This window comes from Lynx rufus, unplaced genomic scaffold (assembly GCF_022079265.1).
Source record: "Lynx rufus isolate CCGP_SWC_20201006 ecotype Redwood Valley unplaced genomic scaffold, mLynRuf1.p SCAF_8, whole genome shotgun sequence".
In the NCBI taxonomy this organism is placed as follows: Eukaryota; Metazoa; Chordata; class Mammalia; order Carnivora; family Felidae; genus Lynx; species Lynx rufus.
In genome coordinates, this window is record NW_025814896.1 from 22,162,936 (window position 1) to 22,233,432 (window position 70,497).

General features: G+C 54.8%; 1 protein-coding gene across 2 annotated transcripts; it reads right to left on the reverse strand.

Annotated features, from left to right (window-relative positions):
• Positions 1–25,113: 25,113 nt before the first annotated feature.
• On the reverse strand, positions 25,114–58,470 carry SRC (SRC proto-oncogene, non-receptor tyrosine kinase). Of its 2 annotated transcripts, none has more exons than XM_047069256.1 (13): positions 58,428–58,470; positions 46,290–46,487; positions 45,192–45,449; positions 43,401–43,500; positions 35,909–36,007; positions 35,636–35,739; positions 33,662–33,811; positions 32,055–32,210; positions 30,439–30,618; positions 28,775–28,851; positions 27,902–28,055; positions 27,678–27,809; positions 25,114–27,383 (listed from the first exon to the last, which is right to left on the reverse strand). In XM_047069256.1, the coding sequence occupies exons 3-13, from the start codon at positions 45,439–45,441 to the stop codon at positions 27,175–27,177; spliced, it is 1,611 nt and encodes a 536-aa protein (XP_046925212.1). In that variant the 5' UTR covers positions 45,442–45,449; positions 46,290–46,487; positions 58,428–58,470; the 3' UTR covers positions 25,114–27,174. The 2 variants fall into 2 exon arrangements, with proteins under 2 accessions (XP_046925212.1, XP_046925211.1); XM_047069255.1 differs by lacking the exon at positions 58,428–58,470 and adding an exon at positions 46,904–47,298.
• Positions 58,471–70,497: the final 12,027 nt, after the last annotated feature.

The following is a 70,497-nucleotide window of genomic DNA, read 5'->3' on the forward strand; positions in this document are numbered from 1 at the left end:
CATCAAAGGTAAAGCCAAGATTTTTCTTCTGAAGATAGAAGAAGACAGTGGACAAAAGTGAGACAGGGAAAGATGGACTGTTTCTCCCCAGGTAAAGAGAAGTGATCATGTTCCCCAGATGAGAGGAGTCTGGAAAGAAGGGAGAGAATAGCCATGGTCAGGGCAACCAAGTTGACCATGAAGATGGGGAGGAACAAGGGGGAAGACTGGAGAGAGATGTTGGAGGAGGAATCAGAAAAAAAAATAGAGTTAAATTGGAGATGGAAGGCAAAGGAAAAAAGAAGGTGATGTCTGGATTTTTGGTCTTGGAGATGGGGAGTAAGCACAATGGATGAGGGTGCGGATGATGAAGAGTTTGATCCTGTCTTGATAAGTCTGTGATGTTGCTGGGGCATCTGAATGGGGCTGAGGAAGATTTACATGAGGAAACTTCTGCATGGAGGGTGGTCTCTGGAGCCCTGAGCATGGACAACATGGTGTAGGAGAGCTCATGGAAGGACAGCAGACTACAGCCTGGGGGGCACCAATTCTAGAGATTTGGAAGGAGGAAGGTCTGAAAAGGTGGCCAAAGCAAATAAGACAGATGTCACCCCTCCCCCCAAACACAGGCAGTGTAGTGACCACAGTGACATCAAGTCTTGGGACAGCCCCTATCACACATCTTGTAATGCGCTGATCATTGGTCTGTCTTCTCCCTAAATTCTGAGCTCCTGTAGGACATGGTTTTGGGAACTTTGTCCTCAGCAGAGATGCTGAGGCAAGTTTGCTCGGGGCAAGTTTGTTAGGTGGATGGATGGATGGATGGATGGATGGATGGATGGATGGAAAAGTGGATAAGTGGGTGGATGGATGGATGGAAGGATGGATGGATAGATGGATAGATGGGTGGGTGGATAGATGCTTCAGTTCCCTGGGCCCAGGCTGAGACAGCGGCTGATAAGACAGTGGGGGTGGGGGGTGCTGAGAAGCTTTTGGAGAAAGGTTCTACAGGAAAGAGGACAGATGGGCTGTGGGCGGCAGGAGAGTGAGGACTCAGATGACTCGGGGCTCCTGGCTGTGGACCCAGGCAGGCAATGACAGCGCTAATGAGAACAGGGAGAGAAACCCATTAGAGGTGCGGAAATGATGTGACGAGCGTGTCATATGCTGAGTTTGAAGTACCAAGGCCAGCTGGGGATTGGCTTTGAGTTTTCAACTTATGAACAAAAACGTTGTGTGGCCTGCAGGGCTGTCAGCACCGAGGGCAGGATGAGCATGTGCAGAAGGAGAGTGGGGTCCGGGGCACACACTGGGGGCCCCAGGGTGTGAAGGCAGGTGGAGGGAGAGGAGAGGAGACAGGTGGTGGACAGCAGACAGCCGTGCACTGACACAGCACACACATACACTGTGGACTGGCCCGGGTCTTGGCATGAAGCAGGTGTTTAATAAACCTCTTGTGGATGAATCAACAAATAAATGGACAAAGTGTGAATGACAGTGACCCAGAGACTGAGAACCACCTCAGCTTAAGCCCCAGAGGGAAAGACGTGAGAGACTGACAGATGTTCAAACACACACACACACACACACACACACACACACACACGAAGTGAGAGTGTCACAAAGAAAGAACATAACTCCACAAGCCCCAGAGAGAGAGAGAGAGAGAGCTGAGAGGGAAGGTCAGCCAGCTTGAGTACATGCACACACATGCATAGCACAAATGCTCACAGACTCAGTGCAAAAATTCACCAAGGATCCTCTGTAGAAATAAAAGAAATGTGGCTTTGCCCAAAGGCAGGGGGGAAGGGAGAATGGGACCTTCAGACAGACAGCAGGGACACAGAAACAGGCACACTGTGCACAAGCACTCGCATTCTTACTCACTGGTACAGAATCTGGCATTTGTCAGACGATGGGTAGATGGGCGGATGGGTGTATGGCTGAATGGATGGAGGACGGATAGGTGGGTGGGTGGGTGGGTGGATGGATGGATGAATGGAGTATTCTAGAGATGAGAACAAAACCTGATAAAGAGTCCAGGATATGAGTGATTCACATATATCCACACGGACACAGCACACACCTACAGTACCTAACATTGCATCTATCACAAGGTATTTAAAGACAGAATAACTCCATAAAGTAATAGATTAACAAAGGAATGAACGGATGAAGCAGATCAGAAATTTGATAAAACCCATTAAGCGAGAGAAATAGAAACACGACCAGTGGTGAGACAGACACAGATGCGCGCACACACAGGTGTGGGTATGAATTCACATTCACACACACACACACACACACACACACACACACAGGATGATCCACACACAAGCGGACGACCACATCTGTGAGGGTTCGGAGGGAGAACTCAGAGGCTGGGAGAGAATGAAGAAGGCACAGTCGAGCAAGGTGGGGAGGCAGAGGGCCGGGGTGGAGGGTGCAGAGGTGAGAGCTGTCAAATCAACAGACTTGACGGGACTTGATCGCCAATCAGATTCATACGTATAACCCACAAGTATTTACAGAGCAACTACGATGAGCCAGACACTGTTGAGTGAGCAAATTACAGCAGAGAGCAGAACAGACTCTGTGCCTGCTCTCCCAGAATGGACCTTCCAGTACAGAAGGCAGAAAAAAGGCCTTGTAAGTTGAGATCATTTCTGATATTGATAAGAATTAGAAGAAGCGTAAGGCAGGGTGGCCAGATGGAGCCCTGGTGCAGGTGGGGGTACTTCAGAAAAGATGATCAGGAAAAGCCTCCCTGAAGAAGTGGATCTGAGCAGAGGGTCAGGGAGGAAGGAGACAGCCTTGTGAATTTCTGGGAGGAGAGGCTTCCATGATAAAAGAGCTGCAAAGCTAAGGCCCTGCGACAGGAATGAGTTTGGCATATTGGAGGGCTAGCAGGGAGGCTGTGGGGCTGGAAGTGAGTGAATAAGAGGGAGAGGCGGCAGGAGGCGTAGCTGGAGATGTGGTCAGGGCCACACCGTGTCAGACTTTGCAGGGGGTGGCACAAAACTTAGGTTTTATGCTCAATACAATGCGAAACCACTGGAGGGTTTCGAGCAGGTGGTGGTCATCTGATCCTTCCGGTTGTGGATGGAGAATGAATTTGACACAGAAGCAGGGAGCCCAGGGAGAAGGCTGGGCTCTTGTCCCAGAGAAGCGATGGGAGCTTGAGTTTGGATGGAGCAAGCTGGGGTGAAGAAAATAGAATGGATCTGGAATCTTTGGGAAGTTTAGTTACCAGGACGTACTAGTGTATTGAGTATGGATAGGTATGAGTGATGAAGGCAACAAGGGACTCCAGGATGACTTTCAGGGAGTTGGCTGATACGGGGAGGGAGCAGGTTTGTGGGGGGAGAGAGAATGGTTGATTTCAGCTTAGAACACAGCAAGTTCGTGAGGCCTCTAGGGCATCGAGTAGAAATGTTGAATGGGCAGTACAGTCTGGAGGTCAGGGGGTAGCTAGAGATTTTGAGCCATCAGCAAATGGAGACTGTGTCCAACCAGATGAGATCCCCTGAGGAGAGTGTGCAGACGAAGAAGAGAAGGGAGCCATTTGCAGTTTGGGGGAAATGGGAGGATCCAGCCAAAGAGCCAAGAAGGAAAATCAGAAGAGCGTCATATCATGAAAGCCAAGAAGAGTGAATGCTCCGAAACTGAGGGAGTGCTCGACCACATGCCGCGTCACTGATAGGACCAGGAAGGTGGGGACTGAGAACTGACCACCGGATCCAACAGGACAGGAGGCACTGGTGATCTTGCCAAGAGCAATGTCAGTAACAAGGTGGGGATGAAAGGCTAATTAGTGGGGCAGGCGTTAAAGAAAGAATGGTTGGAGGCTGACTTCCAAGGTCTTGTTGAGATCAAAGCCAGGAAATGAACAATGAGATGGGGTGACAGCGGATGATGGCCAGGGAGTGGGATGGCTTGAAACTGGGCTTCAGATTGGAGCTGTTATCGTGTGACAAGGTCAAGGATGTGGTCATGGTTGAGGTCTGGTGGAGGACAAGATGGTCAGCACTTGGGAGGTCAAGACCATGGTGTTGGCTACTCCATCCAGTGGGTGTGAAGTCATCAAGGATGGCCCCAGGACTAGGAATGGAGAGAGGGCAGACCCAGGAAGTACAGTCCTCAGTGATTGAGGGGGCACAGTGGGAGGTTGGCAAATCACCAGCCAATGAAAAGCACTGGCAGAGTGTGCAAAGCAGAGTCAAGAGTGGTGCGAGAGGATCACATAGTAGTCTTATTTACCAACCCAGGGACCCCAGCAGGAGGAGCATGTGTAGGGGAAGATGCTGAGTCCACTTTGGGACACGTGGAATGGCAGGTGCCGAGGGACACCCAGGTGGAAGCATCTAGGAGATGGCTGACCATACAGATCTAGGGCTCAAGGTCATGGTTAGGCAGGAGAGAGTCGTCAATATTTGAGGGGTCACTGAAACAGAGGGCAGGGAAACAGGTAGAGGGAGAAATGGGGAGGCCTGGGGACACAGTCCTGGGGATGAGGGGCAGTGGCATGTCGAGAGTGGGGCCCCTGTTTTGGGTTTGGGTGGTGGTTGTCCCGGTCACCATAGTGAGGGAGGCAGGGCAGGGGCCAAGCTCAGTGGATGCAAGTCCAGGGCTCCCTGAGAGCATGTCCAAGTTGAGTTGCCCATGCGCTTCCACATGGAGATGTCCAGAGGGCAGCTGGGCGCGAGAGTCTGGTGTCCAGGCCCTGGCTGGGAGTCATCCACATAAAGCTTGCTGGGTGTTCAAATCACAGGACAGGATGAATCTAGAGTCCCAAGGAAGTGAGGAGAGACAGAGACAGAGAGATATCCGATGACAGCCATGGGCTCGCCAACATTTCATCACTGACAAGGGGTTCTCCAGCTTTTCTCTGGTGGCCAGTCACAGCAGCACAGGAGACATGGAGCTGAGTGTCCTAAGAGCAGAGAACGGTGTTGAAATGCTGCCTGAGAGTTCCAGTAAAACGTACGTGTGCCTTGAATCCACGGTTTGGAGGCCGCACTGATGCCCTTGGGTGGGGGTGCTGACGGCGGCAGGTGGAGGGCCGATGGGGGCAATTCCTTCCCTAAGCTGTACTGAGAAGAGAGGACGGAGCCGGAACTGTAGCTGGGGGCAAGATAGGTTCAAGGGAGGAGCCCTTTTCTGGAATGGGAGGGATCTGCACGCTGGCTGAAGGGATCCAAAGTTTTTCAAAGTGTAGCCATCCTTCCAAAACGTTAACAAGTATTGCCTTGCGGCCCAAGTGGTGGAGGAGGTAGCGGGGACTGAGAGGAGGGCCAGGAAGAGAGGAACGGTGCGCCCACTGGGTCATTCGCTCATTCATTCATTCGGAAAATCTTTAATAACAGCTATGGATCGTGAGCCTGGCCCTGCCGTAACAGCTTTTCAAACTTCGTCTGATCCTCGAGACACCCCGTGAGGAACGCGACGTGGGAGGCTTTGCTTACAGACCGGGGGGACTTGGGAAGGTGACGGGTGTCGGAGCAAGAAGTGGAGGGGTGGGCGCAGAGGTGGGGGGCCAGGAAAGGCCCCAGAGGGAGAGTCAGCAGGAAGCAGAGACAGATGGCCGTGGGCGGCAGGAGCTGAAGGAGTCAGAGTCGACTCAGGGCTCCTGGCTGCAGCCGGTGGGTGCTAATGAGAACAGGAGAAAAACATGTTTGGGGGCCACGGAATCAAAGCGGGGGGAGGGGGGTGCTGGCATGTGTCTCCATCCTCGCGGACCGCGGGGAGAAACTCAGGGCCCCCGCACAGCGGGCCGGGGATGTACTGCCCAGGAGAAGGTACGGAGTGAGGGCACAAGGTGCTCAGAGCAGAACAGGAGCTGCAGGAAGGAGAAAGACTGCGGGACCCTTTACGCTCTGAGAGAAAAACGCGTAAGGCCTATCATCTTAAGTCACTTAGGTGGTGTCTCTGGCACCAGGCGGTCCGGACAAATCCCACCTCCACTACTTACTTGCTGTGTCACCTGGAACAAGTCCCTTAACCTCTCTGAGCCTTGGTTTCTCCATCTGCAAAATGGGGGTAATAACATACCGTGTTGTGACGATTCAATGAAAAGCCACGTGGAAGGCACTTAGGGTGGTTTCTGGCCTGGTAGTTAAGTACTACATAAAATTAGCTGTTGTCGTTGTCATAGGCTGCCTTGCTCTGCCCTTGAGGACCTGCAGCCTCTGGGGAGGCGGACATACAAAAAGAGAACGAGGATGCGACTTGAGATTTGTTCTGACAGCCGCACGTGTGAGAGAACGCAGGGAGGGGGCCGCTTCCTAACAGGGGGTCCGGAAAGGCTTTAGCGAAGGAGGGTCCTCTGAGCTGGGCCTTGAAGGATGCACACAAGGGGGAGGATGCATTAGCCAGGGGGAGAAAGAAGGTTTATTCATTATTCCAGCTAGTCTCCAGCATCCCCCCCCAAGGGTCTGGCCTGTGCCGGACGGACGATGTCAGAGCTCCAGACTGCGTATCAGGCCGGACCCCGGTGTCACCCCCGGTCTGGTGGGGGAGGCAGGCACGGAAGAAACACAGCTGAGCCGTGAACCACTCAGGGATCAAGGGCACTGACCCACACGCAACTGAAAATCACGTATAACTTTTGACTCCCCGCCCAAATTTAGCTACTAATAGCCTACTGTTGACTTGAATCCTTACCAATAACCATCAATTAACCATCCATTAACACATAGTTTGGAGTTCTGTGTATTCTATACTGAATTCTTGCAATGAAGCAAGCTAGAGCGGAGAAAAGTTGTTAAGAAAACCAACCATAAGGAAGAGAAAACACATTCACAGTACTGCAGTATACTTATCTGAAAAAATCTGCATATAAATGGACCATGCAGTTCAAGGCCGAGTTCTTCAGCTATAGACTGGTGTGAAAGAATAAGGCAGCGACGGGGAGGTGCCTAAGGCTCATGAGAGCCCCGGACAGGATGCCCACGTGGGGCTGACAGGAGGGGCACCATGACGGAGCAGGAGGAGAGAGCCAGGTAAACGGGCTGAGGACGGGAGAAGGCCAGGGGACAGCCATAGCCAACGCCGATAAGGTGGGCACCTGTGCTGCTGAAGGCCACCAGTGTCCCCAGGCTTTCCTCCCCCATTCCCACCACCCACAGGCCTCCATGGTTTCTCTCGCCCACTCATTCCATGAATATCTATTGGACACCTCAGAAGAGCCCAACCTGGGTGGACCCACCTCCTTCCTCCCTCCCCAGCTGTTGCCTGGCCCCTCACAGCCCCTCACCATCCTCCCTCTTCACTGCTGCCAGAGGGCATGTTGCCCAACTCCACCACTGTGACAGTTTCACGCCCTTGCTCCACAACCTTCACTAGCTCCCTGTGGCCCACCAGGCAAAACCCAGAATTCCTCCTGACTGCCATCCCCTCTGGGACCAGGGTGGGCTGGGCCATCTCTGGGTCCCCTACTCTGGCACAGGATAGACCCCAGCTCACGTTTGACTGACTGACAGAGTATCTGTCTTTATTTGGGGTCTGGTGCAGTTCTGACTCCCCCATCCCCCCTTCCACCCACACACTCACCACAAACACAGACACACTCCTCTCTGTTTCTGTCTTCTGTGTGTGTGTCTTGCTCTCTCTCTCTCTCTCTCTCTCTCTCTCCATCTCCCTATCTCCTTCTGTCTCTGTCACCAACACTACTCCCTGACTCTCTCTCTCTCTCTCTCTCTCTCTCTCGTTTCTTTGTGTATCCTTCCGTCTCTCCCTCTGTCTCTAGATCTCTACATCTCTCCGTGCGTCTCTCTGTTTCTCCCTGGGTCACTGATACCCTTTGGCCCTCTCCTTCTCTTCCTCTGTCTCCCTGTCTCTTTGTCCCTCCTTCCCTCCGCCTCTGTCTCTGCGTGTATGTCTCTCTTTCACTGTGGGTCCAGTTTGCACAGACCTAATGCCCTCTGCACGGCAGATCCCCTTCCAGCCCCGGTCAGCCTCGGGCTCCTGGGCTACACGCCGGGGTCTTTCTCCCACCCACTCCCCAGCTTTGGTTTTCTCTTCCTCACAACCTTCTCTGGGGTTGAATTCAACGTCCCTCCAACCGGAGGGTGAGTCCCGCCACGTGTCTGGCGTGTGCCCGCTCACGCGTACACATGCGCCTCTGCCCATCCGTCTGTCTGTCTGCCTGCCTGGGTCAGGCCTCCTCCCCAAGTTGCTCTGAGTCACTCATTCAAATGCCAGGCAGGGAGCACCCACTACATCACGGATCTGGAGCCCCAGTCCCTGAGGAGAGGGACAGCGACGAGAACAACCACAGTGGGACTGCAGCAAATGCCCACTGAGCGCTGGCCACATGCTTTCGTTCTTTTTGTGTTTTTAAATTTTTTTCACACTTATTTATTTTTGAGAGAGAGAGACAGAAAGATAGCATGAGCGGGAAAGGGGCAGAGAGAGAGGGAGACGCAGAATCCGAAACAGGCTCCAGGCTCCGAGCGGTCAGCACAGAGCCCGACGCGGGGCTTGAACTCTGAACTACGAGATCATGACCTGAGCCGAAGTCGGCCGCTCAACCGACTGAGCCACCCAGGCGCCCATCATTCTTCAGTCTTCCTCCTGCCTCTGTCTTGGACTTCAGGGAACTGAGGCAACAGGGGCAAGGTCCCACCAGGAAGCAGTGACTGCCCATCTGCCAGGCTCTGGAATCCACACTCTAAGTCCCCCCTGGATGCCCCCTCCCTGGGGAGGAGGAGGCTCCGAGGCTGTGAGCCCCCTCTCTGTCCCCCCGCACCCAGCCTGCCCCATCCCCTGGGGGCCTCAAAGTCACCACAGTCTAGTGGAGGGGACCTAGGAAACTCCAGGCTGGCCCAGGGCCGGGGGTCGGGGGTGGGGTTCTGACCACCTCAGGGAGAGGTTCTGGGGACAGAATTGGCAGGAAGCCCGGATGGCTCGAGAGCGGGTGTTGGAAGGCAAGAGTCAAGCAGGGGCCTCGCCTGGGTGCCGACAGCAGGTGACTGGTGCGGGCCTGCAGAGACCCCAGATGGGTGCACGGAAAGGGAGCGGTGGGGGCCCTGAAGCAGGGACAAGAGAAGGAGCTGGGACAGCTACCCAAGGAAACTTCAGCGGCTGTGCATACCCGTGTGCACACACCCGGGCCCAGCACAGAGTTTGTTGCTGGGAGACAAGTCGTGTATGGCGGGGGCAGGGGGAGGCAGGGGCATGTGAAACGGACCCACAGAGGGAAGCGGCTGGGACTCGGGCAGAGAGAAGAGGGGAGGGGCAGCTTGGTGGCAGCCAGAACTAACCAGCGTCCTTTACACGATCCATCACCTCTGAGCCTCACGACTCTCATTATCCCTATTTTGCTGGCGAGGACACGCGGGCTCCGCTGAACGTCACCAATCTGAGGACCACAGTGAGACGTGACCCAGGCGTCGGCACCCACGTCCAGAGCTCGTCTGCCGTGTGGCCTGAGAGGCAGAGCCAGAGCGGAATGGAGGTGAGGGCCCTAGGGGCGGGCGGAGAGAGACCAACAGGGGGACAAGGGACCTGGAGGGAGATAGTTCTCTTCTCAGTGGGAAGCAACCCGGGCCCTGGGGAGAGGCTGGGAGGTTCCAGACTGCCCGCCTCTTGCTCCCACAAACCACATCGCACTTCCCAGCCCTCACAAGGATGAAACAAGGCACAAGGACAGCTTCCAGAAATGTTGCCCAGTTTCCGGCACCTGTGTCCTCCACCTGCACTCTCCTCCCCCGACCCCCCAAGCTCTAGCTCATGTTCATTCTCAAGGAACCTGAGACCAAAGAGGCAGGAAAGGAAGGCAGGAGAGACACAAGGAAGGGAAAAGAGAGGACCTCGGGTCTCTCTGTCTCTCCCCCACCTCATTTCTTTCTGCTCACTCTCTCTGTCTAGCTTCCTCTCTCCCACCACACACACACACACACACACACACACCTGATGAAGCCCCAGAGGAAAAGAGGGAGACGGGAGAAGGCAAGCAGACAGGCAGATGGGCATCCAGGGTGAGAGACGCATCCCCGACATGCACCCCCCGGAGCTCACAGAGTGGGGGCAAAGTTCAGTGAGACTGTCGGGACAGACAGACCTTCCCAGACAAAGACATTCCAATTGTTCAGCTGGGCTGACCGAGACACGTGGGGGTGTCCCAAGTGGGGACCCCCCAAAGGCTTCTGAAGGAACGAATGAGTGAGAAGAGGACGAAATAGAGTGAAGAGAAAGGGGAAAGAAAAGGTTCAGAGGCACCAGGAAGAGACTGTAAAAAGACCTCCCCAAATCAGCCGTGGCTTCTTTCTCTCTGGGAAGTGGAATTATAGGGGATTTTTATTTTATACTCTTCTGCACATTCTTTTTGGGATTTTCCACCTTTTCTGCAGTGAACACGTACTACTTCTGACACCAAAGGAAAGCAATAAATGTCATTTCCAAAAGAGAGAAAACGTCCACGGAGGGGAACAAAGTACACACACACACACACACACACACACGCGCGCGCGCGCACACACACACCATTCTTTCTGCTCCCAGCGTGAACAGCCAGAGTGAGAGTCCAGAAATCTCCAAGGAAGGAAAAGGGGAGAGACGAGAAGAAAGACGAGGCAGGCAGGGAGGACGGGAGACGGGTGAACAGACACACTCACGCAGACCTAGCACAGGGCGTGACTCAGCGTGGATGCTACGACAATGGGAGTCCAACACCCTCACGGTTCTTACGCTGGTTGTCGTTAGAGCTTACTGCAAAGGTAATCACGCAATCTGTGTTCCTGGCAGACAATTTTTTTAATGATGCTCTATGTTTTGAATGAGCAAGAGAACTTATGAATGAGAGTGGCCGACAGAGGTAGAAGGAGAGCAAACTGTGAGGAAACCAGAAAGGAAGCCAGCGGGGCAAGAGTGGCTGGAGGGATGCACACACACACACACACACACACACACACGGGATGGGGCAGAAGAAAGATGGCAATTCAAAAAGGTTGCAGGAGAGGGAGGTGGCAAGCAGACAGGCAGATGGGCATCCAGGGAGACAGACGCACGGACACCCCCCCCCCCGCGGCATGCACCCCCCCGGAGCTCATAGAGCGTGGGCAAAGTTCAGTGAGACATGGGCAACGGGAGGGGCATGCTACCCCACAGGCACACACTTCCTAGTCGGCAGAGGGGGTTTTATGAATGAATGAAAGTGACTGTGGATGGGAATCCCCAGGGCCGGGCAGAAGTGATACCCCCAGGGACAGAGGGACAGGCTCCGAGAGGCACAGGGTGGGAGCTCAGATGCACACCAGGGAGTGAGAGCCTCAGGCGGGAACAGCGTGCGAGACAGAGAGGAGGGGAAGTAGAGAGTGTGAGAGGGACACGCACACACAACCCGGTTTAGGATCCGCTCCCCGGTATGCTCCCAGTGTCCCCTCCTCCTGGGAAATGGGACTTCTATTGTTCTCCCAGTGCTTCTCTGTAGTTTCTAAGCGTTGTATCATGAAGAGGGATGCATTACTTCCGCTCAGGAAAGAACGTGTGCCTTGAAAGAAAAAGGGAATGGAGACGAAGCCTCCGGGCAGAAGCAGGAGGAGGTGATCAGGCGTGCACACGCGCGCACACACACACACACACACGCACCTGGACCTGTGGGAAGACATGAGGAGGGGGAACACGGAGCAGTGGGGAGGAGGGGGAAGTAGGGAAACTGAGGCACTGAACCCCAAACCTCCAAACACATCCCCACTCACACAGGGAGAACAAGCTCCTGGAGGAAGCTGGCGGTGCATTTACGGTTGCCGACTGTGTGCAGGTCCCTAAGATTAGACTGGTCGCCTCAAGCCCACCGCAGTCTTGAGTGGCACATCTGGGGTGACCAAAGGCTCAGGCAGGGGAAGAGTCTCCCCCAAAAGGGTCCCAGGGCCCCAGAGCTCAAACAAAGCAGGGCCCTGGGGAAGGAAGAAGAGTTTGCCAGACAGATGAGGGAGAAGGAGTGGGGTGAAGGTGGGCCGGCTGGCCAGGCAGAGCGCAAAGCCTGAGCACAGGGAGCAGTAGTGAGTGGTGAGAGAGACAGAGACAGAGACAGAAACAGAGAGAGAGACACAGAACATGGGAGGCGGCCGCAGGGCGAGGCCAGGCCTGGAAGTTGGCTTTGTTCTTCCAACAGGGTTTAAGCACTGAAGGCGGGGATTATTTCTGACCCCTGATGGCAGCAGAAGCGGGGAGACCCGCAGAGGCAGCCCAGGGAGAGATGGGGTGGCCCGGTGAGGAAGGGAGAGGAGCCGGATGAGAGCCGCTCAGGGACAGCGTCTGCAGGAGGGCTTACTGTATGGGGAGCGGAGAGGGGGGTGATGAGGATCCCCAACTCGGAAGCAATTGGGGGACCAGGTCTCATATTTGTGGCAAACATGGGGGTGCGAGGGGTCCCTCCTCAGGCGCCTCAGGAGGGGTGAGGTGACAGCCGGGGGGTCCAGGTGGGAAGACAAGACGCCAGGCAGTACCCCCTGGGAGCTCCAGCGGGTTGGGAGCAGGTAGAGGGAGTGGAAGGAGGCCCAGGCGTGAAGGCGCACTCACAGACAAGCACACACGCACACGCACACACACACGCGTGTGCACACGTGCGCCAGAGATCAGGAGGAAGGGGAGAAGACAGAGCCTGAGGGGGGGAGGGCACGAGACACGTGGCGTGAGACAGTCAAACATGGGCACATCTGGAAAAATCCAGGAGGAAGGAGAGGGAGGCCCAGAGAAGGAGGAAGAGGGAGAGAGCAGGGGAGCAGAGAGACGGAGAGAGAGGTGCAGTGGGGAGAGAGGGATGAAGTTAGCGGTGAGGACGAGTGAAGGAGGGACCCAGAGAGTCAGACGGAGCCGCGGAATCACACACGGAGAGAGGCCGAGAGAGACCTCGGTGCCAGGGCAGAGCCACCTTAGACACAGAGAGAGGGCAGAGGGAGAGGAGGGTCTCTCTCCTCTCCTCTCCTCTCCTCTCCTCTCCTCTCCTCTCCTCTCCTCTCCTCTCCTCTCCTCTCCTCTCCTCTCCTCTCCCTCCCTCTCTCTCTCTCTCTCTCTCTCTCACACACACACACACACACACACACACGTGCGCGAGCAAGCATGAGCAGCCCTGCACCAGAGGGGTGGTGACTGAACTGAGGGATGAAAGCCGGTGACTCACAGACACAGCACAAAAGCGAGAACCCGCAGAGGGGCCATGGGGCGGGGGCTCTCTCTCACTCCCTCTCTCCTTCTGGGGGGGTTGTGTGTGTGTGCATGCGCGACTCACACACGGAGGGAATGACAATGACTCCCAGGGCTGGAGCAGAGAGAAAGCAAGAGTGCAGTGTGGTGGGACAGCCAGATGAATGGTCAGGCTGACCGAGAGCAAGGGGACAGCGAGACACAGACATGCACAGAGAAAAGCATTTGAGGCTTAAAAGGAGCACAAAGCCAGCGGATGCTCCAGAGAAGGAGGCGTGACAGACAACCAGATGGACAAAAGCCACCCGCACACAGGGGGAGACGCAACGGGGACCTGAGGCTCTCAGAGGAAGAGGGGAAGGCAGGGGAGAGGAGAGGCCGAGGGGCCAGGCCACATGGGTCCCTCCGTCTTCCCTGCCTTTCCTCACCCTCCCTCACAGAAGGGCCCGCACCCGCCTGTGAGGAGTGCCATCCTGGGCCTGGGTGACCCAGAGCCTGGAGCAGCACATGGTGGGGCAGAATCTATTCCGGAAGCCCCTTCTTTCCAGAAGCCACAGATGGAAAAGGCATGCAGCCAGCCCAAGGTAGCCCAGATTATTCCAGGAACATGAGGGCCAGAGAAGGGAGAGTCCAGCCTTCGACAGGGGTCCTTTGAGACTCAAAAGACACAGTAGATAAATCATACCATGCAATACTATTATTCATCCATAGAAAGGGAACAAAGTCTTGATATGTGCTACAATGTGGGTAAACCTTGAAAAACTTAATGCTTAAGTGAAAGAAGCCAGATTCAAAAGGTCACCTTTCCTGTGACTCCTTTTATAGGAAATATCCAGAACGGATAATCCACAGACCACAAGGCAGGTCCATGGTTGTCAGGGACGGGAAGTGGGGAGAGAGAACAGGGAATAACTGTTTAACTGGTGTGGGATTTTCTTTGGGAGTGCTAAAAAAAAAAGGTTTTGGAACTAGACAAAGATCGAATAACATTGTGGATGAACTAAATGCCACTAAGCCCTTCACGAAAATGATTAATTTTGTTATATGAATTCCACCAAGATAAAAAAAATGTTTAATTTTTTTAAATTTTTTTTTCAACGTTTATTTATTTTTGGGACAGAGAGAGACAGAGCATGAACGGGGGAGGGGCAGAGAGAGAGGGAGACACAGAATCGGAAACAGGCTCCAGGCTCTGAGCCATCAGCCCAGAGCCTGACGCAGGACTCGAACTCACGGACCGCGAGATCGTGACCTGGCTGAAGTCGGACGCTTAACCGACTGCGCCACCCAGGTGCCCCTGTTTAATTTTCTTAAAGTAGGTGTTCACTAAGCAGACACTTGGGGAAGGGATTTCTGGGTGTAGGGACCAGCACGTACAAAGGTGGAGAGACTTCTCCCTCTCTTTCTGCCCCTCTCCCACTCTCTCTCTCTCTCTCTCTCTCCCTCAAAAATAAATAAAAACATTTTTTTAAGTGGGGGGGGGCACCTGGGTGGCTCAGTTAAGCGTCCGACTTGGGCTCAGGTCATAATCTTGCGGTTCATGAGTTTGAGCCCCACATCGGGCTCTGTGCCGACAGCTCAGAGCCCGGAGGCTGCTTCAGATTCTGTGTCTCCCCCTCTCTCTGCCCCTCTCCTACTCACACTCTGTCTCTCTCTCTCAAAAATAAATAAAAACATTAAAAAAAAAACCCAAAGGTGTAGAAGCTTGAAGGCAGATGAGGGGTGGGGTTATGGCTGAGGCAGGGGAGGGGCTTGAAAGCAGGAGACATTATAGGAGGTGGGGGTGGGCTCGAGCGGGAGTATGTGATCCCCTCCCCGCTGCTTTGCCAGGAGAATGGGGGAAGACCTGAGACGGGGAGACCAGGAGGAGGCAGGTGTCTGAGCCACCAAGTGAAGGCTGCTGGGGCCAGTTAGCCAAGGGAGAGCGGCAGATCGGGAAGGCCGGGATGGAACTAGGAGATAGGGGGGAACAAGAGGAGGCACTTCCCTGCATCCTGGCCAGACAGGGCTTAGAAACTAGATCATTCACTCGATCATCACACATGAGTGCTTTCTGCATGCTGGAGACCCAGCACCAAACAGACTGTCCCTGCCCTCCTGGGGCACACAGCGCGGTAGCACGAAGGACTGAAGATAAGCCAAAATAACAATATATAGGATGAGAGCCAGGAGTGACAAGTGCTCTGAGGACAAGTGCAGCAGGGTAGGGGTAAGGAGGGCAATGGAGGATGCTGCTTGAGACCAAGTGGTCAGGGAAAGCCTCTCTGAAGAGGGGGCTTTGGAGCAGAGAGCTGAAGGGGTGGGCAGGCACACAGATCCCAAGAAAGGGCCCTCCAGGCAGCAGGGACAGAAAGTGCAAAGGCCCTGAGGTGGGAGCAGCATGTCATATTTAGGGAAAGACAAGGTCAAGGTGGCTGGACCAGAGGGAGCGGTGGGAGGTGAGGGGGATGACAGAAGGGGACTCAAAGAGCCTTCCCGTGCGTACATGGATCTAGGTGAGTGTTTTCCAGTTTGGTTCTACAGAGACACGCCCCTTAAGGGAGGTGGACCCTAGTGAGGACAGGGGGACAGAAGGAAAAGAAGAGGCACGTCAGGCCCCCAGCCCCATCCTTCCCCACTGTGGGGTTTGTTGACCAAAGACTGAGTAAACCCTGAAGATCCCCCCATAAACTCGCCAGCAGCAGAAAGTTAACAGGAGGTGAGACTAGGGAGCCTCAGACAGTTGCACGAACCCAGATGGAGGCCTGCCGCACGAAGGAAGGAGAAGACAGCTCAGGAAAGGCTCAGACAGAGGGTGGGAGGGAGCCGGGGTTGCTGAGCTGCGAGGCAAGACCCCCACACCGCCAGGGGCTCCAGGATGACGCACAAGGGGACGGCGGTGGCAGCCGGGGCTGGGCACGAGGCGTGACGCACGCAGCCTGCTCGCAGGCTTGCAAGGCGGCCAGACACAGACGGTGACGTGCAACCCCAACAAAGCCCCCAGGAGGGGGAGAGGGGACGCGGAGAAGGAAGAGGAGGGGCGGCACGAGTTGTGAGGTAGGCGGCCAGGCGACGGGATCTGCGGCCAGCCGGATCGACAGGAAGCCCATGGCGTCTCCACGGCCCCCAGCCGGAGAAGGACACCGGACAAAATCCCCCAGACAGACCCCTACTCGGGAGACATGACCAGAGACTCAGTGATCCTCACAATACATGGAGACGTGTCCAGGAGGGACCCTCCCTGACATACAGACAGACAGACATCCCCGCATACCCTCATCACTGCACACTGACGGGACTGGTCAACGCACACACACACAAGACAAAGACACACAGAGACGTTCACATAGAAACAATCAGACACCCAGGTCAGGATACACAGGCTGTCAGATAAACAACAGAAAGAGAAACACACACGCACACACACACATGCACACACGCACAGGAAAACCAGATATGCGCGCTGGTGCTCAGGGACAGATGGACAGGCAGATCTCAAACTGCCTGACGTGGACAGAGGTGTAAGGACCCTCACTCTGGAACAGATGGAAAGACGCACCTGACACTGGAGAGAGATGGGCGCGACAGCCACAGGGCAAGACAGAAGGAAGGGAGGCTGGTAAAAGTGAAAAGATGAGGAGGAAGAGTAGCTGAGGCCACGGGCTGCACTCCAGCCCCCACCCCCGCCGGCTCAGGGTCTCCTTCCACGTGACAGCACCAAGCCACGTATGAGGCCTGCCCCACGGTGGCTGCTCAGCCGCTGTTTGTTGAGTGAATGCACGACCAAATTTGCCTGATGTCAGAGGGTCACTCTGGGAGGCCAAGGGCAGGCCGGAGCACTTGGTGGCAGGTGACAGGGAAGCCAGTGAGGACTGTGGCACCCAGCCCAGGGGAGAAAACGAAGCCCGAGCGAAGGCAAGGTTAGAATGGAGAGGACGGAATGAGGCGAGGCCCATTTGGGGGACCATGTGGACAGGAAGTGGGCAAGGAGGGGCAGGGGGAGCGAGGACGAGCCCAGGGCCTGGACCCGGGTGCTGAGTGGGTAGTGGTGCCTATGGAATGTCCAGGAGGCAGGTGTACAAGGAGATCTGCAGACTGGGGGTGGGCCACGCAAAGGGAGAGGTGAGGCCCAGAGTGAGTGAGGTCACCAGACTCGGGCAGGAAGGGAGAAGAGGGCAAGACGCAGAGGAGGAGGCATCCGAAAGGTAGGGGGAGAGTCAGGAGACGCAGAGTCACTGAGGTCTGCGGAGTCAGCCCCGGGTTTGCTGGCAGGTGGGAGAGGTCATGGTGCCAGCTGTTTGGGGAGGTTGAGAACAAATGCAGCCGAAGGGGGAGGGAGAGGGAGGTGCTGGTGTGAAGACAGCCTGGGACAGGAAGGGGAGGGGTTTCCACAGTGGGAGAGGTGGACGTGGTAGGGGTCAGGGGCTTAGCTCCAAGATCCCGGCCAGAGACCGATGGCAGTGGATCCACTGTGGGCAGAGAGAGTTTGCAAAGGGGGCAGGGGAGGTGCGAGGGGCAGCGGGAGGGGGTGAGGCCGGAGCTGCGGCAGAGGTGGACACGCACACAGGCACGGTGCCAGCCAGCTCTCACCCACCCCTCGGGGACAGCGAGGGAAGAAAGGAGGAGAGAGAGAGAGAAACAGAGCCAGACTCACCTGGAAAAATCTAGATGGAGCCCCCAGGAGCGGGAGAGGAGAGAGAGGCAGAGGTGGGAGAAGCAGTGAGTGAGGGGGAGGCAGTGGGTGAGCGGGACACACACACACACACACACACACACACTCCTGCAGTGACGCACAGAATTGAAGCAGAATTCAATAATGACTTAGCTACGAAGCAGAGGGAGCGAGAGAGAGGGAAGGCAGGGATTTAGACATACAGCCTGTCTTTGGAGGGACTCAATTGTTGACCGAAGGAAGGAACAAAGATGAGGGACTCCCAGAAGGGAAGCAACAGCTAAGAGAGTTCTAAGACAGACAGAACATCACACATACACACAACGACGTAAAGCAACGAGAGTAAACAGAAGCGGTCAGAACAGCGGTTCCCTTGGTGGGGGCGGGTGGTCGCGTGAGAAGGAAGCTGCTGGGGGCTGCGAGGTCCGGGTCTGGCTCGGGAAAGTGGGTCCACAGGTGTAGACACGGGTGACATTCACTGAGGTTTTTCCCTTAAGATTTGTGCATTTTATGGTATGGAAGTTACATTTTTTTTAATGAGAGAAAGATGGTAAGAGATAGAAGGAAAGAAGTATGTGTCAGATGGGGAGGGAGGAATGGGGACACACACACACACACACACACACTCACACACACACACACACAACGATGCCCAGTAAGAACAGAGCCTGACAAAGTCTGATGAAAAGGAACGTAAAAAGGTAATGTGACCAAGAAACACTGATGCCTAGACCCTCCCACGGAAAGAGAGACTCCCGGAGAGACCTGAATTAGGAGGGGGTCCCATGGGGCAGGAAGGAAATCACCAACATTGGCCCCTTGAGCTGGAGACACTCAAGGCTGGGGGCTCCTGGAGCATTCTACCGCCACGGAATGGCCTGGTCAGGGTGACCTGTTGGGGACAGTGAAGCAGGCATGTGGGGGCAGTGGGTGGGGATGGTGCTGAGGCTGGGGTGGGCCTTGAGGGGTGCAGGGGCTGGGGTGGGAGGTGGCGAGGGGCCCAGGAGCTCACACAGAAGGGCAGGGGAGAGAGACGGAGGCCGGCGTAGGTGCTGAGAGGGCCCAGCGGTGTGCAGGGGGAGACACCAGTGGGCCCAGGAAGGCGGGTTAGGAAAAGGGCCTAGAAATCACTCTCAGACACGCAGACGGATGGATGGAGACGCAGATCACCATATGCTTGTCTACAGAGTGAAAGCAAATGCCGGACACAGAGCCTCAGAGCTGGAGGTGGAAGGAGAAAAAGAGAGAGTTTGGGGGAAGTTGGAGAGAGACAGATAACCAGAGTGTCTTGAAAAATCCAGATGGAGCCGGAGAGGGGATTTCGAGTAGAGAGCAAAAGGGTGAGAGGGGATCTCTCTCTCTCTCTCTCTCTCTCTCTCTCTCTCTCTCTCTCACACACACACACACACACACACACACACACGACTGTGCAGTCACATCTGAGTGGGAAAACTACCTAATGCTGGGGAACACAAAGAGTTAAGCTAAAGCTCAGAGGCAGAGACGCACAGACAAAGAAAGACAGGAAAACAAAGAGAGAAAAGGAGAAAGCGTGTGGGAGGGAGAGGCGACAGACAGACACAAGTGCAAGCGGGACACATGAGTCTCAAGTCCACCGGAAGCACGACCCCAAGAGAGGAGTTTGGAAAGAGAAAACCCGAGACGGCGCCTGAATGACAAGGCTGAAGAGTAGGCTCCGCTGAGGAAGAGAGGGAGGCACCTGTCCCCCTCCCCCGGGGCTGCCTCTTCAGAGCGGTGCAAATGACGGTTTGAGTCAGGAGGAATGAAAGAGGTGTCGCACGCACGGGACGCACGGGACACACAGCCCCTGCTGGACTCGGGCAACAGTGAGGGAGTCAGGACGGGACCGTGTATGCCACACGCACCCCATCCACACGCAACACAGGCCACACACGTGCCACATACACACGCGCACGTAGACAAACGTAGGAAGCCCAGAGAAGAGACAAGACTCGGATAAGTCCCAGAGGGAAGAGGAGAGGAGCGAGATGGGAGATAAACACAGAAAAAGCAGGAGCTTTCCACGCGCCTCTCTCGCTCTCTCCCAGTGTCCGTCCGGATGTCTGTCGGGCCGGCTGCCTCACACACGATCGCAGCCCCAGGAGACAGAGGATGTGGTGACTCGATGGCCAGCCCGGCCCAGCTCGGCCACCTCCCTGCTCCCGGCCTTTGTTCTTTGCCCTCCTCCCCCACCTGGTACTCCTGGCCCCCAGGCCTCCCTCAGCTCTGCCTCCCCGGGGAGCCCTCTGGACCCTCTGTTCACACTCAGGACCCCACCCCTACTCTCCCAGGACCATCTGTTCCGCTCATCTGTCCCACACAGGGTATCCCTCACCCCTGAACCGCCAGCCCAGCCAGGGCGGGACCTACAGCAGGTGCCTCGTGGAAACTGGTCCAATGGGCCAGGGAGGGAGCGGATGCTCACACACCTGAGCGAAGGCAAAGTTAGAGAGCAGCAGGGTGAATGTGGACCGAAGGCAGAGGGTAAAAGGGGAGGGGGGGAGGGATGAGTGGAGAGTAGAGCAGGTGCCCCTGGAATAATGACGACGGAGACTGAGGGGGGCAGAACACTTGGGTGGGGGTGAGAGAGAACACTGACCCTCCAGCCCAGGGCAAGGGGCCGGGGTGCAGGAGCACAGCCTGCACCGGAAATTCGACAAGCATACAGAGCCAGGAGGCCAGAAGGCCTTCGGGACAGAGGGGGAGCCAGACACCTGCTCCCTGCCGGACACACAGACAGGAGGGCCACGTGTTGGGAGAATAAGTGAATTAACGGAGGGACCCCAGAGAAACGGACAAACCTGCTAGGGCAAGAGAGAGCTGGACAGAGACAGACAGAGACAGTGGGGGAGGGGCTGACACAGGTCACCTTGCTCTGATGCACTCACACCGAGGTCAAGGGCAAACCACAGGGGGCAGAATGCAGAAGAAAGAACGGAGAAGATAGCAGGTTAAGAGGACACATAATGTGCCAGGAGCAGCATTTACCAGGCCTACCACAGAGGACATGCCCAGTAAATCTACAGCCCACAGTACTTTAGGGGCCCACAAAACATTTTAATTTTTCTTAAAATCAGAAGACAAATAGGGGCACCTGGTGGCTCAGTCGGTTAAGCGTCTGACTCTTGATTTCAGCTCAGGTCGTGATCTCATGGTTCATGAGTTCAAGCCCCAAGTAGGGCTCTGTGCTCTCTGCTTGGGATTGTCTCTCCCTCTCTCTCTGCCCCTGTCCTGCTTGCTCTCTCTCTCAAAATAAGTAAATAAAGTGAAAAAAGGAAGAAGAAGAAGACAAATAAACTTTTAGCTCATTTTTTTTAAGTAAACTCTACACCCAACATGGGGCTCAAACTCACAGCCCAGAGATGGACAGTCGTATGTTCTGTCAACTGAGCCAGCCACACGCCCCTCAAACAACGCTTTAATATATATTCACATATTTGACTTTACACCAATATTGTAATATAATTTTGAATGTTTCTTACGGAGGAAGGGGCTCACGAAGGCAAAGCTAACTGGGGCCCACCGAAGGCCTAACGGGCCCCTCTGCGGGAGCGCACAGGTGAGTTGAGTTTGGGACATTTAAAGAGGAGGTGTCCAGGGCGTGGTCGCCAGGGAAACCGTCCAGGACGGAGGCCTTGAAGCCGAGGCTGGAGGGAGCACGGGACTAAGTCCAGGGCCAGGATGGGGACTGAGCAAAAATTCACCCCAGAGGCCAAGTCCCAGGAGTCACGGGGAAGGAGCGCACTAAGAAAAGTGCAGACACGTGGAGGTGGGAGGCAGAGACAGACCCAGTGGCACAGAGATCCAGCCACACACATGTGGACACACGGACGCACCCCACCCGGGGGGATGGGACAAAGACAAAGATGAACAGTCAATGAGACCACAGCAAGGGGGAGGCATCAGGGTACGCAGAAGCAGACAGAAGACAGACAGATGGACAGGCTGGCAGAGCTAGGTGGGGAGACACAGATCCAGGATCCCATGGGTCACACTGTGAGGGAAGCACAGGTCCGGGCACTGGGTGGGAAAGGCCCTCGGGTGTGGAGGGCTGGGGACGGCGAGGACCGGATGAACAACAGACAGATGGACAGAGCTCTGTCTCCCTCCCCCCACCACGGCACCAACTTGACCCGAGACCCCTTTGCCTGGCTGTTGCCATCTCTGTCTCTGTGTTTCCGTCTCTGTTAGTGTCTCTTTTTCTCTCTGCAAACCGCAGCTTTTTTGGAGCCCACAAGAGAAAAGATGAAAGATGAGATAAGAGAAAATGCAGACGATGGACCTCGCGTACGCGTACGTTGTGTGTGTGTGTGTGTGTGCGCACACACCTTCAGCACAGGGCCTGGTAAGAGTTTCATGGGAGCGAAGGGGGTGACAGGAGCAGAAGATGAATGAAGAGAATGAAGGCAGCACAGGCCACAGCCTGGGAGGCAGCAGGGAGCAGGGACACACACGTGCCCCACCACTGCATGCCCGTGGTGCACACACCGCACCCCCTGGAAGCGCAGGGGTGTTGAGAAGGCCAGCGAGACCGCGGAGAACAGAGGCAGGGAGGGGCCCAGAAAGACGGACCCGGCACAGAAGGCCTGACGCAGATACACAGACAGGCACGGCCGCTCACACATTACACGGGCCCCTACAGGACTGGGCCCAGGGCGAATCTTCAATACCAGTTTTCCACACAAACGTATGAAAGAGTGACCAGGCCAGCAGCCCACGGGGAGAGCCAGTGAATGTGAGCCAGAGGACAGACAGACTCCCTCTGAGACAGACAGAGACAAGGAGACACAGAGGCCAATGGGCAGAGAACAGATGACGGGTCTGAATGGACCTGGGACACAGACACGTGCCCCACCCTTTCTGGGCGGGAGGGATGAGTCTGGGGCACAGATCAGGGTCTGTCCGTGTGTGTGCTTTTCTGTATCTTTCCTACTCCGCCATAAGGAATATATACTATTTTCTCCATGAGGGAAGACCTCTCATTTTCCTCAGAGAAAAAAATACATGCAGAATAAGAGAAAAACCACTGAAATCAGGAAGGGAAGGTGGAGAGGACTCGGGGGTCCCAGGGTCTCCAGTCCCCGGAAGTGGGCTAGAATCAGGAGAGGGCTGCAGGAGGAGCAGAGGGGCTACGGGACGGTGGTCACCCAGACCGCGCATCTCTCACCTCTCCTCTCTGTCTCTCTCGCGACGAGCAAAAGCGAACTGGACAGAGGCCCAGAGTGAGGAGTCAAAACCAGAGAAGGAGCCAGAGACAAGAGGTGGGAGAGATGGAACCAGCTTTCTTGCCTCCCTTCCCTGACCAGACACGTGGGCCAGATCTGGGTGCATCAGCTCGACCTTCCCTGGTCCCTCAAGCTCTTGTACCAGCGGGTGAGCTGTGTGGACAGACACAACAACCCTTGCAAGTTTCAGGGGGTCAGGGAAAGCTCCAAGAGGTGGTCTGTGGCCTCTGAGATGTGTCTTGAAGGATGAATAGGAGTTTTCCAGGTTGCAGAGGGAAAAGCAAGGGTATTCTCCACAGTGGAAAGAGCTTGGGCAAAAGCATGGGGTGTGGGAGGGCCTGAGGAAGAGTCAGAAGTCAGAGAGATTGACAAGCAAGAAAATCTGTGAGACAGAGAAACTAGGGAAAGAGACAGCAGCCAGGCAAAGAGAAAAAGAGAAACCAGCCACAGCCTGAAACATAGAGACACACGTAGAAACAGAGACAGAAAGAAAATCAGAAGCACACAGAAACACACTGGGAACTATGGAGCAGTGTCGGGGGGGAATAGGTAGAAACAAAAAAAAGTGTTGAGACAGAGAGCCAGGGCCAGACAGAGAGCTGGAGGCAGGAGATTGAGAGACAGACAGAGACGGAGAGGCACAGAGGGAGATAAACACAGAGAAACACGGACCAAGATAGACAGAGAGGTGCAGAGAAAGGGGGCTCAGAGCCTTTCCCCCACGTGGTTCTCGACCGCCCCCCAGCACGGCTCAAGTGTAGTCCCCACCTGCCAGCAGGGGGGATCACTTTGTCCCCATCCTTTTCGGGGATGGGGCACATCCCTGGCCTGCTGGCACACGTTCCTGAGCTCCCCCAACCCACCCAGGCACACCTGGGCCCTGCCAGGAGTGGCCAGCGCCCTCTGTGCCCTCCGAGCCCCCAGAACCCAGCTGTAAACTGGCCCCGGGAGCCCGAACCTCAGGCACCAACTATGGCACGTGTCCATGTAATACACACAAATCCCGCACACTGATCCGGAGAAAACAGACTCGCTGGCTTCATACCCCATCGATGCCCACATACACACTCACCCCGGGAACTCACAGGCTGGCACACAACCCGGATATGTGTGTATACAGATGCACACAGCCCTGGGCAAACAGATGTCCAACCTCCCGGTCACAGACCCAGGTGAATATGAAGGTTCATACAGCTAGGCACACACTGCCGGGAACCCAGATTCACAGACCACCAGGACGCGTGTCCACACACCAACACAGATGCCCACGAGCAAACTGGCCCAGGCACATACCCACACAAACACAAAGGCACACACTCCTAGGAGCAAACAGAAGGCTCAGCCACAAACACAAACATCCCTGCTCCTGTGTGCGCATCTCTGTGTGTCCATTCTGACCTGGATACTATGGTTTTTGGCTTGTGGAAATACTACTGCAGAGAGAAATGTCCTAATCTTGAAATTTGTTTTTAATTAGACTATTACGATGGCCAGAGGTGACACACAGATGCATGTGTCATGTGATGTAAAATAAATTTCTTCGTAAAGACTGTTGCAAATGAACTGCCCGGTTGTGTCCCTTTAGTGGTGGGGGAAAAGGGAGGAGAGGAAAGGTCTTTGGATTTTTCCCTAGAGTGCCCAGGACTTTTGTGGATAGAACCCCAGCCCAGCCCAGCGCTCCTGGGAAACAACACAGCATACACACGGCCACATCTCCCCTTGAGCACATTTGCAACCCCACCCAGGCCCAACAGCCCCACCTGGCCCCCAGACTGTCCACTGCCACCCTCCCCCTGGGGCATCGGCGTCCTGAACTGCTCACACTTTGGGAGTCCTGGCTTCCCCCGGTGCATCTCAGACACAAGCAGAACTCCTGACAGATGTGCCCACTCCCCAAACAGAGGTGCTGGCGCACACAGGGCCACATGCCCAAGTGGCTGTCTCCAATCTGATCATGTCTCCCCCTGGCCTGAAGCCCGCTGGCCACCAGTGCGGCCCGAATAAAGGCCCCTCTGACTACAGTCTGCCCTCACAGTTCACCCCTCTCATTCTCCAGGACACAGTGGATGCCCAGTAAACCACAGGCCACACTTTGAGGTCTGTTTGTGTTTAATCAGACAATATGCAAAGTATTTACAACCAATTCTGGATCCCCCCCTCCCCCCAAGCCTGGGCCGTGGAATTCGGGACCCCCAGGCCCTGCCCAGAGCCGGGGGTCCCCTAGGCCTCTGCATAGTCATCTGAAATCTACAAAACACTGTTTATTTAAAAAAAAAAAAAAAAAAAAAGAACAGTATTAGGACACCTCATACAAAGGGCCCCAGGCAACCGTAAGGGGACTTGAGAGTACGCCGGGGTAAGCAAGCCCAGATTTGACCGGGACGGACGGCAGACTTGCGTAATAAACATGTATGAAAGGAAAAGTTGAAATTTCATAGGCAGGCACCGCTTGGCCTCCTTTCCCGCTGGCAGGGCCCGGCTGGCTCGAGAGCCCCTGGCAGCGGGAATGTTATTGCTGTGATGGGGGGCTGTGAGTGAAATGTACAACATGTCTGGGGAACAGAGCGGGGAGCATTTTTACATGTTAAATATGGACACACACGTGCACACACATAACACACACACACACACACACACACATAGGGGCCCTGGCAAGATGCCCACAAACTGTCGGCCACCCCTTTTAAGATGGGGTACCTGAGGCCCAGGGAGGAGTCGCCACATACCCTAAGGCCAAACATTAGAGCGAGGGCCAGAGTCTCCCGACGCCCCAGGCTGGGCTCACCAAGGTTACGCCAGGCCACAGGGTCTGGAGCAGAGAAGTCGCAGAGGCCACGGCCACACATGGAGGCAGACGCTGCAGCCCAGACAGGAAGGAGGGGGCCACCCGAGGTCACAAAGCCAGGCCTGGTGCATGGCAGTGGACACTTGAACTCGACACCCACCACCCCCCAGCATAGGAACTCCTTTCCTACTCATGGGTTAAGGGGTGCTAACTGGGGGAGGGGAGCAGGGGCCAGGCATTGAAATGACACAGGACAAACGGGGGAAGGAGAACCTGGGGTTCCCTCCTGAGGCTAGGACCACCCAACCACGTGGATCTTGTACTTCGGTTTGATTGCCTCCAGAGCCTGGGAGCTCATTCTCTTTCATGGCTGGCTAGCTCCAAGGATGAAAAAAACACTCTCACTCTGATCGACATCTACTCCCCGACACTGGCATGGTCACCCCTCATTCAGCTGCGCCCTACGCCCGTCTCCACTCCCTCCCTCCACCAACAGTCCCGCCGGTCAGGCAGCGGCAGCAAAGCTCTGTTATCTCTAACTCAGCCTCAGGCCCCTGGTCCCCTGGGCTGCCCCAGTCTGTCCATGGTGCCTCCAAGGACAATCTTGTTGGTTCCTGAGGAAGACAGAGGGAGCACCGGGTTCCAAACCCACCTCAACCCTGAACTGTTCTGTGGTCGTGGGCAAGTCACATCCCCTCTCTGGACTGTTTCCCCACGGGTGCTACGAGGGCATGGAACTGGTGATCTCGAAGGGTCCCTTGGGTCTAAGAACAGGATTGGAGGGGGGTGCCCACCCCACCCACCATCATCAAGTCAAGCTCAGCCTCAGCTGCCCAGCCTGGGAGCCACGGCAGAGGGGTCTGGACCCAGCAGCTTCCACCAACAGGTGTTTCCGAAATGGACGGCAAAGGGCAGGGTGGCGGGCAGGCCGAGGGCCAGCCGCCCATCACTCCTCTTTGGAAAGGCTCTTCGGCCAGCTCTGGAGGCAGACGTGGGGCGACGTGGAAGTGTTAAGGAGTCAACGTGAGGAGCAGACTGAGGCTGACAAAGGGTGCCCTCAGCCCGTCCTTCTTCCCGGCTCCTCCTGCTGAGATACACAGAGCTCCAGGAGGGAAGGCAGGGAGGACGCATATGGCTGGAGCAGGTGCCGGGACGCAGTCACTGTGCCAGCCTTAAACCCTGTCCTCAAGGCTGCCCCAGGCCCCAAGCCCTTCCATGCCACAAAAGAGGGAGGGGCCTCATCACTGGCAATTCAGCCCCACAGAGGGGATCGATGCGGGCAGGCAGAGGGAGGCAAGACCCTCCATCAGGGGCCACCCAGCCCAGGATCCAAGCCAAGAGGCCAGTCTGGCCCTGTAGTGTGCTCCCTATAGGTTCTCTCCAGGCTGGTACTGGGGCTCGGTGGACGTGAAGTAGTCCTCTAGGAAGGCCTGCAGGTACTCGAAGGTGGGCCGCTCTTCTGGTTCCTTCCGCCAGCACTGGCACATGAGGTCATGCAGGGACTCGGGACACTCAGGCGGGCAGGGCATCCGGTAGCCCCGCTCCACCTGGTCTAGCACCTCACGGTTGACCATCCCTGTGGGTAGAAGGAGGTATGAGGTGGCTGGCTCAGGTGAGGAAAGTGGGACGGGGGGAAGATGTGAGGAGAACAACCGAGAGTGCCTCCAGCCTAGGACAGAGCGGGTGTGACCATGGGTAGGTCGCCTCCCAGGGGCTGAGAGCCCTGACCAGAGAGATTCTAAGATCAGATGCTCAACCTCTTTGTTCTACAGATGAGGAAACTGAGGCCTGGGAAGGGGTATGGCTTGCCCCAGGTCACCAGGGCAGAGGGGTTCAGGGAACAAAGATGGGCCACGAGGAGCCCTCTTACCAGGGTAGGGCACCCGTCCCTTTGTTGTGAGCTCCGTCAGCAGGATCCCAAAGGACCACACATCTGACTTGATGGTGAACCGGCCGTACAGGGCCGCTTCTGGAGCTGTCCACTTGATGGGGAATTTGGCACCTGCGGGAGGGAGAAAGTTCAGGGGAGGCTCAGCAGAACGTCATGACGGTGCCTGCAGAGGGCCCTCTGGCACCGACGCAGACCCTGCCCACCTTGCCGGGCGGTGTATTCATTGTCTTCGATGAGCCGAGCCAGCCCGAAGTCGGCCACTTTGCACACGAGGTTCTCTCCAACCAGAATGTTGGCAGCACGGAGGTCCCGGTGCACGTAGTTCATCCGCTCCACGTAGGCCATGCCCGAGGCGATCTGCAGGCAGAACCCAGGGAACCCGGCTCAGGGACCACCCCGTGCCCCCTTCCAGGTCACGAGTCACGTGCCCAGGGTGGGGAGCCAAATGCCCTGCCCTTGCCAGCCCTCAGGCAAGCGAAGTCAGCTTACAACAAACACCGTTGGCACAAAAGCAGGACCAGAGTTCAGCGGGAATAGGGAACACGGGACAAAGGGCAAGGGCAAAGGGGAAACACAAGACAAGACCGCCCAGGAAGCAGGGTGACGATGAAGAGGCAGGCCCCAGGTGCCCCACAGATACAGATGAGTGCCAGGTCCTGCCTGCTGTGCCGAGTCCCCTCGGAACCTCAGTTTTCTCATGTGTCAAATGGAATAAGGGCCATCCCTACCTCCCCTGATTGTGATAAGGATTAATGAGGAAAAGATTGTTGAGCACCACTTACAGCAAGCAAGTACCGATGCAGGTTTGTTGAGTGACTGAACAACCTTTACAGAGAAGAAAACTGAGGTGTGAGGCCCCACAGGCATCACTGACTCCTGACGCCCAGCTAGGGGTTCTTTCAATCTCTGCCCAGAGCCACCACTCACAGCACGTATAAGTGGTCCCCGTAGTAAATGTATGTGGTGAGATCAGAGAGGTGGGCGGCAGTCAAGGCAAGCTGCCTGGAGGGGGCTGAGCTAAGTGGGTCTGAGTGCTCTAGGGCCAAGGCCATGAGAGGTGGGCGGGGCTGACTCACCTGAGCAGCCATGTCCACCAGCTGTGGCAGCCGCAGGTACTTGCCTGTCTCCCCCTTGAGAAAGTCCAGCAAACTCCCTGGACAGAGAGAAAGCAGCCCTGTCTTCCCTGAGCCAGGAAGCAGAGGTCCCCACACATCCTGCCCACCTGGGCCGGCCAGCCCTGCTTCAAGCGGCACAGCGGACTTCACGTGAACCCATCTCTGAACAAAGCCTCACTCAGCGTTTGTCACTCAGAAGGCGAAGCAGGACGGGAAACAGCCAAATGTCCACCTCCAGGAGAACAGAAGCCGTGGCCCATCCCTGTACCGCACTACCACTACCCGGCAATAAAAAAAGGAACAAACTAGTGACACGGGCGATAAGGGCGACGCTTGGATGTAGAAGATAAAATATGTGCACCTCTAGAATAAACAGAGCTATGATGACAGAAGGCATATCAGTTATTGCCTGGGTTTAGGGCTGGAGGGTACCGTCTGCAAAGGAAAATAAGGGAGCTTTCCGGGGTGACGGAGATCTCCTGCATCTTGAGTGTGGTAAGGGGTACACCGTGTCCATTTGTTAAAACTCACAGAACTGGACACTTAGCATGGTGTATTTTATCGTTTGTAAATTATACCTCCCAAAAGCGGAATTTTGAAACGTTTAACTAATTTAAAAATTAGGTAAAGGTCAAGCCAGGGGCTTGACCTAGAAGTGGCTCTGCTTGGAGGGTTGGGGGACTTTTCTTTCAGCCACATAATGGCAAATGGCTTTGGAAAACCAGCAAACTGGGGAGCCAAGATGCATTGTGGGAAATTATTAAAAACAAAATGAGAAAGGCCACCTTTGGTTTGACTTTCCATTGACACGACAAGTTGGTTCTATGCCATTCCACCTTTTAAAATGTGCACTCTAGGGACGCCTGGGTGGCTCAGTCGGTTAAGCGATCGACTTCGGCTCAGGTCACTATCTCACGGTCATGGGTTCGAACCCCGCATCAGGCTCTGTGCTGACAGCTAGGAGCCTCGAGCCTGTTTCGGATTCTGTGTCTCCCTCTCTCTCTGCCCCTCCCCCGCTCACACTCTGTCTCTCTCAAAAAATAAACGTTAAAAAAAATTATTTAAATAAAAACAAAATGTACACTCTAGGGATCGCATGGGGGGCTCAGTCAGTTGAGCATCAGACTCTTGATTTCAGCTCAGGTCATGATCCCAGGGTCGTGGGATCGAGCTCCATGCTGAGCGTGGAGCCTAAGATTCTCTCTCTCTCTCTCTCTCTCTCTCCCTCTGCCTCTTTCCCCAGCTCACACTCTCTCTAAAAAATAAAAAAATAAGGGGTGCCTGGGTGGCTCAGTCAGTTGAGCACCCGACTTCGGCTCAGGTCGTGATCTCACAGTTCGTGCGTTCGAGCTCCGCGTCGGGCTCTGTGCTGACAGCTCGGAGCCTGGAGCCTGCTTCGGATTCTGTGTCTCCCTCTCACTCTGCCCTTTCCCTGCTCACGCACTCGCTCTCTCTCTCAAAAATAAATACACATTAAAAAAAATTAAAAAATAATAAAATAAAATAAAATAAAATAATAAAATAAAATAAAATGTACACGCTACATCTGGGGGGAAGTGAAGTGTGTCCCCTCCTGCCTAGCAAGGGACTGTCACACATCTCCGTGCCGGTCGCTCAGGCCTCACCCTTGCTCATGTACTCCGTGACAATGTAGATGGGCTCCTCAGACACCACGGCATACAGCTGCACCAATTTCTCGTGCCTTAGTTTCTTCATGACCTGGGCCTCCTGCAGAAAGGCCTCTGGAGACATTGTGCCTGGCTTCAGGGTTTTGATGGCCACCCTGGTGGTTCCGTTCCAGGTCCCTGTATGGGTAGGGGTAAAGGCTGCCTCAGTGAAGGCCCCCTATTCCTGTACCACTGGGACCCAGGATCTGCCTGCCCGGGTACCAGTTTCAGCTCTGGCCTCCCCAGCCACGTGACAAGCCCCGCCAAGGTCCAGCCCCTTTCTGAGCCTCAGTGTCCCCACCTATAGAATTAAATGAGATCTGAGGCGCTGGGCCAAGCCCACTATGAGGGCTCACTTAGCTGCCGCTGTCATTTTATTATTGTCTGGTTTTCAAACCGTGAGGCCTTGGGGAAGCTGTACTCTAGACCAGTGTGTTGAATCTGAGTTCTTGTCCCAGCTGGACCCAAGGGCCTTTGCTGATTGGCCCTAGGTCCATTCCTCCCAGTCCCTGGGCCCCCATCTGAGGGCTGGGGCCCAGGCCTTTTCCCGAGGCCCTCACGGCACAGGTCTGGGGGCCTGTACCTGGCACTCCATGAGTCTACCCGGGGCAGCCGCTGCTCGTTACCATACACCCAAGCCAGGAATGAGTTCTGCAGCCACCAGAGCAGCTGATGCCAGGGATTTCTCCAGGCTTTGCTCGTGTGCTCCTTTTGTGGCTGTGCTTAGGAAATGGCTTCTCATCCCTCGCCCCTGTCCCCAGCCCAACACCTTTCCCGACTTGGCCTGACCTCCAGCCTCCAGGCCTTGGTGCCTGCAGGGCCTTCCACCCAGGAAGCCTCTCTGCCCTCCCCTGAAGGGAGGAGAGTGGAGACGGTGATGCCAGGTGAACACTCGGCTTACACGACGGCACGCGGCGAGTCCCCTGCAGAAGCCACCAGCTCACAACTGTCATGCCTGCCTCACGCCAACCGCCCTGATTCCTCCGCGTCAGCAGAAGGCGGCCTGGGTTTTTTTCAGGGCTGCTCGGTGTTTGTTTTCAAGGACAGTTTTGCCTTTACTCCAGGGTCAGATGGGAGACTGTTAACAGGCCCAGAACATGCCAGACTGCACTGCCAAGCACCCCCTGTGCGAGTTGAGGCTTCTCTTCCCACGGCGAAGCGCTAATGCGTGGACGCATGCCGGGCCAGCAGTCTCTCACACCCCACAGGTGGTTCCTATCTTCCCCACCTTCCTTGCACCCCGAGGAAGACCGAGGCTCCGAGCCGAGCCACCTGTCCCAGACTGCGCGGTGGGTCTTCGGGGAATCAGGATGCCCAGCCCTGAGCAGCCCTTGGCCAAACGACGCCAGGGTCTATAGAGGTGTGTGGTGCTGAGGGGGGCTCCACACTGAAAACAGAGCCCACTGTTCAGCAGAGGTGACTGTGACTCGCGGAGGTAAAGGGTGTGGGAGGGGGAGGGCAATGGGGCCTGGAGCTGTCTCAGGGGATGGACATCTGCCCGGCTCTCGAGTGCGGACACCAAAGCCCCACAAGGGACGGTGATTCCCTCTGAGGGGGCGGGGGCGAGGCCTTACCCATCCACACCTCTCCGAAACAGCCCTGGCCCAGCTTGACCTCCAGCCGCAGGGACTCCCGGGGGATCTCCCAGGCGTCTTTGGCCAGGCCCTGAGTCTGTGGCTTGGACGTGGGGCACACGGTGGTGAGGCGGTGGCAGAGGCCGTCGGCATGTTCTGAGGACAGAGGCGGGGAGGTAGAGTTCAGCAGGGTGTCTGCCCTGGGGCCTCCCTGTCCCACGGTGTGTGTGTAGACATACATGTGGCATGCACAAGGGACACACGGGATGCCCTCGAGGCCAGGCATCCACACCTGTGCGTTACACAGCCTCATCCCACACAGGCCCACACTGACTCGCGCATCTGCTCGCTGAGTTATTATTCATTCATACGTTCATCGGACCTGAAAGGGCAGCCACCCAGGTGAGTCCCAAGGATGCAGTGCGGGACAAGTCCAGTGGAATCCTGCCCTCAGGGAGCTCACAGCGGCAGGGGGAGCCCAACTTCCCCTAATCACCTCCCAGGACCACGAGCATGACACAGGAGAGCAGTATGTGCAACAGTAGGTGGGCTGGGTGGAGTCTTGGAAGGCTTCTCAGAGGAAGTGGTGCCTGAGCTTGGATCTGCAGGGGAGTGAGTGGTGGACTGAGACCACTTTGCAGGGGCAAAGGGCCCTGAGAGAGGAACAAGCCTCTGGGTTGTAGGAACTGAAAGGAGGCCAGAGGGGCTGCAGGGGAATGAATGGGGAAAGGGGGCCCCGGGTAAGGCAGGGAGGCCGGCAAGGTTTACAGCAGCCAAGGCCTCAGAGGCCACGTGGGGATCTTTATCCTGAGATTCCAAGGTAATCTCTGGAGGGGTTTAATGTGGGGGAGCAGTGTTCAGAATGAACCCTACGATGGTGGCCAAGGGGACAGAGGGGTGGCAGATGGTAGAGGGTGTCGGGGGGCCCAGCTGACAGAGAAGGAGGTGGCACAGGACGGGGAGTTGCTGGCACTCTCACGATAGGCCGCACCTGCACACAGACGCCACGGCCACGGCCACGGCCACATGCACACAGGCACCCACAGAGACCCGCCCACACGAGTACACACAGACCCCATTGCACCAGGGGAAGCCCTGAAGTGTCCGGATAATGCACACACGCCCACACCCACAACCTGAGCCCCGGTGTGTACCGGGAGCCCTCGCTCCCTCCGCCTGCCCTGCCGCTCTCTCTCCCTCTGCTGCAGTCGGGTCTAGCCGCCCCCTCCTCTCCCAGTAACCGGTTCAGACCGGTCCTAGGGCTGCAGAAACAAACGACACCGGCCTAAGCCCCCTCCCTTCCCTGCTCCCCTCCAGGCAGCCCTCCTCCCCAGCCAGCTGCAGAGAAGGAGAAAGAGGAGGGTGGGCATGGTGGGGGGAGGGGATGGGGAGGAAAGAGGAGGAAAAAGAGGGGGAGGGAGAGGGGAGGGGGAAGGGAGAGAGAAGAAAGGAAGGAGGGGCAGGAGGAAGAAGGAGGGAGGGGAGCAAGACCCCACACTCTCAGGATAACAGAAGCCCCAGCCCTTGTTGGCCCCAAAGCCCCCTCCAAAGGGTCCCCGGAGGAGGGCTGAGCCCCAGGCCCAGCGCCCACTCTGCCCCGCCCTCACTGGAGTAGTAGGCCACCAGCTGCTGCAGACTGTTGAACTGGGTGCGGGAGGTGATGTAGAAGCCACCGCTGTCCAGCTTGCGGATCTTGTAATGCTTCACATTGAGGCCCTTGGCGTTGTCGAAATCGGACACGGAGAGGCAGTAGGCGCCTGCAAGGCAGGGTCAGAGAGGAGCCATGACCCCCTCGCCCGGCACACCCCGCCCCCAGGCCACAGCGCTAAGTGCAGTTCTGTGCCTGCCCAACACAGGTAGACAGGGAGGCCAGAGGCGCAGGCGCAGCCCCAGCCCGGGGCACAGACAGGTCCAGTCCGCCCTGTTTCTGAGCACCCAGCCCTCAGGCAGCCACCAAGGCAGGGCCAAGTGAGCAGAGGAACACCTGATCAGAGAACCTCCCCAGGCACCCTCAGCCGGGGCAAGATCTCCCAGGCCTGAGTGTATATCCCAACTGTGTGACCCGGACAAGTAAGTCGCTTGGGCCAGTCTCTGGGCCTCAGTTTCGTCCTCTGCACAATGGGGCTACTCCCAGAGATGCTGAGAAGATTGGAGACCACATATAAGAGGGCCTGGCACATAGTAGGTGCCCAGCGAATGTTTGCTAGGAGCCAGGAATGGTCTCGTGGCTGTGTGTCCCTGGCTTAACTGCTTCCTCTCTCACAAGGGCACTCTCTATGCCCCACACCTTCCTGAAGACTCCACGATCAGGCAGGAGCGGGTGGCTGGCTAAGGTTGCAGCAGTCATGGGCAGGAGGCCATGTGCTGGGTGTGGCCTACAGGCTGACAAGGCAAAGATGGGCCAGCCCTGGTGGCCTCCTCCCTGCCTCTCTTAAGCCTGGAAAAGTTTTTGGCTGGAAAAGTTTCCTCCTGCCTAGCAGGCCTGGCTAGGAGCCTTTGTTAACCTGAGCCCAAGAGAGGCCTGGGGTAGAGGCTCCAACAGCCGGAGAAAGCCCTTTTCAGAAGGTAGGAGCCATCATGCTAGAACCCCAGCCCCCACAGCCCATGGGCTCTCTAGATAGTCCTCAGGTGGGGGTTACAATCTCCAGTGTCAAGAAGGGGAAAAGGAGACCCAGAGAGGGAAAGCAGCTGGCCTCAGGTCACCCAGCAAGTCAGGCGCAGAGGACTGTAACCAGGTCTCTAAAGCCTGCAATAGGCAACCATGACTAACAGATGGCCCAGGCCACGTACACATAGATGCCAGCGGCCTGAGTCTGAAGCCAGCCCTGACCACATGTGCGCACATGCAGGCATGCCCATGCCAGGTGGCCTCCTGCTCACGCAGGGACACACGGCCCAGGCCCCCCAGGCACAAAGACAATCCTACAACTACCCACTCCCACCCAGGAGGACCCAGACAATTGCACCCCCACATGCACACACATGCCTGGACCCACTCATGGCGTGCCCGGCCACACAACTACTCATAAATGCACACACATGACACGGATGCTCTGCTTCCCATCTCTCGCTGAGCCCCAGGCCCACGGGACGTGGCCCAGCTTCGTTTCCATGGTGATGGGTTGCCTGCCACCCACTGGCAGAGGGGCTAGAGAGAAAAGGGGTGATCTGTGTTCTCTGGCTGGGGGAGGGACAGAAGAGGCCCAGGGGCCTGGACTGCTGGGGAAGGGCATCTCTAGAAGCCCCTGGAGACGAAGAAGAGGGGCCTACTTCATTAGCACCCACCCTGGGAACAAGTCTTTTACTGTGTGACCCTCGGGCCTCCTGACAGCCTGTGCCCATACCTCATCTGAGGAACCTGAGGCCAGAGAGGCTAGGTGAAATCTTCTGCTGCACCTCTGGCCACCCCAGATAACTCAGCTGTCCTCAGATGTACCTCCCTGCCTTTGATCTTACCACTTCCTCCACCTGGAGGGCCCTTCCCACCCGACACCGGGTACCAAACTCCTATTCGCTCTACGATACTCAGCTCAAACAACGCACAAAAGACAGTTCCCATCGGCCAGCGGGAGTGGTCCTACCTTTCGTGGTCTCGCTTTCTCGCACTAGGAAGGTCCCTCTTGGGTTTTCCGCATTGAGCAGTAACCTCTCTGACTCCCGTCTGGTGATCTTGCCAAAGTACCACCTGGGACAGGAGGAAGGAGGGTGGGGTCAGTGAGCCAGGCTTCCGGCCACCCATAGTGCCTCTCTCTAGGATGCGGCCGGGGCCGTTGGCAGCCAGACCACCCACTCCAGCCCAGGAGAGAAGCTCCCAACCAGCTCCTGGCAGGCAGGAGGCCAGAGTCCATACTCACTCTTCGGCCTGGATAGAGTCAGAGGGCGCCACATAGTTGCTGGGGATGTAGCCCGTCTGTCCTGTGCTGAGTGAGTGGGCCAGCCACCAGTCACCCTCTCTAAGGAGGGGGAGAGGGAAGGAGCAAAAGAGAAGGAGCCATCAGTGGTGGGCCCCAAGGCTGCAGTCTTCACAGGTGCTGTGCTGGGGTCCCCAAGGCCAAGTGAGGCACCGGCAGCCATGGGACCAGCCTGAGTTTCCGTGCTGCCAGGCCAAGCGGCCTGGACTTCTCTCTCCCCGGCCCAGATGCCTCTTGGCCCAAGCTGACTCAGACGCACTTTGTCCAGGACTGTGACAGGACTGACCTTGGTCAGCCTGAGGCCCAAATTCACAGGGGCAGAGTCCTGGAATAGGGAGTAATCTGCTTCCCTTCATAGAGACAAAGCCATCTCAAGATGCCAAGAGCTGTCTTGGGAACGAGGGAGGGAGCTCCCTGTCTCTGGGGAGCAAGCAAGTTGTACCAGGAGAGATGATTCCTGCCTAAGATAGATGTCAGGTCAGATCATCAAAGCCATCCCAAAGCCCTGAGATTTGGAAGCTGGTGAGGCCAGGCTGGAGGTAGGGGGTGGCCCCCTTTGGGGGCTTGGTGACCATCCAGGCCCTAACCCTGCAAACTAGAGCAATGCTTGCCTTTGTCACATATCACCGGTCATACCTAAGGGGCTCCTTGGCTGAAAACGACGGGTTTCCTCCTGTAGCCTACCCACATACGGGGGAAACTGAGGCCAGAGGGAGCTGGGACTTGCCCAGAGTCACACAGAGTCATGTCAGAGGGGCTGAGGCGGCAGAGCCCCAATGCCCAGGGCACTTCTACACTAACTGCCCCGTGAGGAGGAGATGGGGACGGGGACAGAGGAGCTCCCTGCACGGTCGGGTCCCCTGGGCCTGGGTGGGAGTGGGGAGGGGGCGAAGTACCTTTGCAGCCATCTGAATGTGAACCAGGTCTGGCTGGAGCGGGGGTCCAGAGACACAGAGAAGAGAGGAGAAAGCGAGAGCTCAACAGGAAAGAAGAGGCAGAGATGGGGGTGGTGAGAGAGAGAGGCAGAAAGAGCGAGGAAGAGAGCAGGACAGCAGGCGGTGCGGGGGACCAGGGACAAGGCGGGGCAGCCACAGAGGCCTCACATCCAAAGCAACCAAAGGAGATGGGGAGGGGTCCAGGGGGAGTGAGGGGAGGCCAATGGGAAAGGCTGCCTGAGAAGTAGGGTCCAGCCCCCTTCCATTCCCACCGTGCAGATGGAAAGACAGGCCAGAGAAGCGAAGGCCTCTGCTCAAGGTCACACAGCCAGGCCCAGGCTCCTGACTCCCAGACCAGAAGGAATCTTCCCCTACGGGGTATGGTGGGGCTCGAGACCTTGCTGAGCTTCTCTCTCCAAGGCTGCCTTTGGACCTCACCATGACCACGACCCTTAGAAGACACACAGCAAGCAGGATGGGCTCCCCCTTCCTCATTGCCAGGGCCCAGAGAAAAAAGCCTTGCCCACGGTTGCACAGTATGGACTTGAACCCAGACCGCTGGCTCCTGCTTCTTCTGAGCTGCCTCTGTCCCATATTTTTCAGCCCATTTTGAAGATAGAGAAGTTGAGGTAAGGAGAAAGTAGGTTGCGAGAGCTCTCCAAAGACTGGTCAGAATACAGGTGAGCACCCAGACCTGGGGGCTAGTGGGGTGGGTTGAGGCTGAACCAGAGGGTACAGGGTGCCCTCTGGGCAGCAAAGGGAGCATGACTGGGGCTGAGGGGCCCACTCAGCCGTGCAACTGCTGCACGAACACTCAGGCAGAGGCACGAGCTCACATGGGGGTCTCTGTTCGAGAGGGAGGGCTCGGGAGTAAGGGGGCAAAGGCAAAATTCAAGGAAGGGCCTTGGAAGCATAGGGCCACCATCCAGCCCCCTGTTGTGCTAACACCCAGGGGTGTCCACATTTGTCTGTCCCATTTGATCCTCAAGGCCACCCTGTAGGGAAGGCAGGCCTCAGCCCCCAGATGAGGAATCTGTGGCTCAGAGATGTCAAGGGAGCAGCCCAAGGCCACACAGCACCCAGGCTGGAGTAACCTAGCACTTTCTGAGGCATAGAGATGGGCAGAGACTTGCCCAAAGCTACAGAGCAAGAGCTCCAGTCACAAGAAACAGCTGAAATCTTCCAGTCAAAGCCTTCATTTCACCAATGGGAAAATAAGGTATAGAGAGGGGCAGTTATTTGCCAAAAGACACACAGCAAATCGATGGCAGGGCAAGGCTGAGAACCAGGGTCCGCGTGTCCACAGCCAGACACAGAAGGCCCTCCTGGACCCCTCCTGGAGTCCAGAGGCTCAGAGGCCCTCAGGAAAGCCAGGGGAAGACAGAGGAGGAGGCAGCAGGACAGGGGGCAGGGAACTGAGCCAAGGTCTGGGTCAGAGGCTACAAAACGAGACAGATTGACAAAGCCAAAGTCTGCAAACTGGCCGGCCTCTAGGGAGCCCCTATCCAGGCACTCAGAGTGGAAGGCTGGCAAGGAGCATGTGCCCAGAGGCCAGCCGAGCAGGGCCCAGAATCAAGTGGGGGGTCAGCCTAGCTGACATTACCCAGACTTTAGCCAGCAGATCTCCCAGCTCCCTGACATCAGCCCGTATGTGAGTTCGGGGTTTCCAGTCCAGGTTTGGGGTTTCATTTAGTTCACAAGGCAGGGATGAGGGTCACCGCCATCTCACAACAGACCCAAGGCCCAACTCTGACCTGGTCCCAGCTTGAGGGGCGTCTCAGAGCTGGAGCTCCAGAGTCCGACCACTCTGGGCACCACCCAGCTCACCACTTGCAGGCTATGTGACCTTGGCCTTGCCTCAGTTTCCTCATCTGTAGGATGGGGATACTCATGCCTCCACCCAAGGATGTAAAATACCAGCACAGGGCCTGGCACACAATAGGGGCTCAATGTGCATGAGCCGTTAGCATCTCGATTTGGCTTAAAAAGGAAAAACAACTAAATCTGCATCTCTGTGGCACCCCTCCCCACTATCCAAAATGTTTTTAAAAACCAAAGCAGCTAAATAAATTAATTGAATAAAATGAAAACAAAAACCAAAGGAGCTCAGTCGCAGTCTGCAACAACGATTTGCTGTGTGACTTTGGGCAAGCACCCTACCTTCTCTGGGTCTTAATTTCCTCACATAAGCAAACAAATAAATAAATAAATAAATACATGAAAATTTCCTCATCTATTACAGTCACAGACTCTCCCTTGCAGGCAAAGTGTATAAAGCAGTCAGCAACAAGCGGGGCTTAGGGTCAACGGAGATAATTACTGTGATCATCACCCAGGCCCACCTGAGAAATGTTGATATCAAGCCCCATTTTCCTATGTCAGTGGTCTGGGAGGCTCAAACCTGCCTTGGGTAGCTGCCTGGGTTGGGGGCTGGCCCCACGAAGGTCCCCACAGCTTCGGACACCAACCTCCGCCCAGACTTGGAAGTCATCTATCTGGCTGAGTAGATTCACTACATCCAGCACCTTCCCTGGGGGCCTGGTCCTTATCAGATGGATAGGAAGAAGGAAAGGAAGCGAGGGAATTACACACGTTCCCTGCCCCACCCCTCATCTTCCCGCGTGCGGCCAGAGGAAAAGCACTGAACCAGGAAGGGGTCCTCCAGCTGCAATGTTACATCCCATTCACTAGCTGTGTGACATCAGACAACTGACCTCGCCTCTCTGAGCCTCGGGATCCTCTTCTTGGGACCCTAAGCCTTGAGCCGGCCAAGCCGGCATGTGATCAGGAGTAAGGCAGCCTCAACCTGGGAAGAATTCTGGTTTGGACACTTATATTTAACTCACTGGGACCATCGAGACTGGTCAGATAGGCACTTTGGGGACTGCAGACAAGCCAGGGCACCCTGAGGCCTGGGCACACGCCCAGTGGGGAGAGGGCAGGGTGAGGCCAGGACAGTTGTATGAGGAGCGCAGGAAGGTGTCCCCTGCCCTGTGGTAGAAAGTGGAACTGGAGTGAGGGCTCCCCCAAAGAAGCTGCTGGAATCTGGGTGGGAGGAAGGGGCAGTTGAGGGGACGACCCAGACTCACACCCAGAAGGGCCCCGACTCCTAGAGACTCAGACACCAGGGCTGAGGGCTTGGGCCAGTCAGACCTCAGACCGCACTGGGCTTCCTCGGACCCAGGGCCACACAGCACACAGGGTTCTGGGCCCTGGGGGCCATGTGGTCTGAAGGTCCAGGAGCAGCATCTCCAGACCCTGCTGCTGTGAGGCCCCCGACCCGGCAAGCCCCGGCCAAACCCTGTCAAGAGCCAGGCTTGCTCTAAAGCTCTCCCCATCCTGACACCCAGCCCAGCAAGTCCCTCATTCTTACAGGCCCAGGGGGGCAGGGCCGGAGGAGTGAACAATCGTGGGCACTGAGCGATAACGGGAGAAGGACAGGCGAGGTTGTCCCTGGGCGGCTATGAGACCTGAACACCTCCAATTTAGGTGGCCCATCTGTCACCAACCCCCTTATCCCTCCCCTTCCTCTAGTACCAGCCCCGACTCCACCGCCACCCAACTTCTTAGGCAAAGGGGTGGCCGAGCGTCGCGATGCGGGAAGGGTTCCTGGTGCCCCACCTCCAGTCACAGCGCCTCATTGCCATCCAAGAACAGGCCTGGCCCGACACCCCCAAGCCTATGTTGGAAGGCAGGAGGAAGGGAGGGGAGGGGCCAGACAAAGGAAAGGGTGAGGGCCGCCCTCTGGCTGGAGGTGAAAGAGGCAGAACCAAAGTTTCCAGAGCCTTCCTTGCCACCACACCTCGGCTCAAGCTGTGGCCCCAGCCTAAGGTGCCCTTCCCATCACTGGTTGAGATTCTCCCTGGTACTTCAAAGCCACCAACCTGATGCATCCTCCCCTGCGCGGGCCCTTCCCTCCTCCTGGCTCGCCTGCACCCTACTGAGTCCTCCTGCAAGCCGTGGGTGGGAGGGCCTGCCCCCCACCCCCCACCCCTCTGCCACCACTAGCTGTGTGACCTGGGGCAACTCACTCCGCCTCTCGGGGCCTCAGGTTCCTCAAGTGCAAAATAAAGCCAAGAAGAGTTTCTACTTCCCAGGGCTGCGGTTGACGGTGACGTGTAAATAAAACGATGCCACTTAAAGCGCTCCCACGAGACCAGGCTCGCACACAGAGCACGGTGAACCATGGCTGTTTGATTACTGCTGGTTCAGCTTGCTCAGCGACACCAGCAAGGCACCCCCGCCATGCCGAGCAACAGGTGATGTGGGGACCCACGAAGGCGGCAGACCTGCGAGCAGGTCTGGTCTGGGGGAGGCAGAGGCAAACAGCTGGAGCCACACGGGGACTGGGGCGCACTAGGACTCTGACACGCAAGGGGGGGGAAAGGTTGGGAGAGGCCCCTCCACCCCCAGGGAGAGCGGCGCGAGGAGGGGAGAGTGCCGCTGCCCGCCCGAGCTCTGATCCTGGTTTTGCTACCCGGTAGCTGTGTGACCTTGGTCAAGAGCCTTCACGTCTCTGAGCCTCAGTTTCCTCATTTGCAAAAGGGAGACAGCCCCTCCCCCGTCACTACGGCCCCGGCAGGATTGCATGGAGGAGTAAATACAAGGACATGGGTAAGAACGCCTGGCACAGCACCTGGCCCCTCTTTTCCCTCGTGCCTCACAGAGAAGGCAGTCGTGAGCTGGATCTTGAAGGGCAAATAGGAGTTTGCCAGGCAGAGACGGGAGAAAGGTGTTTCAGGCAGAGGGAACAGCATGCACAAGGGTAGGGAGGCATGAACAGGCACGACACCCCTGGAGATGGTGATGTCCAACCTCCCTAGCCGGGCCTTTGAGGCCGCTCAGGGACGAATTCTACTCTATCTTCCAGCACCTTCTTGCCTTCCCACAGCCCTGAGGGCGTCCAGCCCCTCACCCTCCTGTCAGCCGCCCCTCTGAGAGGGATTGCCTCCCCGCCACTTCCAACTGCTACACAGTATCACTGTTCTTCCTCGGAGGACCTGCCTGAAGCTTCCAGTCCCCGTGGTCACCACCAGAGGGGAGCACACTGCAGGGACCAAATGCCTGAGCGGACCCTGGCCCTGCCCTCTGCCTGTCACTTGGCCTGGACTGGAGTTGCGCTCCGCCCCCTGCCCCGCCCCTGGCTCCAGGAAGGCCCCTTCTCCACCCAGGCCTCACCGGGCCGGCACTGGACCCTGCATGCAGCTGGCACTCAGTGTGGGCTGACCGGTCAGGATGGAGGGCGGGCAGGTTAGCAAGAAGGTGGGTGGGGAGGAGGCAGGACGGTGAGTGAGAGGGGGATGGTAGGACCCTCCCCAGTCTCGGCCCAGGGTTAAGGTCAGGACCTGGTCACACCGGTTGGGGGTAGGGCATGAGCTGGGAAAGCTGGACGGGGACAGCCAAGGGAGCCAGAGACCACAGGCAGGGACATGCAGAGGAAGCACATGCAGACAGCAGCCCCGCCCCCCTCCACCAGCGAAGCGCCCCCCACCCAGCCCGCCACCTACGAAGTGAGTACACACCTGACGTCCACCTTCCTCCTAAGGGCCAGCGAGAGAGAAGCAGAGAGAGGGAGAGCTGAGGGAGGGCTGGAGGGAGCAAGCATGAGCCAGGAATCGGAGTGGGGGGTTCCACTGAGGATGGGGGCACAGCAGGCCCCGTCGAGGGCAGGAGTGCAGCAGGTGCTGAGCGCTGCCCCGCCCTTTGTGGGCAGTGCCTGAAGGAGCAACCTCCTGCCCCCCTGTGAAGCTCCCCACCCCTCACCCCTGGGCATATGGCCCAAAACCTGCGCCCACCCCCGGTGTACTCCTGACGGGGAAAGGAGAGCAGGAAAGAGGAGAAGAACGCCCCCCACCTCATAGTTGCAGCCCCTCCGACCCCTCACTAGTTCATTCCCCACCTGCTCCTGCTCCTGTTCCCCTGCCCACAGGGGCCCCAGAGCCAGCTTGGCCCTAGGATGTCCCCCTCCAAGGCTGGGACCTCTGGAGGTGAACCAGACATCCACACCCCACCCCACCGTCTCATCCCATGCCCAGTCATAACCCTCTCACACTGAGTGCCCGGTACGGGTCCCCTGCCTCTCCCTATTTGGGCCTCTCCCCGTGCAGCTAGACATTCTGGCTCAGCCGGCTGCCCCAGGCCCTCCAGCCCCAGGTCCCTCAAGAGGGCACCTCTGGGGGTCCAGCCTCCAGCTTTAGGCCCTGTTTTCTGCAGTCCTGGGTCGTGCCCTGATCATATGCTGTGAGGTCTGGGGCGCTGTGCTCTATGGAGTTACTGAGCCCAGATCCCTGCCCTGGGAGCCCTCCCAGAGCCCTGACCACTACCTGTCTCCTCTCCCATAGCCCCAGGACGGTTCCCTGGACCTCGGCTGGCCTTGACACTAGCCATGCCTGCTGCCCATCACACTGCCCCTGGCTCTGGGGCGCTCAGAAGTGGCTCTGGCCCAAGACCAGGTCCCAGGGATAGGGCCCCAAGGGATGATGGGGAAGGGGGTCACTCACGTGTTGTTGACAATCTGGAGCCGCTCCCCTTTCTTGAAGGACAGGTCAGTCTCTGTCCGAGACTCATAGTCATAGAGGGCCACAAAGGTGGTCACTCCACCTGCAGAGAGGGGTGGGACGTGTCAGAACGGCCAGGGCCACAGCCTGAAAGAGGGGTGAACAGTAGGGCCCTGGGCGGGATGGAGGTTGGTTTCCCACAACCATCTGGGCCCAGCCCGGAGACGCGGTCACCTTTAGAGGGGGGTGGGCCTGCAGCGTGCGTGCGTGCGTGCGTCTGGGAGCCCCTGCGAGGGCGTGTAGGAGGCACGTGCGTCTCTCCACATATGAATGTGCCCACCGGGCTCTAGGTGATTCTGAGGGCTGGCTTCTGTCCAGTGCCCATCTTCCCTGTAGCCCCAGAGGCCCCCAAAGCAGACATCTTTGTGTTGTTCCCAGAGCCTGGCACACAGTAGGTGCTCAGGAAGCAACCGTGGGTAAATGAACCAGTGAATGAGGGAAACTGCACCCGGCTGGGCTGCTCGGCTTCTCTCTGTGTGACTCTTGGTGCTTCTATGTGTCTGGGGAGATCTCGGCTCCAGGTGGTGTCCCCTCATTAGAGGTCCTCTTTGTCCCCCGTTTGAACCACAACCTTCACCCCGCACATCCCCCTGAGAGCCCCTGCCTACCCTTTTTGTTCCTTCAGAGCGGCACCACCTTCTAACACCCTACCCAGTTTACATGCCTTGTTCCGTTCTTCTCCTCCATCGGGGTTTGTCTCTTTTACATACCATTGTGTCCCCAGCCCCAGAAGAGCCCAGCACACAGGAGGGACACCAAAAATGAACGGGCCCTTTTGTGGGTCTGTCTCACTTGGGCAGGTGTCCACGGCATCCGTGAGTGTCCCTGCGTGTCCTCACTGCGTGTCTGTGCATTTGTGCGTCTGTGAGCCTGTGGGTATCTGTGATGACGCTCCTAGCCCAGCACGTGTGTGTTTCCCGTGTGTGTCTTTGAGGGGCTTCGGACTGCGTGTGTGTGTGTGTCTTAATCCGGAATGCTGAGGTTATTTGTGTATGTGTGTTTCCATTTGTGTGCATCTATGTTAGGTGTGTGTCTGCGCACGTCCACGTGTCCCTGCGTGTGTCTTTATGTGCACGGTATCTTCAAGTATCTCTGATGGTGTCTCTTAACTCAGCCTGTTTAAGTGTCTGCACAGATATCCTGGAGTGAGTTGCTGGCTGTGTGTGGCTCTGAGTATGTCAAGGTAAGAATGCAAGTATTTATGTGAATGTCTTGTGTGTGTGCGTGTGTGTGTGTCTGGGACCATATGGGCATCTCTCTCTTAAGCATCGCTTGCCTGGAGCTGCCATACCCCAAAAAGGCCAGCAGAGGGCGCAGGGGTGCATCTCGGCATTGGGCTGGGCGCCTGAGGACCAGAGCTCCCTTTGTCCCTCCTAACCTGCTCTTGCCCCCTCTGCCACCCAAGACCTCCTGTCCTGACCCATCTCTGGGCCCACCAGAGTCAAAAACAAAGCCTCAGACCTGGTCCCTGTACCGTCCTGGGCAAACAGCCCCCTGGCTCTCTGGCCTCAGTTCCCGCCTACAGTCCCACATCTCTAGACCCCTTTATACTCTGCATTGGATTCACCCTCAAAGGCAATGGGATGTGTACCACACTTTCCGGTTTATAAAGCCCTTCCCCACCCACAGCCTCCAGGAAACTCCCTACAGTCCCCAAACCCGAGAAACCCACAGCCTCTGCCCCGACGGTGAGAGGCCCGGCCAGCAGGCACCCACACTCCCAGGCCCACTGACCTGCCAGCGGCCCCGCCCTCTGCGGGGAGGTGACTGTGTCCGAGGAGTTGAAGCCCCCGAACAGCTTGGGCTCAGCAGCGGCAGAGGGGAAGGCCGTACTGGGGCCTCGGTGGCCATCAGCGGAGGCTGGCTTGCTGGGTGTCTGTGAGGTGGGGAAGGCACCCCCACCACCACCGTGGGTGTTCTCAGCAGGCTCCAGGCTGCGGCGCCGTTGGCTGGCATCCTTGGGCTTGCTCTTGTTGCTGCCCATGGTCCTGGCTGGGGATGAGAAAGCACCCTGGAGGTGAAGGGCTCTGGGGGCAGGCAGGGCTGCTGGGCCTAGGCCCTTCAGACAGCGTCTACCCTCACCCATTCTACAGATGAGGAAACTGAGGCCCAAAGAAGGGTACTAGCCTCTTTGGGTAAGTTAGACTTTCAGAGCCTCAGTTTCTAAATCTGTAAAATGGGAATGATGACGAAACCCATAAACGGCTTCCTTGGTATGAGGCCAAGCAGCGAAGAAATGACTTATAATCAGAAGCCCTAACCTCCCCACCTTCCCCTGAGTCAGTTTCTGTCTGTCATGGGCAGGGACAATCTGAGTCATGTCTATATCCGAGGCACACAGCACATAGGAGAGGGCTCACCGAGGGTCTGCTGAGCAAATACATGACTGACTAAAATTGTCTAACAGCAGACAGGAAGGTGCTAAGATATACAACCAAGGCAGAGATATAGCAGGAGGCTGGAAGGAGAGATGTCTGGGAGCTCAACCCAGCCACAGGGCCTTTGCACACATGCTGTTTCCTCTGCCTGGATGCTCTTCCCTGACCACTTCACCAGAATAACTCAGGCCTCCTTCAGTTCTCAGCTTAAAAGTCACCCCCCTTGGGAAGTTTTCTCTAAATCCTTTCTGGCCTAAGTCCTCCTGGCTTTTGTACCTCTCCTCGATAACATGGTATCCAGAAAAAAAAACGAGTTGAAAACTTCCCAATGATGCCCACAGCCCCGCCACCCTCTTTTGCCTCCTACCTCCCAACACACAGATCCTGGCCAGCCTCAGCTCCCAGTGAGCCTGGTCTTCCCACCCATCGTGCCCACGCCCCCCTCCTCCCTCACCTTGGCAGCCCTGGTGGGTCACCGCCTCACCCGGTGGAAGGCAGGGGCTGTCCCAGAGGATCTGGGAAGCAGCCTGAGGTCTCAGCACGAACACCAGGTGTGGAGTCAGGGGGCTCGGACGAGAGGCTCTGCTCCACTTCTCCCCGCTATGTGACCCTAAGCAACTCACTTCCCCTCTTTGGGCCTCAGCGTCTTCATCTGCAAAACAGGGATAAAGCAGACTTTTGAGGGCTGTTGTGAGGACACGATTAGAAAGAGAAATCACCACGGCTCTGGCTCTTGGGTCACAATTTATCAGGCTCTGACTGAAAGTTCCAACGTTAAGGGCTTCCCAGACCTGAAACAGCCTTTGGCCTTCCCAAAGCGTCTTATGAGCATGAGCAGGGCAGGGTTTGGCACGGTGGTTAAGGATGGGCTCTGGAGCCAGACTCCCCAGACTCAGATCCCACCTTTGCCCCTAATCCGCCGTGTGACCTCAGGCAAGTGACTTAACCTCTCTGGGCCCTGTTTCTTCATCTGGAAACAATGGGGTCATCCAGCTCCGTGGCAACCAAACGCGACAAGTATGCTCCTGCCGGGGACATAGCAGGTCACCCTGCCACATCAGCTCTTACCGATATCGTGCGATTCTGGACACACCGACAAGGTGGGTTCTGAATATTCTCCAGGGAATGCGGCAGTCCCTGCAATCAGTCCAGAATTTCCTCTGGGAACCCACGGATGGGGAAAAGCGCTCTTGACTGGCCGAGGCCTTAGGCAAGACGGCTGGCCCTGAGCAAGCCCAGCTCTGAACGCTCTCCTCCCTGTGTGAACCTCGGCCAGCTCCTGCACCCCCTGGGCCTCGGGCTGACTGGCCACACGAGGTGGGTGTGGCCTGCCTGCTCCCGGGGGACATCCAGATCAGAGAATGGGAGGCTGGGGAGGCCCTGAGGAGATCTGTTCAATAGCCCAAGGGATCACCTGGGCCTCCTGAGGGACAGGCCAACAGGCCTGGGGACAAAGAAGACCAATTTCTATGGCAACCCAGTCCACTTGGTCACATCAGCACTCATAGAGCTGGTGTCCCGTGGGCCCCACTGACCCAGTTACCCACAGCCCGGGCTTGCTGGAGGCCGGGCCCCGCCCACTGCACTTCCTACCCAATGGCTCCCTGATACAGCGTTCACAGCGCTGACTGAGCAGCAGGGGCTATGCTAGTCTACAGGGGGACACAGAGATGACCTGGCCAGGCCTGTGTCAGAGGACGTTTGTTTGTGGGACTTTCAGGGGAAATAAAAATTATAAAAATATATTTTTTAAATATAATTATTATTATTTTTTTAAATAGAGCACTTTCTAGGAGCCTGAACTTTCTTCAGAATGAACTAAACGGTGAAGGGTGAGCCCCCTGTCCCTGGAGGTAATCAAGGACAGGAGAAAGAGTAATTGGTCAATGTGCTGTGGAGAAAGAGGGAGAGCCAGGCCTGGACCAGGGCCAGCACTCTCCTGGCACCAAGAAAGTGCACGTGCCCTCCTGGGAGGGTACAAGGAGAAGAAAAGACAGCTCCTGGTCCCAATCTCTTATACTGACCAAGACCACTCCTCCCAGGGCAGGAGAAAAAGTACAAGAGGGCCTTCAAAACCAGCTACGGTGGCCTGGCCTCTGCTTGCAATGTTTGTTGGTTTGTGGAGTTTCTGTTCTATTTGTTTTGTTGGTCTTTGTGGTTAAATCTGATTATACAAGTAACACGTGTTTGTGGACAGGCAGGCGTGTGGAGGTTAAGAGCTAGAGTACTAGAGTGTTTGAATCCCAGCCCTACCATCCCAGCATGGGACCGGGGCCTCAGTCTCCTCCTCTGGCACTCAGGAAGTAGAACAGTGCCCACATGACAGAGCTCTTGAGAAAGTAAGCAAGGAAAGCACATAGCACATGCTCAGCACAGAGCGGCACTTTGCCAGCCTTGCCCCTAGAACACAATCGCCTGGGCGTGACACTGTGTTTCCTTCAGGCATCATGGGAATGTATGACTGTAAACAAAATTGGGCTCCATCTAGTGCCCTTGTCTAAGCTCCCTGCGGGCAGGACTGGGTCATATCCATCTGCACCTGCCCCGTGGCCAGGACAGACCTGGTACCTACTAATTGTTCTGGAAATATGTGCAGAACAGACAAAAGACTAAATGAGCATAGACATGGTTTGCATCCTGCTTTGTTCCTGTCACGTCATGTTGTGGAGACCAAGTGTCGTTCCCGGATATTCAAACACTCCCAGGGACTGGACCTTAGACAGGCCCTGCTCCAAGCAGTTTGCAAATATTCATTCATGAAATCCTCATGATAATCTAGAAGGCAGATACTAATAGTTTCCCTATTTTACCGAGGAAGAAACTGAGGCACAGAGAGATTGAGGAACTTATCTGAGGTCACACGGCGAGGGGGAAAGGGGACAGGGAACCACACTGGACAGGCAGGGATCAGGGGCTTGCTCATGGGGTCTACTGGGGGAACTCGTGGCCCTACCTCCTTGTCCTCGAGACCTCTCTCACGTGGAATAGTCAGATGCCCTTGGTGGATGGGGCACGAGCAGATAAGGCAGCTCCCTTCCCAGAGAAAGCCAGAGGTTTCTGGCTTCAACAAAGCAGAATGTGCTCAAGGAAGGACAGGCACATTTAGGGTGGGGTCTAGTCCCCTGCAGGGCTGCTGCCGGGGGCTACGTGACCTCGAGAGACACCACCCTCCCAGACCCCCGGGGCTCCTTTCTTGAGGCAGGATGCTGTCTCAGGGCCTTTTGGTTCTGGGGCCCAAACGCCAAGTCACCATGAGTTGCCCATTCGAGAGGAGCCAACCCCACATCTCTTCCGCCACTGGCACACTCTGAGATACAGATAGACCCCTGTGGGGCCAAGGGGAAGTGGCGAGGCCTCCGTACTGGGGGGTGCCTGAGGTTCCCAGAGGAAGGAGGCCCCTTTCCTCTGGGGAGCCACTCCTAACCTCAGCCTCCTGACCACAGTCTCCAGACTGAGGGCTTGTGCACGGGAGGTGCCGGGAAGCAGGCCTGCAATGCTTGCCCCTCTCCGCCCCAGCCCTTCATGCCCCAAGGGCCCCGGGCTGACTTGGCGTCTCCCCTCAAGGCTGTAGTCCCAGCCCCGTGTCACCTGTCACCGTCTCCGCTCTGGCTCTCCCACCTCCCCAAATCTTCCTCAAATGTATGCCTCCCCCAACCCTCTCTCCATTCCCTCAGCCAGGCACCAGTCTGCCTGGGCCTGGATGCAGGAGTCTGGCCCTCCGTGCACTCTCCTCCCTGTAGCCAGAGGCGTCCCTGTAAACCGCACAGACAGCGGGGGCCTCCTCTGCTTAGCACTCTCCGTGGAAAACCGGAAATGACCTACGTGCTCGTGAGAGAGGGGCTGGATAAAGAAACGATGGTCTGTTCATGGAGTGGACAGCCGTGCAGCTGATCAAACAGAACGAGAGCTCAGTGTGGCCTGAGGAGATGCGCTGTGAAGAGAGGAAGCTGCCAGCGCAGAACGTCCTCTGGGCCTCTCGCGACCTCAGTTTCCACAATTGGAAAATGAGGACAATAACACTACCGAAGTCGTGGGGTTAGCAGGAAGAGTAAATGAGCCTGTGCTCACCACGCACACATAGCACACGTATGTGCAATGATTTCTGTGAAGGAAACTAGCATGTGCGTAAGTGTGTCTATGAGAGCACGTGCTATAGAGCTGTAGAGAAAGTTCTGGAAGGATTCCAAATTCTTCACAGTGTTTCGTCCAAAAGATGTGGGATGGGGAGGGGAAAATCCCTTTTTTACTGTACGTATCTGCTGTATCACTTGACATTTAGAAATTACCTTGTCAAAAACTGTCTTTTAATGAGACTTAAAAAAAACAGCAACACTGAAGAGTTTCCCACCACTCCCCTCTGGATGAAGCCGAATCCCCTCTCCCATGGCCCCCCTGCTGGAGGGCACCACACTCTCCCCCCTCGCCCCTCCCCAGGCACACAGATGTTTACAACATCCAGAAGAGGCTGGGGAATAAACTGCGGTCTGGTCACGGCATACCCACCCCTTCATTCCCTACTCTGAAGGGCGTCACCTCCGCTACTGTCAGGGCAAAAGGAGGCCAGGGGATTAGGAGTTGAGAATGAGGAATCCAGGGGTGCCTGGGTGGCGCAGTCGGTTAAGCGTCCGACTTCAGCCAGGTCATGATCTCGCGGTCCGTGAGTTTGAGCCCCGCGTCAGGCTCTGGGCTGATGGCTCAGAGCCTGGAGCCTGTTTCCGATTCTGTCTCCCTCTCTCTCTGCCCCTCCCCCGTTCATGCTCTGTCTCTCTCTGTCCCAAAAATTAATAAAAAACGTTGAAAAAAAAATTAAAAAAAAAAAAAAGAATGAGGAATCCAGTCGGGCCTGGGTTCAAATCCTGCCTCTACTACTTACTAGCTACATCTTCTTGGGCAAGTCACATCGCCCCTCAGTTTCTTTAAAATGGGGATAATAATAAGCCTAACATCTGAGAATTAAAGAGAGAGCCCATGTGCCAGGCGCAGAATAAATGCTCAACAAACAGCACCCGATATTGTTCGCTGTCGTTGTTATCATTACCGGGGATGAGAGGAACAACGCGAGAGGAGGCGGCAATCAGGTGGCCAGGCCTTGAATGCCACACACAGCGCTGGGAACTTTACAGGCAGCGGATGCCCCGTCGTCCTGACAGCACAATGAAGTAGGGGCTCCAACGGTGCCCACTTGACAGGCAGAACCAAGGTTCAAAGAAGCTAAACCTTGCCCGAGGCCGTGCAGCAAGTGAGGGCACCGGGGTTGGCGTGCTCGAGGTCCAGGAGAGTGACATACGGCGTGCTGTGCGGGCAGCCCTCACCGCCCCAGGCGCACCTACCCCTCCACCACCTCCGCCTCCCTGACACAGAGGCAACACAGGGGTCAGAGGCCAACCTCTGATATCATCGCCCACAACTCTGGACGCTCCTGGGAAGCGGAAGCATCACAAAAATATAAGCCTGGAGCCAGAGCGCCAGGTTCAGATGCCGCCTTGCCGCGTCCTAGTCATGCAGCCTCAAGGGGGCCTCAGTCTACCCCTTCTCAAAAATGGGAATCCGCACAACTGTTCCCACACAGCTAGCCTCGTTGTGAGAAAACATGAGGTAATACTTAATAGTGCCTCGCAGATAGGAAGTGCTCAATAAACACCAGCTATCATCATCATTACTGCGGAAAACCTTTTTTAGATCCTTGCTATCTTTTGTAATCACTCCTCCAATGAGGCAAAGGCTTCCCAGATTCCTACTATGTGCCAAGCTCTGTGCACTGCCCTAGAGGGATTGTCTGGAGGAGTTCCTTAGGAGCCCAGGCCTAGAAAAGCCACTTCACGGGGAAAGAGTCCAGAAAAGACAAGTGTGTCCACGAGTTAACCTTGCTCTGAGATCCTTGCCAATCCAATGAGCTAAGAACAAGAAATGGAAGTAATAAAGGGGAATTAGAAAAGAGAAGACAAGTATCATCATTTGCAGATGTTACCCGTGTAGATCTGGGAAATCCAAGAGAATCTGCTGCAAAACCACTAAACAAAAAGCAAATTCAGTGGAAGGAAATTAAAAGCTAATACCTCCAAATCCACAATGTATCTATATACCAACGGCGATCAGAAAATAAAATCAGGGTGCCTGGGTGGCTCAGTTGGTAGGCACCCAACTCTTGATCTCGGCTCAGGTCATGAACTCACAGTTTGTGAGATCGAGCCCCACATCGGGCTGTGTGCTGACAGCTCAGAGCCTGGAGCCTGCTTCAGATTCTGTGTCTCCCTCTCTCTCTGCCCCTCCCTAGCTTGCACTCTCTCTCTGTCTCTCTCAAAAATAAATAAACACTAAAAAAAAAATTTTTTTTAAACTGTATGATATCAGCACAAAAACAAACAAATCAATGGAACAGAAAATAGAGGGTCCAAAAATTGTTCCCAAACATACAGGGATTTAACACATAACAAAGGTGGCATTTCATGCCCGTATAAAAAAAGGTAGATTATTTTTAAGATAGAGCTGAGATCAATGACCTGCCGTCAGGAAACAAATTAAAGTCAGATTTCAAACCTACTCCATATGCCTATAAATCCCAGATCAATCAGATTTAAACCACTCAAAATAAAACCATGAATCTCTCAAACAGAAAGCAGAGAATAAATTTTCTAAACTCAGAACGAGAAAAACATTTCTTAACATGGCACAAAACCTAAAAATCATTTTTTTAAGTTTATTTATTTATTTTGAGAGAGAGAGAGACAGCACAAGTCGGAGACAGGCAGAGAGAGACAGAAGGAGGGAGGGAGGGGGAGGAAGAAAGAGAGAGAGAGAGAGAGAGAGAGAGAGAGAGAGAGAGAGAATTCCAAGCAGGCTCTGCACCACTGACACAAAGCCTGATACGGGGCTTTAACTCACAAACCATGAGATCATGACCTGAGCCAAGATCAAGAGTCGGCCACTCAACAAACTGAGCGACCCAGAGACCCCAAACCTAAAAGTCATTTTTAAAATGATAAATCTATCAGGGCACCTGGGTGGCTCAGTAGGTTAAGCATCTGACTTCACCTCAGGTCAGGGCGTCACAAGTTCATGGGTTCGAGCCCTATGTCGGGTTCTGTGCTGACAGCTCAGAGCCTGGAGCCTGCTTCGGATTCAGTGTCTCCCTCGCTCTCTGCCCGTCCCCCGCTTATGTGCGCTCTCACTCTCTCTCTCTCAAAAACAAGTAAACATTTAAAAAAATGATAAATCTATCTACATAAAAACCTACAATGTCTGCATGGCTCAATAAATATCATAAACAAATTCAAAAGGCAAATAACACACTAAGAAAAATATTTGTAACTCATATGATAGACAAGGGTTTACCCCTTAATACATAATGAGCTCCCACAAAATAAGAAAAATAACCACAGATAGTTTACAGCAAGCCAAACAGCTCTTCAACATATGACAAGATGTTCAGCCTCATTTTTAAGAGAAATGTAAATCAGGGACGCCTGTGTGGCTCAGTCAGTTGAGCATCTGACTCTTGATTTCAGCTCAGGTCATGATCTCATGCTTTGTGGGTTTGAGCCCCACACTGTCAGCACAGAGCCTGCCTGGGATTCTCTGTCTTCCTCTCTCTCTGCTCCTCCCCTGCTCACACTCTAAATTTCTCTCTCTCTCTCTCTCTCTCTCTCAAAATAAACAAACTTTTTAAAAAATATATATTAATGCAAATTAAAACTACACAAGCTCCCTGACCACAGCAGAATATACATTCTTTTCAAGTGCACAGAACATTCTCTGGGACAGACCATTTTCTAAGCCTCAATAAATTTAAGCGGAGTGAAATCATACAAACTACGTTTCCATTCACAATAGAATGAATTAAGAAATCAGTAACAGAAATTACAAATATGTAAAAATTAATACCTTCCTCAGTAACCAATGAGTCAAAGAAATCATCAAAACAATAGAAAATACTTTGAGGTGAATAAACATGATGACACCACATATCAAAATGTATGGGATGCAATAAAGTAGAACTTGAAGGGAGGTTTGTAAGTATAAATACCTATATTAAAAAAGAAGAAAAAAATAAATTAAAAAGAGGACAGGGATGTCTGGGTGGCTCAGAGAGTTGAGCATCCAATTCTTGATTTTGGCTCAGGTCATGATCCCAGGGTCATGGGATCAAGCCCCACATCAGCATGGAGCCTGTTTAAGACTCTCTCTCTCTCTCTCTCTCTCTCTCTCTCTCTCTCTCTCCCTTTGCCCCTCTCTCCTGCTTGTGTTCTTTCTCTCTCTCTCTCTCAAATTAAAAAAAAAAAAAAGACAGAAAATCTCAAGCCAATAACCTAACCTTCCACCTTAACACAACAGAAAAGAAAAGCAAACCCTAAAGCAAGTAAAAGAAAGGAAATAAAGATTAGGGCAGAAATTAAGGGCATAGAAAATAAAAACAACAGAGAAAATCAACAAAACCAAAAGTTGGTTCTTTGAAAAGATTGACAAAATTGACAAACCTTTAGCTAGACTGAACAAGAAAATCAGAGAGAAGACTCAAATGACTAAAAACAGGAATGAAAGAGAGGATAATACTACAGACCTTATAGAAATAAAGCAAGGTTATAAGGGGAAGCTATGAATAGTGCTATTCCAACAAATAACATAACTTGGATGAAATTGACAAAGTCCTTAAAAAAAACTAAAACTAATAAATAGAAAATTGGAATAAAGCTAAAACTAGGAAAAGGAGATTAAATTAGTAATTTAAAAACTTCTCACAAATACAGACCCAGACCCAGTTGGCTTCACTGGTGAATTCTATCAAACATTTAAAGAAGAATTAATACCAAGGATTCACTAGGAACACCACCCAACTCATTCTATGAAGCCAATATTACCCTAATACCAAAACCAGACAAAGACATCATTAAAAACCAAAAAAGGAGAAATCTACAGACTGCTATATCTTATGAATATAAGATACAAAAATCTTTAATAAAATACTAGCAAACTGGATTCGACAACATATAAAAAGAATTATACATCATGACCAAGTGAGATTTCCTCCAAGAATACGAGACTGGTTTAACTTCCTGAAAATCGACTAATACCATACCAATAGAATAAAGGACAAAAACCATACCATAACCTCAATAGATGCAGAAAAGGCATTTGACAAAATCCAATACCCTTTCATGACAAAAACCTCAACAAATTCCCTGGAAGGGAATCTGATAAAGGGCACCTATGAAAAATTCATATTCAACATCATACTTAATGGTGTTGAGTACTGATCAGGAATGAGATAAGGATGTCCACTCTTACAACTTCTCTTTAACATTGCACTGGAAGTTCCAGCCAGGGCAGTCGAGAAGAAGATGAAATAAAAGGCATCCAGATTGGAAAGGAAAAAGTAAAGCTCACCCTGTTTGCAGATGATATGATCTTGTATACAGAAATTCCTAAGGATTCCACTAAAAAATTATCAGAATTAATAAACAAATTCACCGAGGTTGCAAAGTACAAGATCAATATATAAAAAATAAATTATATTTGTATATGCTAATGAACAGTCCAAAAAGAAAATTAAGAAAACAATTTACAATATCAAAAGAATATTTAGGAATAAGAACAGCCAAAGAAGTGCAAAATTCAAAAATTATTGAAAGAAATGAAAGAAAATCTAAATAAATGGAAAGACATCCAATGTTCATGGATTGGAAGACTAAACATTGCTAAAATGGTAATATTCCCCAAACTGATCTACAGAGTCAACGTAATCCCTATCAAAATCCCAGCTATCTTCTTTGCAAAAATTGACAAATTGGTCCTAAAATTCATATGGAAAGTCAAGGGACCCAGAATAGCCAAAACAATCTTGAAAAAGAAAAACAAAGCTTGAGGGCTCATTCATTTCAATTTCAGAGCTTGTGGAAAAGTTCCAGTAATCAAGACACCATGGGGCTCCTGGCTGGCTTACTCAGTACAACATGGGACTCTTGATCTCAGGATGGTGAGTTCAAGCCCCACAGTGGAGGTAGAGATTACTTAAAAAAAAACTTTTTTTTTTTCTAAAAAGACACCATGGTACTGGCATAAGGACAGATGTATACATCAATGGGACTGAATTGAGGGACAGAAATAAACCCTCACATTTACAGTCAAAGGAGTTTGGACAAGCATATGCCAACACCACACAATAGAGATAAAACAGTCTTTTCAACAAATGTTACAGGAAAAACTGGATAGACACATGCAAAAGAAGGAAACTGGACACCTTCCTCAGACCCTACACTAAAAATTCAATTCAAATGGATTGAATTGAAAAACTCAATTCAAAATGGATCACGAGGGGAGCCTGGGTGGCTCAGTTAGTTAAATGCCAGACTTCAGCTCAGGTGATAATCTCATGGTTCATGGGTTCGAGCCCTGTGTTGGGCTCTTGCAAGCTCAGAGCCTGGAGCCTGCTTCGGATTCTTTGTCTCCCTCTCTCTCTGCCCCTACCCACCCACCCCCCCACCATCTCAAAAATAAATAAACATTAAAAAAATTTTTTTAATTAAAAAAATTAAAAATGGATTGCAAACCTAAATATGAAAGGTAAAACTGAAAAAATTCTTATAAGAAAATATAGGTATAAACTTTATGACCTTGGTTTCTTAGATATGACACCCAGGGCAGAAGCAACAAAAGAAAAAATGGATAAACTGGACATCATCAAAATTTAAAACCTTTGTGTCCAAAAGACATCATCAAGGAGATAAAAAGAATTCACAGAATGGGAAAAAATATTTGCAAACCATATAGATGATAAGAGATCTGCATCTAGAATATATAGAGAACTTCTATAACTCAACAACAAAAAGGCAAACAACCCAATTAAAAAATGGGCAAAGGATTTGAACGGATATTTCTCCAAAGAAGATCTACAAATGGCCAATAACTGCATGAAAAGATGCTCAATATCATTAATCATTAAGGACATGCAAATCAAAACTACAATGGGCCACCACTTCAAACCCATTAGGAAGGCCATAATTAAAAAGACAGACAACGGCAAGCTTTTGGCAAGGATGTGAAGAAATTGGAAACCTCACACACTGCTGCTAAGACTGTGCAATGGTGTCGCTGTTTTGGAAGACAGCCTGGCATTTCCTCAAAAGGTTAAACACAGAGTTACCATATGATCCAGAAGGTCTGCTCTTAGGTATATACCCAAAGAAGAGAAAACATTCACATGAAAACGTGTACATGAATATTCATAACAGCATTATTCATAATAGCCACAAAGTGAGAACAACCATATGTCCATCGGTTGATGAATGGACCAAAAAAAAAAAAAAAAAAAACGTGGTACTGTATCCAGACAATGGAGTATTATTTGGCAAGAAAAAGGAATGAAGTCCTGATAACATGTTATAACATGGAGGAATCTTGAAGACATGATGCTAAGTGAAAGAAGCCAGACATAAAAGACCATGTATTGTATGATTCCATTTATATAAAAGGTCTAGACTAGGCAAATCTATAGAAACAGGAAGATTTGTTGTTGTCTGGGGCTAGGGGAGAAACGTTTGAGGAGAGTGGGGAGTGACTAATGGGCACACAGTTTCTTTCTGGGGTAATAAAAATGTTCTAGGGGCACCTGCGTGGCTCAGTCAGTTAAGGGTCCAATTCTTGGTTTCAGTTTAGATCATGATCTCACACTTCATGAGTTTGAGCCCTGCGTCGGGCCCTGCACTGCCAGTGCAGAGCCTGTTTGGGATCCTCTCTCTCTCTCTCTCTCAAAAATGAATAAATAAACTTTAAAACAAGAAAAAAGAAAAAAGTTCTAAAATTCATTGTGGTAATAGTTACACAACTCTGTGAATATACTAAAAGCCATTAAATTGTACATTTTAAATGGGTGAATTGTTTGGTCTGTGAATTATATCTCAATAAAGCTGTGATATTAAAAAAAAAAAAGCAAACAAACACTAGCAGAGGCCACTGTTCAACTGTCGGATTGGCCAAGACCCTGAAATTCTATAGCAAAAATTCTATAGGTCAGCTATTCTGACCTATAGCAGGGTCAGAGGGTGTGGTGTGAGGGTGCATGATCATAACCTCTGGCAATCTCCATCAAAATTGCAACCCCACATGCTCCCCGGCCCTGCAGTTTGGGATTAATCCTAGAGGAACCCTCGCACATGAATATGAAGTGTATGATGGAGGATATTCATTGCAGAACTGTCTATAATAAGCAAAAGGCTGGAAACAACCAAAATACTCTTCGCCAATGAAATAAAGCATGGTCTCCATCCACACAGTGATTGCTAGAACACTATTCAACCATGAAAAAGAGAGCAGTAGCACAAATGATCCTCAAGGTACACGTGAAGAAAAAACAGGTGTGGAACAGGACATACCACATGTTACTATGTGTTTGTGTTTGTTTTCTAACATACATGCTTGTATACGTCTGCCTCTCCCTAAAAGGACACGCCAGAAACCCCTCCCAGTGCCTGCCTTGGGCAAGGAGATGTGGCTGCAAAGAGAGGCTTTACCCTGTCCTCCTTTGTACTGTTTGAATTATTTTTTGCTGTGTGTGTGTTAATGGTTTTCCTTTTGTTTTTAAGAAAAAACACAGTCTTACCTGGTTTCAAATCCTGGTGCGCTCTCTCTCATAGCTGGGAAAGTCACTTCACTTCTCTGAGCTTCTGTGATCTGCAAAGGGAGGGATAATAATAATGTCTACCTTCAAGGTTGTTGTGGAGGATGAAATAAGACAACCCTTGCGCAAGGCCCCCCCTGTGCCTGGTGCCTCCTCCTTGTTGTTTATGAATACGTTACTACGTACACGAGTTGGATGATAACAGGTCTCCATCCACATCTCTGAGCAGAGAGCCTCAGACCAAGTGTGCAGAGCACCAGCAACCCTCTCTGACTGGGAGAAGCCGGGAGAGGCAGCATCTGAGAAGGGACTTCAAGGATGAGGAATTCTACAAGCAGAGATGACTAGGGCCGGTGTTCCTGGCAAAGGGAGCCATTCACACAAAGACCAGGAAATAGGAGAGCCCTGGGTATTCACTCAATCGTCGTGCATTGGTTGGCTTCTTCAACAAAGCTTAGCTGAGCACCTGCTATGCGCCAGGCACTGAAGAGTGAAAGACAAAAGCCAAGTAGCTAGACCAGCCAAAGGAGGAATTATAGAGAGTACAGTGATGGGGACAAGAAGGGGCTGAGGCAGAACCTCACCCACATCCAACTGCTCAAGAGAACGGACCAAGAAAAGGAGGCTCAGAGAGGGATAGGGGCTGCCCAAGATCACACAGCACATTCTCAACTTCTGAAAAGAGCCTCTCAGCTCTGCCCTCTCACTCGTCCCATGGGCCTGAAGAAGAAAATGCCCGCGGGGCCCTCCTGACGTGCACTCATCAGAAGGGAGACACAGTGCCATCCAAACTGGGGGCCCCACAAAAAAGGAGGGACAATTGATTCTCCAATGCTAACAACAGCTTGTTAATGGGCAGAGAGACTCCTGTACGTCTCGGGCACCAGGCTAAGTAGGACACCACATGCATGAGTCCAGATGAACCTACTGCGGCCCTGTATGGTCAGCTCTGTTTTGCAGAGGAGAAAACTGAGGCACAGAGAGGTCAAGTTGCTTGCCTAAGGTCACAGCGCTCATAAGAGACAGCATCAGCAAGTAGACTTGAACTGTCTAGGCTCTGCAGCCTCCTGTCGCAGGGCCCACCCCCCAAGGGAGCCACCAGCAGGGCCTAGATCAGCAGTCACAACCCCCCTCAGAAGGGCAAGGTGAGAGCTCTTCTCAGCCAGTCCAGGAGTGTCTCCTGATAACAGTGGCCCAATCAGGGGCAGGATGAATGGGTGGGTGGTGGAGGCTGTGTCAGGAACGTGTTGGCAGGGAGGAGGGAGGAGGGTGGAGGTGGGGGGGAGGGAAACAGCCCGCTGGCAGCCATCAGTCCTGTCTCTGGAAGGAGGGGACCAGAAAGGCCCCAGCAGGCACCTGCCTGACCCAAGTGGGCTACAGCATCGTGGTTAGGGGGGGCCCTGCTGCAGCCCATGGGAGGACTCTGGGTAAATTGACCGAAGACTCCCTCAGTACCATGGAGATGCCACGGTCACCCCCAGGTAGTCGCACAGGCAAGTGAGCTAACCACTCAGAGCCCTGAGCACACAGGCCATGCTTAATAAACGGGGCCCTTCCTATTAGGAACATGACTGTTTCCATTATTGCTTAGCTCTCTGGTTCTCACCAGGCCCCATCTATGCAGGGACAGTCAGTCCCCTCTTTTAGAGGAGGGGACAGAGGAAGGCTCAGAGAAGCCAAGTCAGGGCCCAGGACACCATCCAAGACAAAAGAGGGCCAGCTGGGGATCCTGGCTCTCCTGGCCCTGGGCTGTTGTCAGCCCCTCTCTCCAAGGCCACTGGTCCCAGCTGGACTCTTGCAGGTAAGTCCACATAACGGGGACTAAGCAGGGCTCCCTGGCCAGTCATTTTCCATAAGGGGAAACGGAAGCCAGGACAGGGAGAGTGGCTGACCTAAGGCCACACAGCCCAAGGACCACTTACAGAGTGAACAACTGACCCCCCTGAGCCTCCAAGGCTGGGTCCCCAATTGATGCCCCCTCCCTCCTCACAACAGCCCCATAGGGCAAGTGCCACAAGCACTGGCCTGTCCCCAGAGGAGGAAGCTGAGGCCGGGGCAGCACGGCGAGGATGCCAGTCCAACGCTCCCATTTCACAGATGGGGGCTGAATTCCTCTCCTGTCTCCCCTACGCACCACCCCCCCTCCACTAGAACGGAAGCTCCCTCCTACCCCCAGGCTGGGATCTTCACCTGATTCCTTTTTTCCTTCACACTCTCAAAGCAATTACCTGTCATACTGGGGTGTTTTTCTACAAGTGGTTTCAGAACTCGGAAAGGACCCTGGCTTCAGAGTGGGGGAATATGAACAATGACAGTAGTAACAGCTAGTATTTACTTAAGACCTACTATGTGTCATTCTTAACTGAAGCACAGACAGATTAAATGATGTGACTAAAATCTCACCTCTTAGCAGCCGATTGGCAAGTCCCTTCCTCTCTGAGCTTCTCCCTAAAGGGAAGGACCCAAGGAAGGAGCCTATGGCGGGGGTCTTCTTGGTCGGGTCTAGGGCCACCTCGGCTCCCTCTCCAGAACTCCATGCCACCAGCTGCTCCAGTGTAGGCTGGCAGGGTGGAATGGGGCATGCTGATGGCCACACGCCTCCCCCTCACATCCTCCCACCTAGGGTTCACGCTACCCCTTCAAATGCTCCCAAGAGCCCTGAAGTGAGCCATGGCCACACTCATGTCACCCATGAGAACATAAAGTCTCCAGGAAGTTGCCCAGCCAGGAAATGGAGACCCAGGTGCCAACCCAGATCTGAGTGATACCAAAGCCCATTCTCTCTCCACTGGACCAATAAGGAGGCAGGCAAGGGAAGGGCAGTCTAGGAGGTTGGCACAGCTTGTGCAAAGGCCTTGAGGCAGGAAGGTCAGATGTGCAGGGGGTTATTGAGTGGGAGGTCTGAACTGTGTGGGTCCCAGCTTAACCGGGCCACTGCTCGTCTTTGGCCCAGGCCCGAGGAGGTCTGAAGGAGGCCCCGAGAGGATCTATCCAGCAACCTAGATCAGAAGGTCCTGAAACACTGAGAGGCCATGAAGGTTTTCTCAGGCCCCTGAGGGTGTAGAGAGGGGCAAAGTAAGGTTACTGAGCCTTCATCCCACAGTAACCCTGGCAAAGCACAGTCATCTCGAACTCTAGAGGGCTAGAGGGGCAAGAGGGGGCCTAAACCATGGTGGACTTCCCAGAGGAGGGGACATCCCAGCTGAGGTCTGAAGGCTGGGCAGTGTGTGAAAAGAGGGAGGGGAAGTATGATCCAGGCAGAAGGGACTGCTTGGGAAGGCCCAAAGGGAGTGTAAGATCAGTGTAAACCATGTAGCCTCAGTCTCCCCAACAGCAAAATGGGGGGAAAGACAAGCACACAGGGGGTGGCTCCATCTTTCCCACGCCCACTTCCCACCATCCCCCTCCACCAAGGCCTGAGAGGGAGGTCACTGGAAGGGGGCTACTGGTCCTCCTGCCCATTGGAGCCTCCCGGGGCCGGTGAGGGCGGCGGGCTTAGAAGGTCTCACCCACCCTATACCCTACTGTAGCCTCTACCCCAGAGTCGAGGCCAAGCGGCCTTTGCCAGCAGGTGGGCAGGCTCATAGGCCAGGGGGTCACAGCCCTGGTGTCAGGGAGGCTTTGTGAGACATCCCCATTCACAGACCAAGAGCTGAGACTCTGGAGGGGCACCCGGCCCCAGGTCATACGGCGAGGCGGGGCCGGCCCCTGGATGAGGGTGTGGGCACTGGGACTGAAGAGAAGATTCTCAAGGCACCAGGCCCAACACAGGCAGGTCTCAGGGACCCACAGCCAGGTACCACCTGGCTGAGAGCGGAAGGCCTCCATCAGAATCACCGTGTGACCTCAGGCAAGTCACACCCCCACCTCGGGGCTCAGTATCTGCACCCGAACAGAGACCCTGGCATGGCAAGGATTCCTTAGCAGATACCATTCCCGATCCCAACCTTCCATCCCCACCCCACCGCCACCCCAATGCCACTGAGATAACAAGCCTCTCCGAGGTCATCTCTCCCTGGGCTCCCAGCTGCCCCACCCCCACTGGCTGATGGGTGATGGCTGATGGGCTTGGGGGGACAACCGCCAGCCAGCAGCCTCTGCCCACTGCCTTCAGGGGCTCACAGTGTTCGCTGTTCCCTGCCAGCAACCCTGCCTCTCTGCTCCGGGAACACACAGTGCCCCCCTCCTCCCCACCCACACCCATGCAGGAACTCCCTCCAGGGACACTGGTGGGCAGGAGCACCTGGTGGCCTGGCCCTGCCACACGGTCAGCCCTGAGTTCCACCCCCCTCCTCCGATCTCCAAGCCCACACACAGGTGGCCTGTCCCCGATGTGTGACCTCAAGAAGTCCAGTCCTCCATTTACTTATGCACGACATGATGCCTCTGGCAGACCTCTGAGGGAGGGAGCATCTGAGCCTGAGGCTGGGGACAGTAGTCAGCAAGATGGCTTCAAAGCTCCTACCTGCTGCTCACAGGATCGAGGCCTGCTGCGTTCTCTTCCCTCCCTACCCCCCGACCCTCCCTTTAACTTGTAATCACCCCCTAGCCTTCAGACTTTGCACATGCTGTCACCTCCCCAAAGCTATACCACCTGCCTCCCTTGAGACTTCACAAACTCCAGTGGAAGGAGGGAGGGAGGGAGGGAAAAAGGGAGGAAGAGCTGAAGGAAGGGAGGGAGGAAGGGAAGGATGAATGGGTCCTACCCAGGGCCCCATATGATGAAGATGTACAGGCCTCGGCCCTGGGTCTGTCGAGTCCCACAGCCTATACCCCGACCACTGCTCTCTCCTGCCCCTGCCTGGCGTGTCCCTGTGGCAGAGCTTCTGACCCCCCTGACTTACACAGGGCCGTGTGCAAGTCTGAGACAACTCCAGGCCCCAAGCCGCACCCGGCATGGGCCCAGGCACAGAACAGGTAGCAGAGGATGTTTGCTGAGTGAGCAAGGAGTGAGGGAAGAGTGAGCCAGGGGCCATCCACAGGCCAAAGCAGCCACAACATGTCTGGTCCCATGTTCGTGGTGCAAACACGCTCGGGGCGGGCAGGCCTCAAACCGGCTCTGCCAGTGTGGCCAGGGAGGGGCAAGGCGCCGCAGGCTTGTACCGGCACCAGCAGAGAGAGGCGGGTGTGCTGCTGGGGACAGGACCTGCAGCCCGGTGAGGGCAAAGCCTAAGTGGACCACAGAGCCCACTAATCCCAGCCCCAGAGAGACAGAACTATTCCAGCCCCTGTAGCTCTGGGGTTTCTTCCTGGGCAGAAAGGGGACCCCTTTCTAGACCCCAGGCCCTGACCTGCCCTGTAGAGTGCAGGATCCCTTCCCGCTAGGATTTGTCTACACCTGTCCACAGCCTAGAAGCCCTAGAGGGAAGGAGAAGGCCCGGAAGCGGGCGGCGCGGGAGCAGGGCAAGGCGGCAGGCCACCTGGTGTAAAACCCTGCTCTGTCCCAAGCTGTTTCATGGCCAGTTTCCCGGTGTGACAAGTGGTGTTGGGCATGGATCCCGGGGACTTTCAATCCCCTGGTGCTGAGTTATCTAGAAGACATCACTTGGCAACTCCCGCCCTGCCCCCAAAGCCCCACTCTGTGGGTGGACGTAGCCAGAGGCCAGACTTACACACATGTCCTTACTCCCCACAGAAACAATAATAAAAATACCTGCTGATTACTGAATGTGTATTGTATGCCAGGCATCAGGCTTGGCACTTGACATGCATTGTTTTATCTGGTCCTCCCAAAGCTGCTGTGAGGGCCAGCCCCCAACAGAGGAAACTGAGGTCTGGCTCACATGGCAAGTGAGAGTCTAGGCTCCTGACCCCACCCCTGACCCTGAGGTCACACTGAGCAGCCTCCATATCCCCAAGACAATTCAGGGCAGAAAAAAAAAATCTCAGGTACACCCAGAAATCTTTAGCTGGAAGTGGTGGGGGGAGGCAAGGTCCATAGACCCCAAACCCACAGATCCCCTGAGTCCCGAGAGACCAAACCCCAACCCTGCCCTGCTGTGTACCCCAGGCTATGGAGGTCCCACTCTTGGCCTCAGTTTTCTCATCTGTAAAACGGGTATGGTCCTGCCAGTTTCACCTAAGACGTGCAGTTGTTTAGAGCCACGGCAACTGGAGGGCTTAGTCCAGTCCTTAGGACAAGGTGAAGAAGCCACTGGGACTCCGTGCCTTCAGATGGGCTGGGGAGAGGGAACAAACATAAACCAGAAGCCACAGTGCTCTGTGGTGGGGACTCAGCCCCTCATCACCAGCAGCCCAAGAGAGGAAAGATGATTCTTCCCGCCCCCATGTAACTCAGTTCCAAGCCCTGTCAGTCCCACCTCCAAACACATCCTGAATCTAAACACACAGCCACCCCCTAGTTCAGGCCCAGCTTCCTCCTCCAAGCTGGCCACCTGGGGGCAGAGAGCCTTTCTGAAATGTCAGTCTGAACCATCACTCCTACTTAACAGCCTTCACAGCCCCTAACCGACAAAGGACAAAGTCCTCACAGGGGCTTCCAAAACCCTAGAGAGGACTCTAGCAGTCCTACCCCTTTTCATTTATTCTGCCCTTCTCACTTGGTGTGCTGCTCCCCCTCACCCCAAGAACCCAGTAGGCACCTGCCCTGGGCTTTGCACCTGCTGCCCCCTCTACCCAGAGCACACCACCCCTGGACAGCTACACCCCTCGCTCCTTCACTTCCTTCGGGCGCTTTACTCACACATCACCTGCTCAGGGGGCCTTTCCTAACCACCTGTTCAAATGGCAACACACCCAGACAACTCTGCTCTGTCTTTGAGTCTTGTTTCCAAAGCTGTACCTCCTCTCAGAAGGCCTCTCTGACCTCCCCCAGCTGGATGGAGTGAGGACCTTCAACTTCTCCTTCCTAGCGTGGACCGCAGCTCTGATGACATAGTGAGGGTACACATCTAACAAGGACAGGGGCCACTTCTGTCTCACTCACGGCTGAATATGCTGCAGTGGGTGTAACATTCAAGAGTTAACAGCTGGGATGCTTGGGCACCGTCCGGCCACTGGCCAAAAGCCTAGGGCCTAGCATGGAGTAGATGCCTGGTAATTACTGAATAGATGGATGGGTGGATGGAAGGATGGACGGATGGATGGATGGATGGGCGGACAGATGACGACGAACGGATAAGTGAACTGGGCCCACACAGTGGGCTTGGGACTTGCCAGGGATGCCCAGGGCCCTGAAAAGATGGCCCAGAGCAGGCACAGACCCGCCCAAGCTCACCAGCCAGGCTCTGGCCTGAGCAGCTGCAGCCAGCCCAGCCTCTCCTCCTGCACAACCCGACTTTCATTTCCCATCTTCTCTGTCTGAGGAAGCTCCTTCCCTCAGGGGAACTGAGTGAGGAGGAGGGGCAGGCGGCGGCCCTCCGGTCCGAAGAGGGGGGCTCCCAGGCTCCATCTGTCCTACCACAAAGGGGCTTTGTCCTCAGTGCCTGTGCTGAGCCTGGGGCAGACCAGAAGCCACCCCTCAGCCACCCAGCAGGTCCCACCACCCCTGGTCAGCTGGGCCAATGGCTCCAAAGCCAGACCCCAGGGGCTGGGGTCCCTGAAACCTCATTAAGCCCTAGGAGGGAGGCTCTAGGGTGACCTCCGTGTTTGCAGATGAGGAAACTGAGGCTCCGAAGGGCAAAGATACTTGGCCAAGATCTCCCAGGCAGCAGAGAACGAAGCTGGGTTTCAAACCCACACCCATCTGGCACCAGAATCTTTAGTCATGGTTCTCAACTCACCTTGCCTGGAGCACAGACCCTCTGGGTTCAAGAGGGTGGAGGGGCCTTTCTGGAGGTACAAATGGGCACCCATGCCTAGCCCTGCACCCAAGTGGGGAGACCCTTACCCTGGCAAGGTTTACCCAACAAGGGAAGGAGGTCGGGCTCTGAACCCAGAGCCCTTGCCCCACACCCAGTCCATGCCCCAGGCACCTTGGGAATTGGCCAGCCAGGCCCCAACACGTCTCCACCACTTCCTGCCAGGCAGGCTTCTGCAGGGAAAGGATGTATGAGGAGGCAGAGAGGGGACAGAGGCCCCCACCCCCTCCTCACTGCTCCCCCATCAATCCCGTTTGTCTGGCTAGCACCCACCTTCTCTTCAGGGCCACTTCACCAAAGCCACGATGCCAACAGAACGCCCACAGGACAAGTCAGTCCTGCCCAGGAGTCTCTCCTCATGCCTGAGGACAGCATGTAGACCCCCGAGCAGGCCCTCGGGCTCTCCACTGACGGCCACCAGCCGCCTCTCAAGTCAATACCACTCCTCAGGGCTCCAACAAGAGGAGCTGCTCACATCACACCTTCAGGCCCTGGTTCAAGCTGTCAGTACTACTTCCTCCAGGAAGTCCTTCCTGGCCTGCTCCCTCCAAGGCCCCAACCGGCTCCCACCTTCTGCCCCAGATAGGGGTTCTCGATCCCTATGAAACCCCAGCCCCCATGAGCTACCTTCACTCGGCAACAGTAATGGAGCACTGGAGCCCAAGTCTGACCCTTCTCTTTGTCTTCCCTTCACACCTTCAGCGGGAGACCTCAGCAAAGCCTGGCAAGGGTTTGAGGGCTTGCCTGGTCAAACTTCCAACTGCCTAGTACATGACCTATGCCTGCACACGCCAGGCGAGTTCCCACCACCAGAGCTTCGCCCATGCCCTCCCTCTGGCATGCCCTCACCATTCTTTTTTCCCTCCTGAGCTTCTGCTCACCCTTTAAGACTCAGACCAGTTATCACCTCCTCTAGGAAGCCCTTCTGGCCTTGTCACAGGCTGCCACAGTTCATATGTGCCTACCCTGTGGCAGGACAATGATCAATGTCTGTGTCCAGCTCCACCAGAGCGTTGGCTGCTCCCAGAGCACATCCCTTGGGGTTTCCAGCACCCAGCACAAGCCCTGACACCAGCCGCAGGTAATCAAGAGTCCAGCTGCTAACTCCCTGCCCAGAGAATCCAGGGACAGAGGCCAGGAACAACCCCCAAAGGCAATAATGAGTCCTGTTTTGCCCACGCTGCCCACAGATCTAAGGTATGGGCGGAGCGGGGGAGGGGGGCGGGGGTGCTTTCTGCAAATGGCCAACTGGTAACCAAACCCACGTCGTTTCTAAAACTAGGGCACAGGAGAGAAACGGGAACAGCAGAATTGTCCCCAAATAGAACTGTGGCTCATCTGGTTCCAGGGCCTTCGGGAACACCTGGCAGGGATGGGGGTGGGGATCACAGGTGGCTGCTCCCAAGCCTCCAAAGGCCACGCTACAGTTTGGAGGGCAGGAAGGTCAACATCACCGCAGTCACTGCTGACACCCGGCCTACTTGCCTCAGGTCAGTCCAAAGCCTGGAAGTTGGTGTTCCTCTCCCACTTACCCCCACCTAACTACCGGGTGCTCCCTAAACTGTCCTACCTCTGAGACTTTGCTCACATGGGTCCTCTGCCTGGAATGCTGTGCCTCCTTCCTGCCAGTCAGAAACCTGTCCATCCTTATAACCATAACCACTAGCTGGGTACTTCCTATAAGCCTGGCGCAGGCGGGCATTTGGGGGGAAATGAGCTTATCCAGTCCTCCCAACTGCCCAGCGAAGAAAAGCCCCCCGCCCCCATCTCATAGATAAGGAAATTGGGGCTCAATAAGAGAAGCCATTTGCCCAGGGCACGCAGCACAGGAGGCAGATGGAACAGGTGATGTGGAGGGACCTGGGTGTCAGCAGCCACGGGGCACCCAGAAGGTCTGGCTGGGCCCGGTTCAGCCTCCTAGACGGGCCGAAGCTTGAGAACTTGGCAAAACTCAGGGACAAAATGCACAGGGCACAGCCCCGCCAGCCCAGATAGAAGAGGAGCCCCTCTCCCCTCTCCCTAGGGTGGCTACTGATGGATGAACCACAGTACTTTGATGCGATAGAACTATCTCCCCACAACATGCACAAGCCCACCGCACAGATGAGAAAACTGAACCCCAGAAGGAAACAGTTGCCCCGTCTGGAAAGTGGGATGTGCCCCAGGAGCTTTCTAGCTGTGACATCCCCCTGTGGCCTGGTAGATGCTACTTCCCTCCTCCGAGTCTCGGTCTTCCTATCTGGAGAATGGGATTGTCAATCCTTTCTTCTTCAAGTTGATCCGAATTATAACAAAATAGCGGCTAACGTTTACTGAGGGTGTGCTATGTGCCGGCTTTGCTGAGGCCATCAGGCACCTCACTTGATCCTTAGAACAAGCCCGTAACGCGGATACTGTCATTAGGCGCATTTTTTCAGGTAGGGAAGCTGAAGCACAGAGAGGTGAACTGACTCACCAAAGTCACAGAGCTTGTGGGTGACAGCAGTTGGAGGTGCAGAAGCCCTGGGGTTGGAGGCAGGCGGCTCCCCAGAGAAGTCTCCTGGCCTCTCTGTCCTGAGAGGAATGCCTAGCAGGGGCTGAGGGAGGGTCAGGGGTCAGACAGGAGGCAAAGAAGGGCCCATCCTGGATGAGGCAGGGTAGACCCATGGTGTTCATGGGGCCCTGAGTCCAAATCCATGTACTGCGTGACCTTGGGCAAGTCTCTGCTTGTCTGAGACTCGGTTTCCTCTCTGGTGAAACAGGGCCAGAACTGATGCCTTGCAAGACACTGTGAGGACTAGGTATGAGGACGAGGACAAGCACTCGCAACCAAACACGGGCTCAAGCATGTGCTGAGGGAGCCGATGACTTTTGAAGGAACCCCAGGGGCTGGTCACTTTTCCCTCAGGATCACGGTTACATCTGGTTCTCCACTCAGAAGCTGTGGGAACGTGGGCACAATCCACCCCTTCTCAGCTCTGCCAGCCTTCCAGGCCACGTGACCTTAGACAAGTCACTTCGCCTCTCTGAACCTCCAAATCCTTTCTTGGGGCTCTGAGAGAGGGGTTCTGGCCTCAGGAGATTGGGGGTTTTTGGCAGTGGGGGCGGGGTTCAGTCCCGTCAGCTCAAGCGGAGAGAGCAGCTGGGGTGAGCCTGAGCTTGAGGCCTCAGTTTCCCCATCTGCCTAGCCGTGCTGGGGGTACTCAAAGGTGACTGTGGAAAGTGCTTTGTAAACTGTAAAGTGCGGCACCCTTGGAGTGATGATTACCGCCTTACTGCCTGAGAGGCAAAAAAGAATCCTATGACTTGCTAAGGCAGAATGTGTCAGAGCCATGAGGGAGGGCAGAGAGTGGCAGTGGGGTGCAGAGGAGGGAAGAACGGAGTCGGGTGGGGGGACAGAGGGTGGTCACTAAGAACTTTCTGGAGGCAGAGGCATCTTAGCCGCCTCGGCAAGTTTCGAGACGGCAGACCACTGGGCAGCGGGCCCACAGAGGCAAGGCACGGAGGCTGGACAGCTCGGGCACACAGGAAGACAGCCAACGGCTCAGAAAGACTAAGGGGTCACCCGAGTGAAAGGAAAATGTAGGAGTGACCGGGTGGGGCTGGGAAGAGCTCACCTCCAGGAGCCCTTGCTGTGGAGCCCGGGCCTACCTGGCCTCTCTCTGAGCCACAGCTCCTTCCCCACAGAAAGCACTGGGGCAATAACAGCTCCTGCCTCTCAGGCCAAGCAGACAAAGGGGCAAAGCACCCACGGCTCCATCAGTGGTCACCTTCACAGAGAGAGACCCATTCAGCGAGGAGGCCTTCAATGCCAGGGATTAGGACACTGGGAGGCCTTGACACGTCACAGATGGGCAAGTCACAGGTCAGCTGAGGCAGGAGCCGGGCTCAGGGAGGCTAGATGGCGCTGGTGGTTTCCAGTCTACCCAGTCACAAAACTTGTCTGTTTCTGGTTAACCATCCCCTCAGCCACGTCCCATAGGACAAGCCTGTCACAGATACAGGTGCCCAGACTCAGCCCCAGGGATTCCCTGATCAATTGGCCCGCAATTCCCGTCCCGAATTCCCACCTCGTCAGGGGATTACCTTCCTAATCACAGAAATATTAAGCACTTACTGTATGCAGGCTCTGTGCCAGAGCAGACACACATTAGCTCATCTGATCCTCACACCCCCTTATCGGAGCTGGCACCGGCCCTGTCGTCCCGTTTCAAAGACAGGGAAACTAGGGCTCCAAGCGATTGCTGTCCCAC

What these genes read in the sequence shown, in the direction of transcription:
- SRC (XM_047069256.1), bottom strand. Translation starts at nt 45,441, where the DNA reads ATGGGCAGCAACAAGAGCAAGCCCAAGGATGCCAGCCAACGGCGCCGC. An exon ending in GACTCTATCCAGGCCGAAGA is followed by an intron (nt 35,740 to 35,908) that starts GTGAGTATGGAC and finishes CTCCTGTCCCAG; the next exon opens with GTGGTACTTTGGCAAGATCA. An exon ending in GGGACGGGTGCCCTACCCTG is followed by an intron (nt 27,384 to 27,677) that starts GTAAGAGGGCTC and finishes TTCTACCCACAG; the next exon opens with GGATGGTCAACCGTGAGGTG.